This window comes from Lemur catta, chromosome X (genome assembly GCF_020740605.2).
Source record: "Lemur catta isolate mLemCat1 chromosome X, mLemCat1.pri, whole genome shotgun sequence".
NCBI classification, from domain to species: Eukaryota; Metazoa; Chordata; class Mammalia; order Primates; family Lemuridae; genus Lemur; species Lemur catta.
Genome location: NC_059155.1, coordinates 20265323 through 20337411, shown reverse-complemented (window position 1 = coordinate 20337411; position 72089 = coordinate 20265323). Strand labels below are relative to the sequence as shown.

The window sequence follows — 72089 nt, the reverse complement described above, 5'->3', positions numbered from 1 at the left end:
AGGAAGACAAATTTCGCATGTTCTCACTCATATGTAGAAGCTAAAAAAATGGGTCTCATGGAGGTAGAGAGTAGAATGAGAGATACCAGAGGCTGGGGAGAGTGTGTGGGTGGGAGAATGACAAGAGATTGGTTAATTGGGTACAAACATACAGTTAGATAGAAAGAAAAAGTTCTAGTGTTCAATAGCACAATAGGGTGATATAGTGAAAAACAACATATCGTATATTTCAAAAGAGTTAGAAGAGAAGATTTGCAATGTTCCCAACAAAAAGAAATGATAAATGTTTGTGGTGATGGCTAAATACCCTGATTTGATCAGTAAACATTATATGTATGTATCAAAATATTACATGTACCCCATAAATATGTACAAATATTATATATCAATAAATTTTTTTATTTAATCCATGTTTTTATATTTTATTTTATTTTATTTTAATATTTTAGCTTATTATTGGGGTACAAAAGTTCAGATTATAAATATTGCCCATACTCCCCCATCCCCCCGAGTCAGAGCTTCAAGCGTGTCCATTCCCCAGACAGTGCACATCACACTCATCATGTAGGTATACACCCATCTCCTCCCCCCACCCCCCGCCTCTGTCCGATACCCAATTGGTGTTATTCCCAAATGTGCACTTAGGTGATGATCAGGGAAACCAATTTGCTGGTGAGTACAAATAACATATAGCAGAAAACTTGTATAGCTATATTCATATCATATCAGACACAATACACTTGCAAGCAAAAAGCATTATTAGATATATAGAAGGTTATTTCATAATGATAAAAGTTTCAATTCTTTAGGAAGTTTAACAAATTTGAATGATTATACACTTATAATAAAGCCTTGAAATACATAAAGGAAAACTTAATTTACTAAGGGAGAAATAGGCAAATATACAATCAAGAGTAGGAGGTCTTACCACACCTATCTCAATAGTTGATCAAGAGACAAAAAATATCTTTAAGGTTATAGAATTTTTGAACAATATGATTAATAACTTCAGCTAATAGCCAACGTATAGAACACTGCAACCAACAACTACTGAATACATATACAAAACATTTACAAAATTTGACCTTACACTAGGCCTGAAAGCAAGTCTCAACACATATCAAAGAATTAAAATCTGATCTCAGTACAAGTAAGTTACAAATCAATAACAAAAAGATAACTGGAAAATCTCAGTATGTTTGAAAACTAAGACACATACTCTGAAATAATTAATGGGTCAAAGAAGAACGATAGTGGAATTTAAAAATATTTTTTAGCTGAACAATAATGAAAATACCCACATTGAAACTTGTGGGAGCCAAGTGTGGTGGCATGTGCCTGTAGTTCCAGCTACTTGTGAGGTTGAGGTGGGAGGATCACTTGAGTTCATGAGTTCCAGACTAGCCTGAGCAACATAGCAAGACCCTGTCTCTAAAAAGAAGTAAATAAAACTTGTATCTATTAGCAATTATGGAAGGCCAAAAGTTAATGAGTTAAACATCCATCTCAAGATGTAAGAAAGAAAACAAGGTAAGTGCAACAAAATTAGAAAACGGTATGATAAAGATAAGAACAAAAATTAATGAAATAGAAAGCAAGAAAAGTAACAAGTCAAGAATGTCCTCTCTTGCCATTTCTAGTCAACATTGTACTAGGGGTTTTAGCTAGGGAAATAAGGGAAAGGAAAAGGAAGGAAGGAAGGGAAGAAGAAAAACTATCTCTATTTGTAGATAACATGATTTTGTATATAGATAATTCTAAGGAGATCACTAAAAAACTGCCAGAACTAATAAATGCTTTCATCAAGATTGTATGATACAGGACAGGTATACAAAAATTAATTGTATTTGTATACACTAGCAATGAATAATCCAAAAATGAAATTAAGAAAATAATTCCATTCATAATAGCGTCAAAAATAAAATATTTATAAATAAATTTAACAAAAGAAGTTTAAGACTCCTATGCTGAAAATCACAAAACATTGTTGAGAGAAATTAAAGAACAAAACAAATGAAAAGGCATTTCATGATCATGGTTTGGAAGACTTAATATTGATACAATGGTGACCTAGAGATTGATCTACAGATTTAATGTAATTCCTAGCATAATCTCAGTTGGATTCTTTATAAAAATTGACAAGCTGATCCTAAAATTCATATGGAAAGGCAGGGGACCCAGAAGAGCAAAAACAATCTTGAAAAAGAAGAACAAAGTTGGAGGACTCACATTTTCCAATTTCAAAACTTACTACAAAGCTGCAATAATCAAGACACTGTGGTCCCAGTATAAGGACAGATATATAGATTAGTGGAATAGAATTGAGAGCACATAACTAAACACATACATTTATGGTCAACTGATTTGTGGCAAGGGTGACAAGACCATTCAATGGGGAAAGAAAAGTCCATTCAACAAATGGTGCAGGGACAACTGAATATCCAAATGCAAAGAATGAATTTCGACCACTGCCTCACATCATGTACAAAAATTAACTCAAAATAGATCATAGACCTAAATGTAAGAGCTAAAATTATAAAACTCTTACAAGAAATCACAGAAGCAAATCTTTGTGGCCTTGAATTAGGCAAAACATACTTAGATATCACACCAAAGCATAAGCAACAAAAGAAAACATATATAAATTGGACTCCATCGAAATTTAAAACTCTCATGCCTCAAAGGACACTGTCAGAAAAGGGAAAAGACAGTCATCCACAGAATGAGAGAAAATATGTGCAAATCATGTATCTGATAAGAGATCTTTATCTAAAATATATAAAGTATTTTTACAACTCAATAATAAAAAGATAAATAGCACAATTTTAAAATGGGCAAAGGATGTGAATAGACATTTCTCCAGGGAAGATATACAAATGGCCAATAAACACATGAAAAGATTCTCAACAGCACTAGCCATCAGGGGAATTCATATTAAAACCACAATGATATACCAATTCATACCTACTAGGATGGCTATAATTTACTTTTTTTTTTTTCTAAGAAAGAGTCTCACTCTGTTGCCCAGGCTAGAGTGCCGTGGCGTCAGCCTAGCTCACAGCAACCTCAAACTCCTGGGCTTAAGCAATCCTACTGCCTCAGCCTCTTGAGTAGCTGGGACTAAAGGCATGCGCCACCATACCCGGCTAAATTTTTCTCTATATTTTTAGTTGTCCTGCTAATTTCTTTCTATTTTTTTAGTAGAGACAGGGTCTCGCTCTTGCTCAGGCTGGTTTCGAACTCCTGACCTGGAGCGATCTGCCTGCCTCGGCCTCCCAGACTGCTAGGATTACAGGCGTGAGCCACCGTAGGATGGCTATAATTTAAAAAGACAGACAATAACAAGGGTTGGCAAGGATATGGAGAAATTGGAATCCTTAAATATTGCTGATGGGAATATAAAATGGTGCAGCTGCTTTGAAAAATAGTCTGGAATGTCCCCAGAAGAATAAATATAGAATTACCTTATGACCGAGCAATTCCACTCCTAAGTGAATACCCAAGAGAAATGAAAACATGTGTTCACAAAAAATCTTGTAATGTGCATAGTGGCATTATTAATAACAGTCAAAAGGTGCAAACCACCCAAATGTCCATTAACTAATGACTGGATAAAAGGAAAAGTACTGGTTCATGCTACAACATGGATGAACCTTGAAAACATTATGTTAAGTGAAAAAAGGCAGACACCAAAGGCCACATATTGTATGATTCTGTTTGTATGAAATGTTCAGAAGAGGCAAATCCATAGAGACAGAAACTAGATTAGTGGTTGCCAGGGGCTGGAGGGAGGAAGGGAAAGGGAATGACTGATAATAAGTACAGGGTTTCTTTCTGAAGTGATGAAAATGTTCTAAAATTGATTGTGATGATGGTCATACAACTCGGAATATATTTAAAAACCACTGAATTATACAACTTAAAAGGGTGAATTTTCAGGACGTGCACTGTATGATAATAAAGCTGTTTTTTAAAAAGAATACTTACGGTGTGGATCCATTTATATGAAGTTCAAACACAGGTAAAACTAAACTATATTGCTTAGACATGCATATGGAGATGATAAAACTAAAAGAAAGCAAAGAACTATTACCATAAAAGTCAGGGTAGTGGTTCCTCCTGGGGGTGAAAAAGGAGCTTTGATTAAAAAGAGACCCATGGAGGATTGCTTGAGGTCAGGAGTTTGAGACCAGCCTGAGCAAGAGTGAGACCCCATGTCTACTAAAAATAGAAAAATTAGCCAGGCGTGGTGGTGTGCACCTGTAGTCCTAGGTACTCGGGAGGCTGAAGCAGGAGGATCACTTGAGCCCAGGAGTTTGAGCTTGCAGTGAGCTATGATGATGCCACTGCACTCTACCGGGGCAGCAGAGTAAGACTCTGTCTCAAAAAAGAAAAAAGAAAAAAAAAAGAAAAAAAACACGGAGGGCTTCTGTGGCATCCCAATGTTTTTTTTTTTTTTACTTCTGATCTTACTTGGTGGTTGCATGGGTATTTGTTTCTAAGTATTTGTTAAAATGTACATACATGTTTTATGCACATTTCTGTATATTTGTTCTATGTTCAATAAAACATTAAAATTAAACTCATTCACCCAAGTTTATGTGGACTATACTGAACTGGTAAAATGTTGGACTGAGCCAGGCTATTTATTCCAGATATTTAAGAAAAGGGTTGCTAAATTAAGTTTCCCTAAGATTAAAAGAGGTAGTAAGAGTGGAGAGGGAGTTGTGTAGAGGGGAAGATTTGAGTTTCCTAAAAGAAGTATTTCTTTGGTTCCTGAGCAAAACACTAAAGATAGGGTGATAGTGGTAAAGTATGCAGGCTCTGCAGCCAAACTAAGTAAGTTCTGCACCTACTACTTAGTTTTTAGCTTTGTAATCCTCTGTGCCTCAGTTTCCACATCTGTAAACAGAGATTATAATAGCATCTAGCTCAAATGTTATTGTGAGCATTAAAGGAGATTACCCTTGTAAAACCTTGAGAATGTTTTTTGACACATAAGTGCTCTATAACCAGCGTCTGTTAGTGTTTCTCTTTTTTTTTGCCTCAAAAGCAGAGGTGTTCATGTTATTATTTCTTCCTAAAGCTCTTTATGAAGTGTATTAAGTTAATTCTGAGTCCCTGTTGCATGTATTTTATTGTCCTATTTTCCATTTATTGTAGATACATGTGACCCTACTAAACACAGGGTCCTATGCAAATGCATGAGTTGCATGCCCCTAAAGCCATCCCTGCATGGTGATGATTCATGCATAAGCACATAGGGACTCAGAACATATATGATGTAGTATCACTAACAGTGAGATTATGATTAGATGTAATATATTTCCTATAATTCCTCTGTTTAGTAAGTATAATAGCTATTTGAAAGTTTAAATTTTTAATTTTATGTTTTTTAATTGCCCTTTATTTAAAAAATTCAAATGGTGGATGTATTAAAAAATCCTTCTTAATAAATATATTGTAAAGTGTTAAACAAACAACTGAAAATGTTAAAAACTTTTGTTTTCTATTTTCTTTATTACAATGAGTATTCAAGAAATGTTTTTGAAACTCTACCTGAATTATAGCCATGATGTCAAAAACGTTTTAATTTATATATGGCAAATATTATTTCTGACTAGCAACATTAATAAATGGTAATATTTTCATTATATATTCAAAAAGTAAATAAACACAAGAAATACACCAAAAAAAAAAAAAACCACATTTCTGGTGCTTCACTCTTTTAGATTGGCTCTGGTTCCTCAGCTCAAAGGAAGTTGAAAGGGGTAAATATTTATTGAATGTTCCAGTGTGGCAGGCATTGTGTTAGGTGCTTTATATAAGCCACTTGCACCTCCTCAGCTTGATCTTCACATCCACCCCCCTATATAATGGCTATTCTTCTTGGGAAGAAATACATGTTAATGGCTCTAAAGCTCAAGTTTTCTCATTTAGGTTGTAAGGCAAATCCTACTGCAGAAACTGGCATGATTCCTGTTAAACTTTCTGTTCCCAGGACTCTTTGAGGCCCAACTCAAACCCAAGCTTGAAATTGTGTGGCAAGGGCCCAACTGCCATAGCCATGTCATCAGGCATAGCTGTGATTGATGGGGGACGAAGGCAGGGACAGGGGCGGAGCTGGGGCCCTGGTTTCTGAGGTAGTCCCCAACATTCCGAGCCACCTGCACCAAGGCACTGAGGCTATTCTGTCCTCTTTCACAATTACATGTCTGGGACACAGCAGCTTTCATTCAAATCCAGGTAATCTCCTTTCGATGCTTCGTGACATTTATGAGAGCAGATGGAACAACTTATCAAATGCTTGTCCACAGCTGCTCACCTGGGTTCACAAATCCTTGCCCTCAGCCAACAGATTTTTCACAGATGAGTGCTAATTTCTTTGGCTCACTGCCCTTTGCATTGCTACAACCTGAGATGCTGGGGCCATTTGCCAGGTTCAGAACTTTCTGGCAGGCTCTCTCATACCACTGCCACCCTCACCCTGATTCTTCCTTCACAGCCCTACCAAAGTTAGGAAGAATAAAACCATTTATAGAATAATTTCATTGCCTTTGGTCTCCCCCAAGTGCCCTCAAGTTCCACAAGAGCAGGAGGAATTGACTTTCTTCTCTGCTGTATCCACAGTGCCCAGCTCTGGGCCTAGTACACAGCAGGTGCTTAATTAATATTTGTTGAAGAATTAATCATAAGTGAAGAGTGAAAAAAATGAGAGAGAGAAAAGAGTAGAATAGAATAAATGTGGCAATTGCTCTCAAACCTTTGAAGAACTGTCATATGGAAGAGAGCGGATTTCTATTAACTTTTTATTTTGAAATAATTTTAAAAAATTACAGAGGAGTTGCAAGAATAGAGCAAAGAATTCCCATATATCATCTATTCAGATCTCACCAATTTTAAATATTTTGGCATTTGTTTAATCACAACTTATATATTAGTGTTCTTTTTTTTTCTGAACTGTTTGCAAGCAGGTTGCATGTACGATGCCGCTTTACTCCTTAATACTTCAGTGCATATTTCCCCAGGACAAGGACATCCTCATAGCTGACCACAGTACCACTATCAAATTCAGGAAATTTAACGGTGTTACAATATTGTAATCTACAGTCCTTCCTCTAATTTTGCCAGTTGTGAAGGGGGACTTTTTTGTTTGGTTTGGTTCTTCAGGGAAGAAGATAGATTAATGGGTAGACTTAAAAAGAATATGATTTTTTGACTATAGAATGTGAAGATTGATCCAAAAAGTTAGAACTATCAAGGTATGAAATGGCCTTTCTCCAAAAATAGGGAACTCCCTGTTGCTGGAGGTATTTAGGTAGAGACTAGATGATTATTAGGAATGAGGGAGGGGAGATCCCTTATAAACTTGAGCTACAAAATAAGCTTCTTTCTGTGGGTACTTCTGCAAACCAGATGACTCATATTTGATGTACTGGGATTGATTCTTTTTTCACTTACCATTTCTACTGTCAGGGTTGGCCCTTGTGTAACTGGAGTTGCCAGCCTCTTCCATGCCATGGTGTTGAAGCAATCTCAGTGTTCCGGCAGCCTTGAAGTATTTTCCTCTGACATGTTCTATAAATAGGTCAACCCTGAAATCTCACTACTAATATGTATTATATGCTTACTATGGGCCAGGCACTGGTTTCAGTGCTTTACCAGTGTTAACTTATTAAGTCTCAAAAAAAAACCTAGGATGTAGCTATTATTGTTATCTCTATTTTACTGATGAGGAATGTTAAAGCTCAGAAAGATTTTGCTATCTAGATTTGGTTCATGTGTGATGTGTTAAAAGATTTAAGACATTATGATCAAGTTGTCCAAATCAGTGTATATGGAGATTTTTAGAAAATGGGTTCAATTCTTTAAAAGCAAAAATAAAAAAAGAAACCAAAACATAATATTTCAAGACTTCAAGAACAGTAGTATTTTTTTACGTATTTATATCTATTCCTTTCCGAATGGGGCAGTCTAATTTGGAGAGTTATTTTGAAGGGGTTCTCTGTTTCTACATTTCCTGATTTTTCTCATTGTCATTGTTGTAATGATCATTTTGATTTTAGCCATATGCTTTTCACTTTAGTTGATGTGCCCACTCAGAATTAAAGATACTCCTAGGGACTGGCCTGTGTTAAAGTCGCTGAATCTCCCTGCCACACTGTCATCTTAGAAGACAGAGGAACCAGGAAGATGGCCCCCCCTTCTTTTCCTGGCCTTGTAGCTTTCACATTTTTCAGAACAGTTAATTTCTGGCCCATTCCTACCAATTCTCCAAATTTTAGCTTAAATGTCACATCCTCAGAAACATTTTTGCTACCCTCCAAGCCTGTTACCGGTTCTCACTGCCTCATTGACCTTTTCTTCATCTCACCTCACTGCATCTCACTGCATCATCAGTCTTTCCTTCTTAGTAATTCTCACATTTGAAATGATTGTTTTCTGTCTTTACAGTTAGACTGTAATACAGCTTTTTGGAGGAGCTCCATCTGTTTTTGCTCCCTATCGTATCCCCAGTACCTGACACACTTTAGCCCCTTGACAGATGTTTGTTGAATGAAGAATGAACAAATGCAGATCCAGTTCCACTTCAGAAAAGGATGTTAGCAAAAGAAAACATAAATAAGTAAATGGTGCTCTGGAAGCAAAAATTGAATATTCTAGCACCAAAGGTGAGAGCCAGGCAGTGACTCAGTCAAAATGAGGGATTTGGTGGATGCAGCAGGGAGTTGTGGTTCAGGTGGGAACTTCGGTCAGTTGCTACAGGACAACAGCAGCAGCACGAAGAGTCTCAGTTCAGTGCTAGGATGCTGTGGCTGACTGGAAATACTCTGCTGTCAGGATTAACCCCTTCTGGAAATAAGGGATGGTACAGAACACGCGCCCCCATGGTTTTCTTCACTGGGGACAGAGAAGTAGAGTGGGGCTGACAAGAGTTCAAGAAAGATGTATGAAAAGGTTTTTGAGAGGAAGAGTCTTGCCAGTTCCACATAACGCCCTCTCAGTGTGTCTTTCACAAAACTGCCATTGCAATTTCTACATGGAGCCCCCAGATGGCAGTAGTGTGTTACTCTTGAGCTGCAAGTTCCTGATACGTGCTCTGCTTTGACATTTAACCCGCCATCCCATGACTGCCCCCACAGCACGTTTAGATTTGAGGTTTCTCACCCTATGCTGAAAGGGCTTGCAATGTGTCTTCTTCTGGAAGTGACCTCATTGGTCTTTCCCTGGTGGCTGGTTCCCATGACCCTGACTCTTGAAGCTGCTCTCCTCTCATTGCCATCTCTGACTGTCCCCAACCCTGTTGGAAATCATGACCTAATGGTTCCCTCCAGAACTCCATAGTCAACATGTCCAAAATGGAATTCATATTTCTCATCTGCTCCCCAGTCCCCATCCAAGACCACACTTGCTTCTCTATATCATTTTGAACATCTCCCTCCTATTCATCAAGCCCTGGTGTGGCCACCTCTAAACTACTTCCGATCTGCACTCTTCTCTCCAGTTTGCCAGGCACGGGCAGAGCCTCACCAGCTCTTGCCTAATCTCCTAGCTCATCTGCTTATCTCTGTCATCTTCCTCTCACAATCCATCTGCCATCACTATCTGTGCCTTTACTCAAACTCCTCCCAAGGACAGGAAAGCCCCCTTTTTGTTAACCTGTTGGGATTCTACTCACGCTTAAAGGTGCAGATCAAATAGCACCTCCCTCAAAAACTTTTCTGGGTATCCTCCTGGTCCCAACACCCCATCATTCTTCCCACTGCCTGTCTGCAGCACGTTACTTGGAGCTCCTTTCATAGCTCTAATTTTTAACATTCTGCCTTGTAGATGATCCATTATTTATATACATGAATATCTCCCTCCAGCCCTTAGCCTAGGATGGCAACTATGTGGCATAAATGCTTCAACTCACCCTCTCCCACCAGTATCCAACGAAAGACATCACAAATAGATCATAGTTGTCTTCCCACTGAGCCCAAACCCAATCTCAAAATTCTTCTGGAAACAGTACTCCAGGTAGAACTGGTCCACAAGATGAAATAAATTTGCCATCCCTGTCCCATAGGCAACAATAGGATGAGCAAGCATGCCCTATTCTACTTTGAATCCACCACAGCATCTTGCATGCAATCTACACTCATTTAAAGACTTCTTCAAAGAATGAATAAAAAGGTAAAGTGGATAGAACAGACCCTGACAACAGGAATGCTGCTCCCAGACACCATGGTTCAATTTAATCAGCTTTTTTTTTTTTCAGACAGAGTGTCACTTTGTTGCCCTGGCTAGAGTGAGTGCTGTGGCGTCAGTCTAGCTTACAGCAACCTCAAACTCCTGGGCTTAAGCGATCCTCCTGCCTCAGCCTCCCAAGTAGCTGGGACTACAGGCATTTGCCACCATGCCCAGCTAATTTTTTCTATATATATTTTAGTTGGCCAGCTAATTTGTTTCTATTTTTTTAGTAGAGACAGGGTCTCGCTCTTGCTCAGGCTGGTCTCGAACTGCTGACCTCGAGCTATCCACCCACCTCGGCCTCCCAGAGTGCTAAGATTACAGGCGTGAGCCACCGCGCCCGGCCTAATCAGCTTTCCTTAACTCCAATGTATCTATCCATCTTTCTGGTGATAGTCATGTGGTTTGTATCAATATTTCCCAATGGTATTCAAGGCAGCAGCTTACGGAAAACTGCATGATCAAATGTAAACTCAGCAGATTTAAGAAGCACACAAGTAACCACACGTAATTTGTCTCAATCTAACATTCAAACTCATAAACCTATTTTTCCACCCTGCTTTAAAACTTTCAGCACATTTAAAAATATCAAAAATGGGTTGCAACATATTGGTCTTAATTAATCCATGCTGAAGTATTCTTTTAATATCACGTTTCCAATGTGCTTATATTGGTCCTTATCCTGTGAGAAAAGAAATGATACAACACAGATATGCTCTGCACTGCCATTTGCAAAAACATTCCCTAGATATATTAGAAGTTGGCATTTGTGTGTGTGGACATGTGTGTGTGTGTGTGCAGGGTTTTTTTTTTAAAGGAAGACTATGTCTTGGTTGTATAAGAACTTTTAAATTTCAAGGAGAAACTTGAGTTTTCACTACTTTCACATTTTCACAGATGTCTGACTGTGCTTATAAAGAATTTCCAGAATCCAATGGGATGCTAAGCAAATATTTAGTCACAGCAATCTAGAAAGGGAAAAAGAACTACTTTGTGGCAACAGGGCTATATTCGTTACTAAATGCTGATGTCAGACAATCATTTGTTCCCAAATCCTTGCCCTTGTATATCACAAAGCATCAGTATTTAAAAACCAACCATGAGCCCTGATGAATCCTGATTCAAATAAATTGTAGAAAAAAAAAGACTTATGAGACAATTGGGGAAATGTAAACACTGACTGGATACTTGATAATATTAAACAGTTATTGTTAATTTTTTAAATGTGATAATGGTATTGCAGTTATTTTTTTTAATAAATGGGTTCTTAGTTTGTGGAGATGTATAGTGAGGTATTCACATATGAAATGATATGATGTCTGGGATTTGCTTTAAAATAATTCATTGTATAGGGAATAGAGAATGGGTGGAGGTATGGATGAAATAGGATTGACCACGTTGATAATTGTTGAAGTTGGTTGATGGGGTCATTCATTGTAACAGTCACTCTACTTCTCTATTTGTTTGAACTATAATAAACATTTTTTTTAGTTTTAAACATTTTTTAATCCACCATAAAAGTGGTAGCATGGTTTGGGGGAGGCTCCCTGTGATATGAATCTTATCCAGGAATGGTACCCACAAACTTCTTAGCCCTCCTTGACCACATTAGCGAGGATGAATTGATCAAATGTCTTATGAGGAGGCCGAGGCCAAAAGGAACAGGAAATGAGATAGGGCATGTCTGAAAAGAGAGGAAGTTAAGAAAGACCTAGAACATGGACTCTTGTCAGAGTGGACAAGCTATTGCCAGCCACTGAAAGAGAGGGTTTGGGAGTGGGAGCAGCTGGAGAGAGGATGCTGAAGGAAAGTAGTAGACTCTGAATGGGAAAGGTGTGTGTGTCTTGTATGTGCATGTTGGTGGAGGATAGTGGGATGCAGCTGGAATGTCAAGGCTGTAAAACAAACAAACTCACCTTTTGATTAGAGCTATCTTTGTCTCCCCTTTAGTATGTTTGCAAACATTATGGAAATAAGACATTTAGAATTCATTCTTACTCCTGTTCTCAAATCAAACAATAACTCATAGAATCATTTTCTGTTTTTCCCCCATATTTTCAAATCTACAAGTCTTGGGTCAGTTGCTGTTTTTCTATACCTATTTCCATTATTTTCCTAGGACAATCAGAAGTTACCATTTTATTGTTTGTAAATGTTAGACCTGAAGGATCCCCTGTAGATCACTTACTCCTTTTCTTCACAGGTGAGAAAACTGAAGATCAGAGAAAGAAAGTAACTTGCTCCACATCATACAGTGCCTAACACAGTGCTGGGCATGTGGTAGACAGTAAATATCTGTTGAATCCAGGAATGATACATACCTACCAAGTAATTATAGCCAGCATCTGATCTGATTGGTTGATACCCATGTCATATAGCTTTACTATCACCCCCACTTGAACAAAATGAGTAAAGTAGCAAAGCTAGATTGTTCCTGACTTATGGACCTTCTTTTTCTGCAATTCTAGTTCTAGTCTCCATGGGGCGCCTAAGTGCCCTTGGCTGCAAAGCTCACAGCTCATCCAGGCCTCCTCCGGGGCTTGAGGTTTGCTAATTGCCCATCAGCCTCCTCAGTGTCCCCAGCTACTGGCCAGCCTTATTTTGGGCTGCATGGCAGAGTGTACGGCAACCCTCGCATGTTAAAGGTCTACACTGCATTCCCATCCTGAGAAAAGAGTTAGTTTGGGCTCCAAAGTACCTATTTACTATCAAGGAGTGCGTATCCAACATTATTTTTCCAGTTCCCATCTACCAAGGGGGAGAGGGGAGGGTGGAAAGAAAGAAAAGAAAAAGCTACTTTTGATTTTAAGTGTTTTTAGAAGCATGAATAAGAGAGTTAATATTGCTAACTGAATTGTTTTATTTCACCATAGATTTTTGTGTGTGTGAAACAGTGTAATTGGAAAATGCTGTTATTCCAAATTCAGTACAAGAAAGGTGAATATTACCATATAATATGATATTGTAAAAGCAAGATATATTGCTACCACCAGGATTGTCATTTTCACATGAGAAGGGAGAAGAAATTGGTTCCAGAATAACAGTATGTGCAAGCACAGCTACCATTTATTCAAGCTCACTGTGCTAAGCATTTTACAGGTTTTATTTCCTTGACACCTCACAACAACCCTGTGAGGTGGGTCCTTTTATTAACGTTTTACAGATGAGGACTGTGGCTCAGATAGATAGATCAAGTTAAAGAAATCTCCCAAAAAGTAGAACCAAAAGACAAATAAATGGAACATGGGAGAAAAAATATATGAAAATTAGAGAATCAGTCTAGGATGTCGAATATCCAACTAATAAGAATTCTAGAGGTAGAAAAAATAGAAGGGAATATATTATATGATAAATAATATAAGGAAATGTCTCAAAAATGAAAGATGAGTTTTTAGATTGAAAGGGTTTCCAAAAGCCCGGCCCAGTAAATGCAAGAAGATCCACAATAAGGTATATCATTAAATTTTAAAACCCTAGAAACCAAGAGAAAACCTTGCAGAGAAAAAAAGTTACATATAGAAAACTAGATATCAGTAAGGAATCAGACTTTTCCAAAGCAACAGTAGAAGCAAGATCACATTGGAATAATGCCTTCAGAATTCTGAGGAAATTGTTTCCAGTTAGTAATTCTTCCTCAGTGAAAATTTTAATCATGTGTGAAGATATATTCAGACACAGAATGATTTTATTAAAATCACCTCCCATGCAACCTTCCTAAGGAAGTTAGTAAGGGGTGTGGTCCAGCAAAACCAGGGCATAATCCAAGGACAACCTGGGATGTAGGAAACAGAAGCTAACACAGAGTAGCAGCAAAAGGAATTCCCAGGATGATGACTGGGTGGTAGGCCTAGAGAACAATTATTCTAGAGTGGATTGGGAGGGTGTTAAACCCCAAGAGGGCACTCGCCAAGAAAAATAAATGAAACTCACAGATTACCTAATATGTCTGAGCATACTGAATGGAGTTCTATGGTTTTGTCAGAAAGTTTGGGGCTGACCTCAATACAGATACATAAAGAAACAAATCAAACAAAAAGAGATAATTTGGGGGAAAAAAAACAAAGGACATATAATCAATGATACTCCACATGGACCAACTGTGAGCAATATTTATTTACATGGTGTAATGCAAATATTGAAAATTTTAACCACAATTTTTATATTTGTGAAAGAGAAATGTGAATGTACGTGCACATGTGTGTGTATGTGTGTGTGTTGGGGGGCATACAAGCAAGGTAATTCCTCATCTTCCATAGAAGAAATTTAGAAATAGATAATTTCTAAACCTAAATTAAAAATAAATTGTATTAAATATTAGGGTATTATTTAGAAGCAAAGAAATATACCAAAAGAAACAGTTAAAAATGTTAAAAGTAGTTTAAAACAGCACAAATTTATTATCTCATGCTTCCATAGGTCAGTAGTCCAGCACCATGTAGCTGAATGTTCTGCACAGGGTCTCATAAGGCCAAAATCATGATGTCCACCAGCCTTTGTTCCTATATGGAAACTGTGTGTGTTGGGGGGAGAATCTGCTTCCAGCCTCCTTCAAGTTATTGGCAACATCCAGTTCCTTCCCACACCTTCCACACGGCCCCTTACATCCTCAAGCTGGCGACAGCACTTTCTGTCCCTTGAGTCTCTCTTCTTCTGCTGCTTTCAGCCCAAGAATTTTCTCTGCTCTTAAGGGCTCAATATTAGCACCCCCACCCCAGATAATCCAGGAAAACCTATTTTAAGGCCTGTAGCCTTAATCATGTCTGCAAAGTCCCCTTTGCCACGTAAAGTTACATATTCATAGGTTCTAAGAATTAGGGAGTTGACATCTTTTTGGGGAGCAGGAATCAGGGGTAAGGAGGGGTGGGGCAGGGGACTACTTTTTTAATAATAAGCCCTATAATACTCTTTGACTTTTAAAATTACATACATATATTATTTTGATCAAATAAAAAGGTTAAATTCAATTTTAACCTTTTTATTTTATTAACCAAATTTGCAAGTACTGAATTCAAGTGGACTCTACTTTAGGTAATATATCAAATGTAGTCATTATGCAAACAATCTGTATTAATACATAGTCCATTTTTGTGTTTCTGGACAAAATGACCTAAGATCTGCAAAGCATATTAAGAAATATTTTGTTAGGCACAACCATGGCTGGGCCCTTGTGAAAATCCTGATGTGAGTGGACCACAGGTCTCATCCAATGTATCAATTCCTTCATTCTTCCCATTGCATTAAAGGGCCTGCTCCTCTAGTTATTTTTGGCAGTTACTGCCAATAGCTAGCTACTTCTTGTAGCAAGAGTAAGAAGTGACAGTAAACATATTTTCTTGATTTGTAAAACAAAAGTCATCACCTTTATTGGATGTCAGAATTAATAGAGCTAATCTAGTTCAACCTCCTCATTTCACAGATGGGAACACTGATGCCTTCAGATGCCTAGAGCTAGTGTTCATGACAAAGATTCTCACTTCCAAATGAGCTCCACAATTTACAGCCACTGTTATGAATCATGGATGGGATTATAAATCACTAAGTCTAACATCTTCACTTTACAAATGGAGAAACAGAACCAGACAGAGTTACCTGCAAGTACATTTGGAACTGCTAAATGCTAAAACCAGGTTTCTTTCTTCTATACAAAGGAGCCTTTCCTTGACTTATCACCTGATACTAAGCCAAATCATATTCATTTCGAAATTATGATTACATAGCACATTGCTTGGCACAGAGATGAATGAATGCACAAATGAATCTTAAGGCACTGTAAAAAGCTCACTTGGCAATTAAATGATTTAAATGCAGAACAGTCTTCCAGTTGATAAGCAACTTGGTAATAATGTGAAATAAGATGTTTCTTCTTTAGGTAGCTATTTCCTTGGGACAAATAAATACATCACTGGCTATATTATACAGGCTTTACAGTCAGGCTGACTTGTTTTCTAATTTTGTCTCAGTTGCTTACTAGCTACGTGAGCTTGTACACGCAACTCAATCATTTTATGTCTTGGTTTCTTCATCTGTAAAACGAAGATAATAATGTAACCTATCTCATGGGACCAACATACGGATTAAGTGAAATAACACATGTAACTTGGTGCACAGTACACCCAACAATTATTAATTTTCTCTTTTCATATAATGGTCTACTCAATAAATGCTGAAAACCAGCAGTGAACTATTTTCCTGATGCTAATAGTAAACTAAAAATCTGACCATTAGGAAAGATAGTTAAAGGCCAAAGAACCTTCAGGAAGAAATCATCTTGGGGATTGATGTCAAAAATATCTAGCACATCCAAATGTCAGTAAAACTCCTCCCTTGCTTAAAGTAACAGCATACCAAGATTTAGCTACAGTATTTACAAAAAACTTTATTACTGGATCTAACCATTAGGGTTTAAAAGAAAACAGTCTCTGAAATAAATGTTCTTGTTCCCTTGCATTCTTCTAAAACTACTAATATCCTAGTAGCATAATATGCTATTCATGTGAGCATAAACTGCACTTTCAAAAGAGCAGGAGTTCATGGAAACAACAAAATGGTAAATTACTCTGGAAAGCAAATGTGCTTAGATCATTCTGGATTCTTTTCCCCTGAGATGAGGTGAACATATTTGTGGCAAGAGGAATTTGTTTTCCATAGATCTCACACAGATTTATAGCCTCAAGGGTCCTCAATTAAATGTTTTCTGTTATAATACTCAGTGTTGATGTATTAAAAATCATTTTAAAATAGCAACGACAATAACAAAACAACTATACTCACCTGGAGATGGATTTCCAGAATCTTCCTGGATAATTCTAGACAGTTACAGAAAAAACATGACCAATATCATCACCCCCACCCTCACCCTGGAGCTAGGATCCTGTAAAGATTCAGGGTAATTGGCAAATGTGATCTAGCTAAAGACACATTCCCAGAGCTTAACACCAATGAGAGAAAACCCTCCATGACATTCAAACCATTTTGCTGTAGTTATAGAAAATATGAAACTATATCACCATTTCTTAAGAGAACAGTTATTGAAAACTGATTTTTGTAGTCTCAAATCTAACCTGCTAATATGATTATCTTGTGACTAGAGGTCTCCCATCATGTATACTACGACAGTCATGTATACCATGGATACATCATGTATACCACGACAGTAAGCATATTGCACTCCATTTTAGCTTAATATTAGAAAGGACCATCTCCCCATTTCCATTAATTAACATAGCTACAATTTATCAAATACTTAAGTTCCTTTACGTGCTGCTTACAAAGGCTGTACTAGGCACACCAGAACAGTAGGGAAGCTTATGATAAGCTATTATAAGGTAAAATAGCTGCCTTGGAATTTTTTCACAATGTTTATTCTTTTAACTCCAATTTTCTCCACCACCCACCCTTCACAACACTTTCCCCAAAAAAGACCAAAGGAAACCATTTGGATGACATACAAAAAGACAATATTTATTTAACTCAAGTTTTCCTATAAGAAGTTAAACAAAAATGATCCCTGGGTGAAGACGTTACCAAAAATGTTAACATTGTTTTATGTATCCCTTCAGTGCCCAGATGAAGAAAAAACTTATCTGAATGAAAGAATAAGAATGACCATCCTCACGGTGGGTTTACTTAAGTATGTGTGGGAAAAAAATCCATATAGGTTAGGCCTAAAACAGTAAATGAACCCACTAGTTTCCTACAGGTGATGGGAATCCCACTGATGTACTGAAGTCTCCGAGAGCTCCCAAGATCGAGGGGGTCACTTTTTAGCAATTGTGAAACCACCATAGGTACTCTCATAATTTAATGCCTCTTAGTCTCTCAGCTAAAAGAGGAGGACGAGAACAAAATACAATTTCCCCACTCCCAGGCTACATGACTGTCAGTGTCAGTGTTCCTTGGGAATTTCAAAGCATCCTCCTCATTGTCATCTAAATAGGATAATAGTAAAAATGGCTTTGGGTGAGGCATGTAAGTGTTTTGCTTCCCAGAATTATAAAGGACTGGAAAGGAATTGATTTCATTCCTACACAGGAATGAAATATTCTTTCTAGAGAACAGTACAACAAAACGGAACATCCAATATGCCTGTCTCCCAGGCTCAATCTGACCTCAAAAATAAAAGCAAAGGGAAGAGGCACTTTAAATCTACCATTGCCACAAATCCCAATTTCCTCAGAGAAGCCAGGGCACAGTGGTTCTCCACAGCCATGGAAGCAGTTTGCCACTTTTGCCCAGACCTGTTGAGAATATTGGTTTCTTATCCCCCCTCCCCTCCCCTAAGAGCAGGAATTGCAAGGGAGCATCATCTTATTCATATGATTGGTAAATGTTTGGAGAACTTGTGATATAAAGTTATCACGTTCCTATCAGTAATCTGAGTCTGTGTGTGTGTGGAGAGAAATGGGGAGGAGGTTGAGGGGAGATACCTCTCATTTCCCATACTTCTTTAAATTAGGGAGATGTAGGAGTACAGGGAATATATATGGATATGTTGTGGGGATGGGTGAGAATGGAACCCTAACATATGCCAAAAAAAAAAAAGCATAAAGGTAGCCTTGGATGGATGGCTGTCAATGTAAGACACAGAACTTACTTAATTAACCATTTATGGCAGGGAAAACAGGAATCCCAGGGCCCATTTTGTAAAAAAAAAAAAAAAAAGGAGAAAAATATTCAATTATTCTTTTTTCTCAAGCAAATAGCAAAGTTCTAAGTGAAGATAATACCTCATCTCTGTTTAGAAAAATGCATATATAAACATGAGATGCTGAAAAACTCCCAACAATTGCAGGCTCACACAGAATTTACAAAACGTGCAAGAATTAATCATTGTTTCTCAGTCTGCTCACACTTTACCTGAGATACAAATTACCCCCTGCTCCTCTCGGTGTCTTGAGCAGATTTATATCCTAATTTCTAATGAAAGTCAAAAGGCTACAAGGAAGGCAATGAGGGAGCATGCAAAAGGAGAAATCAGTGTCAGAGTTGGGGAATTGCAGGTTTGAAAAATGACTGGTAGAGATAAAGAAGGTGGTAAGAACCAAGGAGTTCCAACTAGACTGTAAACCCTTGGAGAGGGTCTGTGCCTCACACCTGGAGGTGTAGCACAAGCCAGACACACAGTAAATACTTGATTTGAGTAGCAGAGGTGAAGAAAAGATAATACATCATTAGAGATTTCATGGTTCAGACTCTAATACCCAATGAATCACTCTGCCTCCACTGCCCTTAAAAGCCTACAATGGCTTTGAGAGGTCTTGGTAAAAAAGCTGCCTCTGCTTTTTCTGCAGTTGTCATCATCATGGCAAACACTGATTTCTGAGGCTTTCAAAGCAGAGGATACTGCTGTTAAAGGGGATGATGATTCCAGACTGTTAAGAGTCTCAATAGCCACAAACATTACTCAGTAGGAATCCCAAACAATAGATAGAAGATTTTATCAATTTTGTTTGCTAGATGTTCTTTGTAACTCAAGTTTGACATCAGTATTTGTACCCAAAATGAGTTCTTCTGCAAATAAAATTTGTTGGCGTTGTTTGACACAAATAATACAAAGCAAGCATAGATCACTCAGGAAGTTGTCATGACTCTTGATAAGATTAATTCTACTGCTATCATCACTTTTTGCTTTGTCCCCTATATTGAAGCCTTCACAAAGGATGTCTGCTTTTATAACTCAATGAAAATGACTCCACTCTCCTTTCCAAAGAGCCCATTATTTTCAGTTTTCCGGTACACAACTCAACATAAAGACCTGTGGGTCTTATGAGCTGCCTGTTTTTAAGTGGTCCAGTAGTTTCAGTTTCCATTTAACAAGTCCCCAGATAACAAATAGAGAGAATGGGAAGAATCTTCACAAGGTCACGCTGAAGGTTAAAAAATAAATTATCTCCATCACTGAGAGGTTTTCTTCAGGTTTTCTATCAGCACTACAGAGTCAGTTTCTTCCTTGGTTTGCTTCTCGTAAATGTCATACTTCTTCCACTGCTGGAAGGGAGGGAAAAAACACATACACAATGAGTTTTCTAAACAGTGTTCTTTCCTTGAGTACTCACAGCCAATGCTTATGTTTAGATTTGCGTGCATGGAACCACAAGTGTCTATTTTCCTGGTTTTGGTTTTTGACTAAGGATCTTTATCTATTTGAACAATTAATGAAATAAAACAGTCAGGTATTAACATTAAAGGGGGGAAGCATGAGATTGTTATATGATGTATAATGGATATCTCAAGAGATTAATAAATCTGGACATTTCCAAAATTGGAAACAAATTCTTTTCAAGAAGAATAAAAGGGTGGCATGCTTTTCTCACTTCAACTGTTTCATTTGAACCTTTATTACCTTTAATTTCTTACCACTCAAGTTTGACCATTGCTCTAGAGATATAATAGGCTCAAAAAGTCAAGTAGATATAATAGGCCCAAAAAGTCAAGTAAATACTACTGGTAGGTATATAAATTGGCACAACCTAGTTGTAATCTATGCTGCTTATGACAAATTTAAGTTTGTGTATTATGATGCCTTGGTTTCCTTAACATGAAGGAATCATAGTCTATATATGTAACCTGGGTGTTTCACCTAACAGCATATGTTGTATATTCTTAGATATCAGTAAAATAGATCTACCTCATTTTCTTTAACCTCTGCATAATATTTCACTGAAGGAATGCACCATAACTTATTTAGCCAGTTTCCTTAATGGATATTTAACTTGTACAACCTTTCCTTTTTTTTTTTTTTTTTGAGACAGAGTCTCGCTGTGTTGCCCGGGCTAGAGTGAGTGCCGTGGCATCAGCCTAGCTCACAGCAACCTCAAACTCCTGGGCTCAAGGGATCCTACTGCCTCAGCCTCCCACTTAGCTGGGACTACAGGCATGCACCACTATGCCCGGCTAATTGTTTCTATATATATATTTTAGTTGGCCAGATAATTTCTTTCTATTTTTAGTAGAGACGGAGTCTCGCTCTTGCTGAGGCTGGTCTCGAACTCCTGACCTCGAGCAATCCACCTGCCTCGGCCTCCCAGAGTGTTAGGATTACAGGCGTGAGCCACCGCGCCCGGCCTGTACAACCTTTCTTGATGATAATTTGCTAATACAGGTTAAATATTGCTTATCTGAAATGCTTGGAACCATAAGTGCTTTGGATTTTGGAATATCTGCATTTGGAATATTACAATACTTATTTGGTTAAGCATCCCTAATGTGAAAATCTGAAATGCTCTAACAAGCATTTCCTTTGAGTGTCATGTTGGCACTGAAAAAATTTTGGAATTTGGAGTATTTTGGAGTTTGGATTTTCAGATTAGGGGTACTTAATTTGTATCAATCAAAGACTTTAAAATATATACCCTAAAGTATATATATAAAACATATACTTTAAAACATATAGCATGAAAGCAGCCAGAGACAACATATAAATGAATGGGCATGGCTGTGTTCCAACAAAACTTTATTTACGGACACTGAAATCTAAATCTCATATAATTTTCACATGCCACAAAATAGTATTCTTCTTTAGATTTTTTTCATCTATTTAAAGACGTAAAAACCATCTTAGGTCAAAGGCTGTACAAAAACAAGTGCCAAGCAGGATTTGGCCCATGGTCTGTAGTTTGCAGAAAAATTCTGGGAAGAAGATAGTGGTGGAAGCATAGTTTTTGAATTTCCCTAAATGTCACACACACACACACACACACACACACACACACACACACACACACACACACACACACACACACACACAAACCGGGAAAGATAAATAGGGCAAGTAGGAAAGCAAAACCAAAATCCACCAACACAATCTGCAACAAAACTAGGTGAAAATAATTCCCCCATGAACCCAAAATAAGAGTGGGTGGGGAAAAACTAGAGATAGCTACAAGACCAAAAATGGTATCAGCTGTGGAAGAGTATATAGAAGGAATCAGCATCCACAAACTCTAAAATAACGCAAACTTCAGCAAGTTAACTTATGAACAACAACTGAGAATGGGAGGGGTTTGCACCTCCAAACAATGATTGAGAGCAAGGAATCCATGGTCTAGACTGAAAGCAGCCTGGTCCCCCATGAACTCTCAACACTAACTCTCCAAAGCTCCTTTCTAGGACAAAGCTTTACTCTGAGAAGAAAACTGGTAGAATAGACTCCAAATTGGCCAGGACATGGGCAAGAGGGACAAAAAAGAAAGCCCAGATAAAACTACAGGAGGCAGATAGACAGGGCCAGGAGATTTCAGAACGTAATTCATTATAATTTTGAATAATTCTCAAAACCAATAGAAGATGGTGCTCTGTAGCCATGAAATTAGGGGAAAAACCTAATCTAAATCAAGCCTCCTTGTAAAAGTTCAGGAAACAAATTTCATGTAAAAATGAGCAACAAAATAATATCCTCACAGAATTAAAACATGCCAGAAAGATATATCCACAAAACAGATAAAAACTATAATCTAATATTTCAGAACTAGCTGAAATATATTGAGAAAAAGTTATACGATATGCAAGAAATGTAAATAATATGTTAGAATATATAAAAAGTCAGAATAAGAACAACTCAGAAATGAGATGACAAAACTCAGTAAAGAATTAAATGTAAATTTTAAAATTATTATGGGTACAAAATAGTTGTGTATCTTTATAGAGTGTATGTGATACAGACATACAATGTGAATAAATCAAATCAGTAAAAAAAAGTTCAGAAATAAAGACTAAGCTAGAAGAAACACAGGGGCAAATAAACATAACAGATAATCAGATACTACCTTAAGAGAAATAGAAGAGGAAAGAAGGATTTTTTTATCAAAAAGAAATGAAGGTGGATGAAAATTATCCAAGAGGATGTGACAGGCAAAGAAAACAAGGGAACAGAATAACTAAAGTCTATAAGTAAAGAATTTTTTACGGAAATTAAAAAAATAGATCTGAAATTACATACTGAAAGGGCACATGATATACCTCAGAAAATTAACCCAGAATGACCAACAGCAGCAAGACATATTCTGATAGAATTATTGGACTTTGAAGAAAAAAGTCTTTTGATAACCAGCCGAAAAGACCAAGTGTTTTAATACAGAAAGAAAAGTATATTGTCAGCCAACTTTGACAACAACATTTTATGCCAGAAGAAAATGGAGGACACATTTAAGATACCCAAGGCAGGATATATGAGCCATAGATTTTATATCTTGCCAAAATGACTTTCAATTATAAATGCAGCAAATACCATCAATGTGTAAATAATTCAGAAAATGCTGGTCCCATGAATCCTTTCTGAGAAAACCTTTAGAGTTTTAAACAACGAAAATGACTGGAGAAACATCAACATAAAGACTGATAGTGAGCATCAAATACATACCCACACATAGAAGGAAGAGTAAATGAGGGCTCTGTATGAGGGCACTGACAATCGAGATACTGGCCAACTTTAAAAATGGGGAGCAAATGGAGAGAACATAAGAAAAATTGCTCTTTTCAATAATCATTAAAAATTATTTTATAATATATCAAAAGTTCAGCAATTTCTTTAGTTTCACCTGGTTCTTTCTCATCTGTTAAAATCAAATCAAATTTGATATGCTTTATTTAAAAATATTATATAATATGATTGGTTAAAAGTCTGGACTGGAAAATCAAGATGCCTGGGTTCAGATCTCAGCTCTGCCACTTGTCAGTTAAGTTTGGATCCTAGCTCTGCTATGTACTAGCAGTATAACCTTGAGCAAGTTACAAATAAGCCCTCTGGTGTCTCATTTTCTTCATCTGTATAATGGAGATAATACATACCAACTCCAGGATGGGGACAAATTAATGGGGGAAGTGCTTGGAAAAAGTGTCTGGCATATAGTAAAGGTTCAGTAACTATGAACTATTATTACTGTTGTTGCTATTATTCCATTTATTAATACAAGTATTTCCATTTCTCTATGACGTTCATTTAACTTTAAAGATAGTTATGTCTGGATGATAGGATTAAGAGTGATTTAATCTTTCTCTTTAGATTATCTGTAGTTCTAATTTTTCTACAATAAATACATATTGCTTTTAAAGGAAAAAATATTTCAATTAAAAAAAATACACCCTGGAAATTACACTTTCATTGCTTTCTGGTCATTAGACCTCATGCTTAGATGTGTTGGACAAGAAAAAGACAATTTGTTTTAATGAGGTGAACACTGCAACAGAAATAGCTTCTAAAAATACATTAATCTTTCTAATTGCCACTTTTCATTCCTAAAACTTGAATTGTTCTCATATTCACCCTTTATCAGCACCGTGGCCTTTTCCTGAGCACTGCTTCAATGAAGATGTCCATGTAAGGTAAAAGAAACAGATGCAGTGGCTCTGACTTATTATTCAGTTTTGTGAATTATATGCCAGTCTCATTTTAAAATCACTTATAGAAAAAATAAATAAACCCACAAATTACCAGTCCATAATTTAATCTTTACTGTCAATTTTTTTAAACAAAGTAATCAACAATAAAATGGCCAAAGATGAAAAACATCATAGATAAAAAAAAAAAATCAGTGTCTCAGAGTCTAACAGAATTGGCCTTTAGTTATTAGTTATCTAAGCCTAGAAAAATAGCATGTTATATGGGCTTTTATGTTTTAAAGAAACAAATTCAGTAGTGTAATCAAACATCAAGTCTCAATTTAAGATTACTTTCAAGATTTGACTAAGATATTTCCTACAGTGAGTTGTCTATAGAAGTGAAGTGGGTTTTGTGCACCTAAGTCCTTTTGTATACAAGACCACCTATTTCATGCCCCAGTCCTCTTCAGATTAACATTCAAAACAGAAAGTTGTACAATATGAATTGCAGATCCCATGCCTTAAAATCACTGCAGCTTAAAAAAAAAAAAAAAAAGTTGAATGTGGTGTGGAGAGGACTAACTTGGTGCCATTTGAGGTGGCTATTAATCCAACTGTTCACTTAAAAAATTGATAAATAAAGGAAAAGAATTAAAGATGCATCTTGCCTTTTTAGCAGGAACTGAATTTCAGAACAACCAAAGAGTCCAGTTGATGACTAAAAGCAGTGCTTTATAGAAAAGTGCCAGTTTATAAATGTAGATGAAATGATAAAATAAAAACATTGTCATTTTACAACCCCTAAGGAAATGATTGATTCGGGCAAGGATATCAGCTGATATAAGAAGCATTAGCTGAAGAGTTGACAGGGTGCTGGCATAACACCACACATTATCTTCAGATGGCAAGAGAGGAAATAAATGCAGATGGCAGGAAGGGACATGCTGCCACCACCTTAAATACAGTGCTCAATCTCAGCCTCACCAATGTTGGGACAACTGGATAACATCTATCTCCTGACAATTGGGACAGTTGGAAAAATCTGAATATGGACTGAGTATTAGATGATATTAAGGAATTAATAATTTTTAAAGTGCAATAATGCTATTTTGGCCATGTAGGGAAGCATTCTTACTTTCTTAGTTTTTAAAGATACATACTGAAGTAAAAAAAAAAATGAGCAGTATTTGAAAGTCAACTCCAAGTTTTAAAAGCTGCTTTCTGATCAGGAATGTAAAACTGGCACAATGGTGAACTATATAACTGGTTTCCAAGAAGTGGTGGAAGAATAGATAAATTTTATGGATAAAACAAATTCAGAGAGAGAAGCAATTCCCTCTGCAACTCCCCTTCTCCAACCCCTCTTCCCAACATGGCCAGCAGCCCAACTAGTCACAAGGAAAAGGCAAATAGCAAAACAACAGGAAAAAAAAATGCAGTTGGCCAAAACGTTACTACAGTGATGAAGAAAACATCATCAAAACACTAGAAACCTTAAGGAAAACTATACGGAAGATTTAACTTATTTGTGGCCACACCTAAATAAGTTTCTTTAAAAAAAAACACTATTAATGGTGCAGTGTGGAAGAGGAGAATGTTTTAAAATGACATGGATTAACTCTTTGGATTAGAAGTTGGTAACTTGGGCTATATGGGTTCTAGTTTAGGTTTTGTAGTTACCTCTCTATGTAACAGTCCCTGTGGCCCTTAATGTCCTTACCTCTAAAGTGCAGGACTTGGATGAGAATCTAGAGTTTTTAAAACTTATAATTAAAGGGAAGTAATTAAATATGTAAACATCCACCTCATTAGATGACCTCTAAGGGTGGGCTTGTTCTATAATTTGATGATTCTAGAAGTAAAAGGTTAGTTTTTCTACTGTATATGCAATTCAATTTGTGAGAATTGTGGCCATGTAAAGAAAGCTGATTATCCATTTAGTTAAAAGCAGACATAAAAATTTGTTCTCTCACCCTTTCTCCTATCTGGCATTTTTATTATACTTTTAGTTTTAAAAAACTGATTTTGTTTAATGGTCTGCAACTATCAAAACAAAAACACCTTATGCTTTTAGTGGTCCATCTTGTCAGTATATCTGCCTCACCAAATTACAGAATTATCTGACTCATTGGGATGAAAACAACATATTATCCTCTAGACAGCAAATTGAAAAAAAGCAATTTTCCCATCTCTGAGAAAGATAATTGATCTGATTTTGCTGTCAACGTTCCCATCATTCACTCTATTACCCAGACTTGAAAACTTTAAATTATTTTTTACTCTCTCCACCTTTTATCACCCACACAGAGTCACCAAGTCATAATGAGTTAGTTTCTGTTAATAACATCTCTTACATCAATCTTCTCTGCTACCACCTAAGTTCAAGTCCTTATTATCTCTCAGACCTGGATGACGACAATATTCTCTTTTTCCCTTAATGACTTGTATAGGGTTTCTTTTATTATAAAAGTAATATATGCTCATTATAGGCAATTTGGAAATTTCAGAAAGGTAGACAGAAAATAATATCAGTTACCCACAATCCCTCTGCCTAGAAATGATCATTCATTCCATTGTTCTTTATGTATATTAATGCATTTTTATAAAAATTGGGATTGTAATATACTACACATTTATGATCTGTTTCTTACTCTTACATCATGAGTATTTTGTTATGAAATTAAATACTTTGAAAATCTAACTTTTCTTTTCTAAACTAATTCTTGATTATTGATGTTTCATTGGTTTCTAATTTTTCATGCTAGAAACAAATGCTGCATTGACCATTCTTGTGCCATTGTTGGATTAGTTCCTTAAAATCGATTCCTAAAAGTATAATTACAGGTTCAAAGACTCTTGCTACATTTTACCAAGTCCCCTCCAGAAACGATATATATCATTTTACAGGCCCCACCAGCAGTGCATGAAAAATGCCAGCTCCCCACTCACTTGTTAAACCCTGGATAGTATCACTTTTTAGAAATCTATTAGGCTGGAAATTTCTATCTCATCACTGTTTTGGTTGGCATATCTGGTATGTATTAGTGAGTCCAAACATGTTTACACAGATATGGGGCATTTGTGTCATGGCATTTTAACTAGTCTCCATGCTGCTAAGAGGGGAAGCAAACTCAAATGCCTTTCAAGGGTCTGGCATTTAAGTCAATGTGCAAAACCACAGTGGGAACTGGGAATGGCGGGGCCTGAGATGAATTGAAGAGCACATGCCCCGCCTAGGATTCCAAATTGAAAGATTTTAATTATACCCCACTAGCTAAACAAAACATTTAATGGGGCAAATTCAGATCTAGGTTCCCAGTTTGCTACCATGCTAGTGTCTCCCCTCTCTAATCCATTCCCTCCAGATTATCAGACTGATAGTCCTAATACCTTCCCATTTAAAGCTACTCATAATGTGACCCCAAATCTTTTTCTCAGAAATGCCCTATCCTAACCCTCTATTGCTGTCATCAGACCTCTTAGAAGATGATGAAGTTCCTGACAACAAGCATTCTATAGTACAAGAAGCAATGCAGCATTGTAAAAAGAGCGAGAGAACTCTGGCATCAGACAATCCCGGCTCAAATCCTACCTTATCACCAACTAGTTGTGTGACTGCAGCTAAGTTACTTAACCTCACTGAGGCTCCATTTCCTCATCTGTAAAATGGTACTAATAAGCATAGGGTGGTGACAAGGATTCCTTAAGATAAGGTAAGATAAGCAAAGCACTTAATACACTGCCTGGCACATAGTAAACTTTCAATAACTGGTTAGAGCTGTTGGAGTGCTTGCATAATTCCCAACCTCCAGCATCTATCACAGCTGGTGAAATGAAGAAAGAGACATGGATAATTCTAAAGAAACTATCTATATCAGTGATTTTCAAAGTGTGGCCCACAGACTGTCTCACCAGGACAGGAATCATCTGTGGGCTCCTGTTAAATAAGCAGATTCCTGGAACTTGTCCCAGATATGCCTAATCAGAATTTCTGTAGGTAGGGCCCAGAAATCTATATTTCTTACAAGCATGCCAGTTGATTGTGACTCAACTAAAGTTGAAGAACCACTGGCTGCCACACTCACCCCAGACTGTACTTGAGGGATATGATCTCCCCCTCAGACACCTGACTTCTGGACCTACCTGCCTAGTGATGCCCTATCCCCCAGGGCCTGGCAGAGTTACCCCTTCCCTATGAAAATAACTTGGTGAAAAAGTGATCCAGAATAATCCTCCTCTGATAGCATATCAGCCTCCTTGCCTTCGTTCCCTAACCAAGTATCATTGGTGCCATGGTGAATCACCCCCTATTACAAGAATTATTTGGGGATTAAAGATAAAAAGAAATCATTAGCAATAGTAACACTTATTAAGCGCTTATAAAATGTGCCAGGCATGCTAAGTGATTTCTGTTAATTATTGTTATTGAAAATTTAATATATATAACAACACAATGAGGCAGGTGCTATTGTTACCTCCGCTTTACAAATGGCAAAACTGAGTCACACAGAGACTAAGGAAGTTACCCAAGGTCAAAAAGATGGTAAATGACATAGCAGAGATTCGAATCCAGACAATCTGACTCCAGAGCTCAGGCTATTATCTACTATGCTGTACTACTTCCCTAAATTAACTGCCTTATGCCTGATATTACTAATTTAAGAGATATACAATGATATTGATATTTATTTCATTTAGTGTCTTTATTATTTCATTAGGGTAAATGTATTTATCACTGAAACATCAAACCCTTTTGTTTTCATAATGCCTTAGGTTTTCTAGCCACAAACTCTAGCATGAGCATCTGCAGGAAACCAACTATGGGTAGGTCTCCATGTCTTTGGAGTCCAGCTTGCCAAGCAATAGCATGAAGAAAATGCATTCAAATCACTTACCCTATCTTTATATTTCTCCACAACAGGTTTAAAAAATTATCCAGGAGTCAGAAAGCCTGCCTATTAGGCTAGCTTCATGTAGGAGGCTCACCCACACCCACACATGTTTTTTTGTGTTGTTGTTTTTGTTTTTTTTGAGACAGAGTCTCGCTCTGTAGCCCGGGCTAGAGTGAGTGCCGTGGCGTCAGCCTAGCTCACAGCAACCTCAAACTCCTGGGCTTAAGCGATCCTACTGCCTCAGCCTCCCCAGTAGCTGGGACTACAGGCATGCGCCACCATGCCCGGCTAATTTTTTTCTATATATATTTTTAGTTGGCCAGATAATTTCTATTTTTTAGTAGAGACGGGGTCTCACTATTGCTCAGGCTGGAGCACACACGTTTTGATAAAATATGTCCCCTAACCCAGAGGGAGAATGAAGGCCAGGGATATAAGATGGGCAAAGTATTATGGGGACTTCTTAGCTAGTATGCTTGGCCTGAGATGCAATATTTAAAATTAGCTCTTCTTTAATCTTTTAGATAAATTTAGTTTAAAAGAACCAATTTCAAAATGAAATTCTGATACATGCTACAACACGGATGAACCTTAAAAACATTGTGCTAAGTGAAGGCAGCCAGACACAAAAGGACAAACAGCATATGATTCCACATATATGAAGTACCTAGAATAGGCAAATTCATAGAGACAGACAGTAAAATAGAGGCTTATTGGGGTGGGGGAGGGGGGATGGGGAGTTATTTAATAGGCATAGTTTCTATTTGGGATGATGAAAAAGTTCTGGAAATAGTGGTGATGGCTGCAAAACATTATAAATGTACTTAATGTCACTGAACTGTACAGTTAAAATGGTAAATTTTATGTTAAGTATATTTTACCACAAATTTAAAAATCCCATAGCCTCCAAAAAAATAAGCAACTTCAAACTCTATGAAGTTAATGCTTACCAAGGTATCATCATTCTGGTCTCCAAACATTTCTTTAAAAATCTTGCCAGGATCAGGAATTGGAGGGAATATAATGATCTTGAGCCTGTAAGAAAACAGAGACATTTTGGTTCTAATCTTCTAGTCCATAGGAGAATCCCACTTAAATACAACCATATTGAAAGAAGGTGTGGACAAAAGACATAGTACACAAGTCATCTTCAGTGACAAAGCAGTTGTGAAGAAATTTCTAAAATAGGCTAGGGGAAAAAATCAATGTTCTAAATGTATCAAGTTTGGGTGGAGCAAAGGGATAACCAAATTACTTATACCCTATCATTTAAATAATAGTTTTATACTTTTAATACACCAGATAGGCACTTGCTGCATATAATTTTGAAAACAGTTCTGAGAACAAGGTACATTCCTCTTAAATTTGTCTTTTCTCTTCTTACTTCTCTCCTATTTTTGAATCTTATAGCAGTCTTTGGTGGGTCTGCCTCATCACCCAGGGTATGCCCCAGGCTTTGGTCTTTTTTCCTCGTCTCTATCTCACATGCTTTATGAGCACTCTCTTCTGGTCTTAGGGCTTTAAATCCACTTACATGCCTGGGACAACCAAAATTAAATCTCCAGCCCAGATCTCTCCCTTAAACTCCAGATTTGTGTACACAATTGCCTATTGTACATCTCTACTTGGATATCTAATAGGTATCTCAAACTTAGTGTGTAAAATTGAAGTCCTCACCTTTCCTTTAGACCTAGCTTTCCTCACAATCTTCTCTGTCTCAGTAAATGGCACGGGCATTCACTCAGTAGCTCAAGCCAAAAATCTAAGAGGTATCCCTGAATCCTCAATTTCCCTCATATCTCCACAGACAAGCAGTTATCAGCAAGTCCTTTCAAAATATATCCCACATTTGACCACTTTTTACTATCTCCATTGCTCACTCCCAAGTAGAGGCTACTCTCATCTTTCTTCCAAAACACTACAATGCTCCCTAACTAATCTACTTCCATTCTTGCCCATATCGATTCTTCACTCAGCAACCACAATGATCTTTTATGACCGTAAATCAGATCACATCCCTCCCTGGCTTAAAACTCTCCGATGCTCCCCTATCATGCTTAGAGTAAAATCTCAGTTCCTTGCCATAACCTGTGTGATATGCTCGGCCAACCTCTCCAGCCTCACCTCCTGCCACCCTCCCCCTTGTACACTCTAGCCCAGCCAGATGCACCAAGTTCGTTCCAGCCTCAGGGCCTTTGCACTTGCTGGTCTTCCTGCCTGGAATGCTCTTTCCTTGAATATCTGAATGGCTCATACCTTTACTTTGTTTGAGTTTCTCCTCAAATGTCACTTTCTCAGAGAGGTATCTCCCAACCATCCTATGTAAAATGTGCATCCTATCACTTCCCATTCCTCCCCCACCAACTTATCACTGTGTGTGTGTGTGTGTGTGTGTGTGTGTGTGTGTGTGTGTGTGTGTGTGTGTATCCCCTACTAGAATGTAGACAGGGACTTTGTTCTGTTCACTGCTATAACCCCAGTACTTAGAACAATGCCTAGTACATAAGTAGACACTCAATATATGTATGTTGAATGAATGTTGAAATAATGATAACATGTCAGTTCTGGATCCAGTTTAATAACATTATTCCAACCTTAGGTATTTACTGCAAGAGCAAGTAACAGTCCCTACAGCGACATAGAGAAAATAAAACATCCTCAAGGAATAAGTAAGTACCGTATGTGGTGAAGTTCTCTTCCCTACAGCATTAGGTAGCAGTCTGCTTTGCATTAATACCAGAGAAGTCATTTCATTAGTAATGGTCTCTATTTCTGTAACCTTATTCCAAGAGTTACTAATTGCTGATAAATTAGACATTTGAAAGAGTATAGTGAACATAGGGCCTATTTGACAATCCTAAACCCATGCAAAAGGAGCAATGCTTGAGCAGAGCCCTAGGAAACCAATCCAATACTTTCCTCACTGGAAAATGGGCAAAATAATACTTCTTTGCTATATCATGCTACCAAAAGCCATTTATGGCCAAAATGCTTCTAATACATAGAGCAAACTTAAAACACCAGCACAAAGAGTAATGACCATATCAACCAGGCTAGCAGAAACCGTAAAATCTGCCTGGGCAGCTGTCTTACCTTTTTAGGTAAAGCAGAAGGACTATGATTGCACCTGCAACGACGACTGGAATGATGAGTAGCATGGTTATGTAGAATGTGGGATTGGGCTTCTCACCTGGCAAATGGAAAACAAATAGAAAGACATGAGAAATAAAACCCTTTTAGTAACAAACCAAGCAACAATTCCATTAGCCAGTGAGATCACAAATATTTCTCCTCCCTACCCCAATCTATTTTCCAAAACTCTTCATACATCTTATCTTCTCTTATCTTAATAGCTAAAAAAAAAAAAAAAAAGTCCTGTTCTGGTGCCTGAAATTCCCTGAATGAGCAAACACCTTAAAGATTATCAGAAATCAGGATATCTTTAATTAGTTTTAGATACTATTAACAATGATGTTATAGTTAGTAAATGTGTCATCTCATTAACAGTGATTATCTTTTCTTAATGGTTACTTACTACTATTAAATACCTAAAATAAGCCTAACAATAACCACTGCTACTACTATTCTTAAATGAGCACCTACTATATATCTGATACCATATGAGGTGCTTTTACATACTTATCTCATATCTATGCTATAGACAGTATTATCTCCCATTTATACAGATGAGAAGGATAAGACTCAGAGAAGTTTAATAAATCATCCAAAAGCATTTAGTAAATGACAGAGTCAGGCCTCAAATACAGCACTGTCCAATTGCAAAGCCTGCTTTGCTACACCTAACACATATAATGTCGTTTGTCTATTTATACATTCATTTTTCCCACTAGGGCATGAACATCTAGAAAGCATCATCAGGGCCTAGCACCATAGTTTTAGGCAGCTACTAAGATGACCCCAGATGATTCCTGCCTCCTGATATTCACACCCTTGTGCAATCCCCTCCTCTTGAGCACAGGCTGGACTAATGGACTCATTTCTAAATAACAGAACAGCTGCAGTAATGGGATATCATTTCCAAGGTTAGGTTATAAAATACCTGACCTTATGAAAATGGTTTTATAAAAAACCTTTTCCCATATTGGGTGTTCTCTCATACTCTCTTTCTTGCTCAGATCACTCACTTGGGGAAGCCAGCTCCCATGTCATGAGGTAGCCCTGTGGGGAGGTCCAAGTGGCAAGGAACTAAGGGAAGCCTCCACCCTAGTTTCCTAGGGCTGTCTTAACAAATTACCACAAACTTCTAGCCTGAGCAAGAGCGAGACCCTGTCTCTACTAAAAATAGAAAAATTAGCCAGTCAACTAAAAATAGAAACAAAAAATTAGCCAGGTGTGGTGGCTCGCTCCTGTAGCCCCAGCTACTTGGGAGGCTGAGGCAGGAGGATCGCTTGAGGTCAGGAGTTCGAGACCAGCCTGACCAAGAGCGAGACTCCATCTCTACTAAAAATGGAAAGAAATTAGCTGGCCAACTAAAAATATATAGAAAAAATTAGCCAGGCATGGTGGTGCATGCCTGTAGTCCCAGCTACTCGGGAGGCTGAGGCAGGAGGATCACTTAAGCCCAGGAGTTTGAGGTTGCTGTGAGCTAGGCTGACGCCACGGCACTCTAGCCTGGGCAACAAAGCGAGACTCTGTCTCAAAAAAAAAATTACCACAAACTGGGTGGCTTAAAACAAGAGAAGTTTATTCTCTCATGGTTCTGGAGGCTAGAAGTCCAAAATCAAGGTGTTGGCAGGGCCATGCTCCCTCTGAAGGCTCTAGAGAAGAATCCCTCCTTGCCTCTTCCTAGCTTCTGCTGGCTCCCATGAGTTTTTCTTGGTTGTAGCTGCATCACTGTAGTCTCTTGCTCTGTCTTCACATGGCCTCTTCCCCGTGTGTCTGTGTGTCACTCTGTGTCTCTGTGTATCCTCTCCTTATAAGGATACTAGTCATTAGATTGAGGGTCCACTCTAATCCAGTATGACCTCATCTTAACTTGATTATATCTGCAAAAACCCCATTTCCAAATAAGATCACATTTACAGGTATTGAGGGTTAGGACTTGCAAACACATCTTTTTAGGAGACACAATTCAATCCGCCAGAGCCTGCATCCAGCAACCAGTGAGGAAATAAGTTTTCCAACAACTACATGAGTGAGCTTGGAAGTGGATTTTGTAGCCCTAGTCAAGTCTTCAAATGAGAGTACAGTCCTAGTTGCAGCTTGACTACAACCTTATGAGACCTCTAGCTAAGCTGTGGCTAGATTCCTGACCCACAGACACCATGAAATGGTAAATATGTGTTGGTTTAAACTGCTTAACTTTGGAGTAATTTGTTATGCAACAATAAATAAACTAATACAACCATGCCTGGTACACAACTTGTTCAGCCTCTCAATTAATAGGAAATTAACTACCTCAACAATCTGTCTCTCTGACTCTTAGACAGCTGTTTAAAAAGTTTTCAAGTTGGTTCTATATATTGCCCCCTGGAGCCACAAAAAGGAAAGCCTATTCTCTCTTCTACTTAACAATACCTCAAATATTAGAATTAAGCAATCAAGACTCTTCAAGGTCACTTCATCAATTGTTCCTCACCAAGTTTTGAGATTCTTCAACATCCTGACTACCGTTTCAAAGACAGATTCCGTTCTGCCTATGCATCTACTTCAATGTGGTGCTCAGAATAAAATTACTGCACACTTCCTATGTGGCTGGACTACTAAATCCCCCCCGCCCCAGCTTCCCGACAGCATTCTCTTGTTCTGGGTGTAGCACTATCACTGCTATTTAAGACTGTATATGCCTTTTAGGGATATTTAAGGTTCCCATGTGGAGTCACATTGAACTTAAAATCAAATAAAGTCATATACCCCACCCCACAACGCACATATCCATAAAGTGTAGGTCTTTAGAATCTTGTACTTGAGCCTGCCTTGTTCAGCCTTTCGATTAATAAATGATGTTTTTTTCAAACCTAGATACAGGTTTATCTCTATTAAATGCCACCAAAGTCATTGACCCACTCTTGATTCTATCAATCAGCACATAGGACAGTCCTCTAGCATTGTACAATCTGCATATTTGATTATGCCTGCCTTCTATACTTTTCTTTGTGTTGTTAACATAAAGGTAGAGATGGGACAGAGGAGAGGATAACACCACTTGGATTGTGGTTTCCCTGAGCTGTACACTGCAAATTAACCCTGAGTGATTTGACAGTGATTAAAAAGAAAATAAATTTTAACTGTAAATACTCTCTGGCTGACATCAAGAAAGCATGAAAATCCCTTTCCCCAGTCTATTTTCTGCTTTAGCTTAGTTCCCATGCATCGGTGTTTTAAATTTTAGTGAAATCCTGTTCTCTTACCTATACTCATCGCTTGACTCCAATTACTCCAGAGTTTGTCATCCTCATAGCATAACTTATTTGTTTTGACTCTTATTCTGACTGTGTTGAAAGTATCAGGAAGAACACCAGGGACCATGAAACAAATCGTATCCTTAGATATAAAATAAAAATACACAGGGAATATTATCAGTTTATTCTCTCTCTTTGCTATTAAATCATAATATAATTATCTGCCAAATTCAGTATATGATTAAGACTTGGACTGCAATTCAAATTATCTGATTTTGACTCCTGAAAAACAGTTGGCAAAGTAGTTTGTTTTTCTCAAAGCAGCTCAAATTTACACTATGCTTGCCCTGCCTCACCCCCAATTCCTCCGAGTCTAAGTCCAAATAGCTAATGTTGAATTTACTGACCTCCTCGTTTCTCTCAAATTCTGAGTTCTGGCATCTAGCTTCTTCAACCTGGAAAATAAAAACAAAATGAACAAGTCCAAAATTTTAAAAAACACATTTTATATCATTTAGCTGTTTCTAACAAACTTCCTTTTATCCCGTTAAAAGAGGACCACGTACAGTGAAAAAATGTTGGCTTTTTTAATAAGTGGTGCTGGGTCAATTACATATCCATATGGGAAAAAAAGAATCTTGACCCCTTCCTCACACTATTCATAAAATCAATTCCAGATATATTGTAGATCTAAACATAAAAGATAAAATAGGCCGGGCATGGTGGCTGACGCCTGTAATCCTAGCACTCTGGGAGGCCGAGGCAGGTGCATCGCTCGAGGTCAGGAGTTCAAGACCAGCCTGAGCAAGAGTGAGACCCCGTCTCTACCAAAAATAGAAAGAAATGATTTGGACAGCTAAAAATCTATATAGAAAAAATTAGCCAGGCATGGTGGCGCATGCCTGTAGTCCCAGCTACTCGAGAGGCTGAGGCAGTAGAATCACTTAAGCCCAGGAGTTTGAGGTTGCTGTGAGCTAGGCTGATGCCACGGCACTCACTCTAGCCCGGGCGACAAAGCGAGACTCTGTCTCAAAAAAAAAAAAAAAAAAAAAAAGATAAAATAAGTGAACAAATAAATAAATACAGCAAGCTTTCAGAGGAAAATGTAGGAGAACATCTTCATGACTTTGAAGAAGGAAAATGTATCTTAAACAGGATTTTAAAAAAACACATTAACCGTAAAGGAAAAATTTTTATAAAGTCATCTACATTAAAACTGAAAACTTCTGTTCATCAAATGATAGCCTATTAGGGAAATAAATAAACAGTCAATATGCAGAATGTGAGAACATATTTTCAATTTCTTTCTTTCTTTCTCTCTCTCTCTCTCTCTCTCTCTCTCTCTCTCTCTCTCTCTCTCTCTCTTTCTTTCTTTCTTTCTTTCTTTCTTTCTTTCTTTCTGAGACAGGATCTTGCTTTGCTGCCCAGGCTAGAGTGCAGTGGTGTCACCATAGCTCACTGTAACCTCAAACTCCTGGGCTCAAGTGATCTTCCTGCCTCAGCCTCCCAAGTAGCTGGGACTACAGGTATGTGCCACCACACCTGGCTCATTTTTTAAATTTTTCATAGAGAGAGGGTCTTGCTATGTTGCTCAGGCTGGTCTCGAACTTCTGGGCTCAAGTGATCCTCCTGCCTCACCTTCCCAGAGTGCTGGTATTACAAGTGTGAGCCACTACGCGCAGCCTATATTAGCAATTTCTGACAAAGGGCTTGAATATATATTTTCCCCCTACAAATTAATAAGGAAAAGACAGACAACAGAATAGAAAAATTGGCAAAAAACTTGAACAGGCACTTCACAAGAGGATATGCAAACTGCCAATCAACATATTAAAAAGTGCTCAATTTCACTGGTCATCAGGGAAATGCAAATTCAATCCACAAGATAACAATACACACCTACCAGATAATACTAAGTGCTGGCGAAGATGTAAAGCATCTAAAACCCTCAATTTCTGCTTAGGAGTGTAAATTGGCACAACCATTTGGGAAAACTGTCTGTTATTATCTACTAGAGACAATCATATGTAACCTTATAACCCATATGTGCCTATATATATATGCCCAACAGAAATGTATGCACATATGCACCAAGAGACAAATGTGAATGTTCATAAAACTCCAAACTGGAAACTATCCAAATGTTCATCAATATGAGAATGGATAAATAAAACTTGGCATATTCACACAATGGAATGAATGCAATGAGAATGAACCATCTGCATCTACAGGAAGCAATACTGGTGAATCTCATAAAAACAACGTTGAGTGGAAGAAGACAGACACACAAAAATGTTCATTTTGTGTAATTCTGTTTATAGAAAGTTTTAGAAGTAGCAACAAAATGAATCTATGGGATTTAGGCTAAATGGTACCCATTAGCATTTGTGAAGAGCTGAAAGGCCAACCAAATGATGAAGGGCCATTCTTTCAATATTTCATACAGGAGCAGAGCAAAAGCCACTCAGGGGGATACCGTGTTGCTGGCCATTTGGAATCATAGGCCTGCTGCGGAATCACAAGTGGCAACTACCACTTGAGGGATCAAGTTGCAAACTGATGTCCCTCTTCCCCTGAACCATCTCCCATATATATAAATTCCAAAGTCAGCAAATCAATGTGCAGATTTATGTCTCTATGTTCTTGTTCAAATGTAAATCCTCTTGCATAATGTATCAGCTACTCAGGCAGCTCCGAGAGAAGGAAAACAAGGGCACAGAGTACCAAGTAGATAGTTTGCAGGGATGGGGGCGTGGTCAAAAACAAGTCGTTTCTTACTTCATGATTCTGTCATGAGCTACCTCTAACCACAGCCCCCATGTGATGGTACTGGTTCATGCTCTAGCTTACTTCCCCTTCTTAACTCCTCTTAACACCAGGCAAAATAATTCCCTGAATTATCTTGCAAAAAGGGGGGAAAAAAGGTCTAACCAGCAGAACTCAAAATCAGTGAGCGCACACAAAGCTGATGACATTCTAGGAGAGGAAACAGTTGCTAGGAGAAAGAATATTAAACTCAAGTGTACAGAGTTAATTCCAAATAGACTACAGTTCTGATTTAGGTAGATAACTTCCATAATGTATGTGTTCTCTTCAGTTCAGAAGTTTATTTTTGAAAAAAGTAAAACCATTCAACAAGAATTTATTAAGTGATGATTATGTACCTGGTGGTATACTAAGTATTCTCAAAGTTTAATACATGGTGACCAATAAACCTTTGAATTCATACTGACTTCAAAGTCATACAACTATTTTGGTCTGTAGAAAGTTACTTAACCTCTCTGAGCCTTAGTTTCTCAATAAAATGTAGATTAAAATAGTATCTATTTCATGGATTGTCATGAGCTACTGTATAAGAAGCACATAGAGGAATATCTTTGTAACACTCATAAACACCTAATAAATGATGGTTATTGCTATTAAATATTGAGGTGGTCTCCAGTGGTTACAAATACAAGCTTTGGAGTTACAACTTTGTTTAAATCTTTATTCTATCACTTACTAGAAATGTGACCTTAGGAGTAACTAAGTTTTCTCATCTGTAAAATAGAGACAAAATAACAGGACCTAGGTCCTTCAGGTTATTGTGAGGACTAAATGAGACAATTCAGATATAGTGCTTACTAAAATACCTAGTACATAGTAATCACTCAATACATATTATCTGCTATTAGTAGCAGGAACAGTACAAGGTAGATACCACCTGACTCCTCCTACAGGAATTTATATTTTCAGTGGAGAGAAAAGGCACACATATGATCAGGTTAAGTAGCAGGATGTAACTAAGTAGCAAAGTGAGTAATGTAAGTAGCAAGTGTCTCAGGATTTCAGACAGGAGAGGACAATAAAGGCTGGAGTAATCAAGTATATTTCAGCTTTCTGATAATTCACTTTGTTGAAAATTCAAGCACCAGTCCCCCTCCGTGTGAATGCCCTTTGTTTTTACCCTTTGCAGTTATTTCATGGGGACACTGTAATTTCTGGTACTAATAATGATTATCATATTTCAGCAGACAGATTCAGCTATAAACGCCCAGAATAGCTCTGTTCTGCTGTGGACCTGGTCACTCCCTCTAGAGTTATACCCTGTCAACAGTAGCTTAATTTAGTCAGCATTTGGAAAGTTCCATGATGAGCTAAAACAACTGAACCAAGGAATTTGCTCACATGCAAGATGTTAGGCTCCTTTAAAAGCCTATGTAAGACACTTAGCTTCTATCTAACCTCTAAAACACAAATGTATAAAGGGCCCAGACAGGTAGCAAACAAGTGAGTGGTGCAGTCCTCGTGGTCTAGAGGCGCCACCTTATGGACATACACTCTTAAGGTACCAAGATTTTAAATTTGGGCAAAAAAATTTCAAATCTAATAAACAAAGAAACAAAATCCCACTTTCTGGTCCAGAAAAAAAATGTATGAGGCCCTAGTTTGTGACCTCTACTCTAAAGTGGAACAATAGGGCTGATGCCCTGAGGTTATATACCACATTCTGGTCAATGTCCCATAGGACCTCTAATCAGCATGTTTTGCATTAGATTCTGAATAGCATAAACGTACATAATCCAACAAATACTGACTACTCAAATTTGAATACTTGAGTTGCCACAAAGTCCAAGAAAATTGAACAGCCTCATCAGAGCCTCCAAGTATCTGCATGATCTGATCTCTGCCTATTGCATTAAAGACATCTTTTCCTACTATATTTTGGCCACATCAGCCTTCTTTCTGTTTTTTCACACATGCCAAGCTCATTCTTGACTCAGAGTCTTTATATTTGTTGTTTCCTCTATCCCCAGATCTTCACGTGGCTAGCTTCCGCTCATCAATCTGGTCTCATGTCAAATGTCATTCAGGCCCTCCCAATCACTCTACTGCATCATTTCATTTTATTTTCTTCATAGCACTCATGCTCTGAAATTAGCTTGTTCATTTACATACTTATGGTCTATTATATAAGCTTCATGAAAGGAAAAAAATTGTCCATCAGGTATCATGTTCACTGCCTTATCCCCAACACATAAAACAGTGGTTGGCACATGGAAGATGCTTAATAAAAATGTGCTGAGCAAATGAATTAATGAATGGCTTGAACCTTGCACGCAATACTACCATAAATCCTCAAATCTTCTACCATGCCCTATTTCAGACAAGAAGTTTCATTATCATCATCATCATAAGGTGATACATGTAACAGCTACATTTCATTGATATTTCAGTGGAAGAAATTCAAGTAAAAGAAAAACATCCAAATAAAAACAACAATCTAAAAATCCTTACAGAGAAAACATGTGTCTCAGTTTGGCTGTTATTCACTTCTACTTCATAAGATAAGCATCTGCTAATAAAATTCTGTGGATTTTCCCATTGCACGTATAAGCCACCATTTTGGAAGAAGAGATTTTTAATATGTGGAGGATCAGGTTTCACTGAAAGACAGAAATGGAACACAACAAATTAGCTTCCAAAGTTTATTTGATTATACATACACTCTCTTTCTCACACACAGTCTGCCCTCCTCATCTGTGGGTTCCGTATCCATGGATTCAACCAATTGTGAGTCAAAAATATTCAGAAAATAAATGGATGGTTGGAACATGTACAGACTTTTTTCCTTGTCATTATTTCCTAAACAATACAGTATAACAATTATTTATCTAGTATTTACATTGCATTAGGTATTTTAAGTAATCTGGAGATAATTTAAAGTATATGGAAAGATGTGCATAGGTTATATGCAAATACTATACCATTTTACATCAGGGACTTGAGTATCTGCAGATTTTGGTACCCTTGGGGTTCCTGGAACCAATCCCCCATGGATACTGAAGGATGACTCTCTCTATATATGTAGGGATAATGAAGGTTCACAAAGTTAAATCAAAATAGGGCTGATGCTTTTAATGGCCTCATATGATCAGATACATAGTTTTAGAATTTCTGACTAGGCATAATAAGTAGAAGAAGTTTATTTAAAACTGCCTAGTAAAATGGATTTAAGGAACAGCTTTAGGGTATCTGGCGTATGACATGAACTCTGGCCTGCATCTGGCTAGAAAATGACCAGGGTGTAATCAGGATATCTAGCTACAGTATAGAGAATAAAGAAGTGCCTGGGTCCAGATGAGCTTCCACCTGATGAGTAACAAGACACCAGGTACAAGGGGCTTCCCTAGCTGATACTCACTTGTGCCAATCAAAGACCACAATTCATGTTACAATACAAATACACCTTGAGGACGTTAAGCAAAGTCATATAAACTAGTTACAAAAAGACAAATACTACATAATTCCACCCATATGAGGTATCTAAAGTAGTCAGATTCATAGGACCACAAAGTAGAAAGGTAGTTGCCAAGGGAAGGAGAATTAATGTTTAATGCACATAGAGTTTCAGTTTTGTAAAATTTAAAAGTTCTAGAGATCTGTCAACAAAGTGAATATACTTAACACTACTGAACTGTACAGACACTTAAAATGTTTCTGATGGTAAATTTAATGTTACATGATTGTAACCATAATTAAGAGTAAAATACAACTGTTTTGTAAAAAACATTAGCCTGGTCAATTTGCTTCTTCAGGAATCAGCGATACTAAGAGCAAGCAACAGAAGATAATGGATAATTAACAGAAAACAACTTGAAGATGTCATCTTCTATTTAAGAAGGATCTTCCCTCTTCCTTTATGTCACTGTTAATATCCAGGGAGAAGAGCAGCAAAATAAGCCTTAAAAGGTCATCTAATATGCCAAACAGGGGGAGCAAAGAGAAGGACTTTGTTTCAGTTTACCCCACTTGGCAAATTACCCCAACTTCACTCCTTTGGCCTACAAACTAAGCTGTCCACGATTAGAATTCACTTCCATGACTACCTGAAGGCGTGGTAAATAGTGTTCTGCTCACAGACTTGGGAGCCTTTGTCAATTTATGGCTATTTGCCCATAAATCATCTGTATGCCACTTAGCCAGAATCTGAGTTCCCTGTTGGGATATTACAACAAATAAACCATTTTGCTTTAGAGATACACAAAACACTTTTATACACATTATATCATTTAGACCTTATGACAATTTTTTGAGGTCAAGAGGGATTATATATTCCATTTAACACATAAGGAAATACCTGAAGATGGTTTATATGCCTTGCCCAAAGTGGAGAAGTTAGAACCTCAATCAGATATTTTGTGTTCAAGTTGAAAGCTCTTTCTAAATAGGCTAACATGCAGCTGGTGTACCCAGACATGGCTACACTGATTGTTAAGACCGATCAGTGCCCATACCATATAGAGTGTTAAATATTTTGAATATCACCTCTGATTATACTACCTTCAATCTAAGCTTTTTCTAAATAAGAGTTAGACTATTCAGGAACTACATATGATCATATGAGCATTATCCTCTCAAGTATCATAAGTGAAAAGAGAATAGATCTTAGAGTCAGGCAGCTTATCTTATGGTTTGAATGTTTGTCCCTTCCAAAACTCATGTTGAAACTTAATACTGAATGTGGAAGTGCTGAGAGGTAGGGCCTCTAAGATGTGACTGGAATTTTGCCTTCATGAATGGCTTAATCCATTCATAGTTTAATGGGTTAATGGATTCATGGTTTATCATGGGAGTGGGACTGGTGGATTTATAAGAGGAAGAGAAACCTAAGCTAGCATGCTCAGTCTCCTCACCATGTGATGCCTTGTAACCCCTTGGGACTCTGCAGAAAGTTCCCACCAATAAGAAGGCCCTCACCAGATTTGGCCCCTTGACCTTGGACTTCCCAGCTTCTAGAATTGTGAGAAATAAATTCCTTCCCTTTTCTTTCTCTCTCTTTTTAAAGGTCTTGCTCTGTTGCCCAGTCTGGAACCTCAAATTCCTAGGCTCACAGGATCCTCCCACCTCAGCTTCCCGAGTAGGTAGGACTGCAGGTGTGTGCCATCGTGTCTGTCCTCCTTTTCTTTATAAATTACTCAGTACCAGGCATTCTGTTATAAGCAACAGAAAATGGACTCATGCAATTCCAATCTTGATTCTACAACTAAGTGTTCCAAGTCTCAGAATACTCCTAAGTACACAGGATAAGGATAAAGCACTTGACACATGTACTCAATAAATATTAGCATTTCCAAGCTTGCTTCTTTAGCAAGGATCTATCAAAGAAAGGTATACATAAATATATTCCCTTGTTTTTAGAAGATCTTAAGACCCAAATCATCATTCTTTGTTATTTGTATTGATTGTTCAAAAGAACACTTTTTATCCACGCTGTCATAGCAGACTTCTACAACTTACCATGAGAAGTTAAAGGCACTATATTGAAGGATGGTCTAATTTTTCCTGCATTATCCTTGACCATTATTTGGACACTGTGTTGCTCAAAACTGGAATCCTTCACTTTAGTCAGATCAAAGGAACAACCAATGTGCTGGCCTTCTCTGTAGATGTTTTTACATTGAAGAATATTTCCCAGGCTGCTGTGCCTACAAGATAAAATGAGACAACCTTCTGTATTATTTTTAACAAGGTATTCAAGAAACAAGGGCAGAATGTTTTTTAATGACTGAAGAAGATGTCCATGAAAAGGAATATTTTCAATAAGAAAAGATAGCTTTTTTTAAAACACTATTTTACAATGTGGCTCATTTCATACACTAGGAAGAAAAGACTGTTCCTTTTTGATGAACATTGGTACTGTTAGTAACTATGGAAACTACTGGAGTCCTAACTACTTCCTCTTCTGCATAAGAGAAGGTGTTCTGAGCCCAGGACTGGAAGTTTTATGTTTCTTGAAAATGCCTATTTGCTGAATTCATTCCATGGTTCTCCCCTGGTCCCTCTGCCTGCTCCTTCCTTGTTTGCTTGGCTTGTTCCTCTCCTTCCTCTCTCTTTCCAGGGGGGGTCACACTCACATTCTTCTCTGACTCCCTTATCCACTCACCTCCAGTTTATCACTCCCAACCCTCAGCTATGATTTCTGTGCTGGGGATTTCTAGTCCTGACCTCTAATCTCAGAGGTAGTCCCAGATTTCCAACTGCTCCATTTGAGTGTTCTATTCTTGCCTCAAATTCAGTGTCCAAAACATATCATGCACCCTATTCCCCACTAAACTGCTTTTTCTTCCAACTTTCCCATTTCCATCATTCACAGCTCATTTTCTCCAGGCTCCTAGATTAGATACTTTGAAATCACCTTTTCCCCCTGTATTCTATCACCAAAATCTGTTCTTTCTTCCTTTGTAAAGCTTCTTGGATTCTCGCCTTCTATGATACTCCCATTGCCCACATCCTGATCCATACCCTAATCACTTCAGGCTTCATTTCTTCTCCAGACTGACTTCCCTGACCTTGATTATTGGTGCCCTCCAGTCACTGCCAGATCAAGGTTCCAAAACGCAATGGCTTTCTAAGTGCCTTACTTCACTGTGCGGCTTTAAATGCCTTCCATAAGTATTAATAGCACTACTGGTATCTTATTTCGCATTTCACCTCTACACATACCATTCCCCAGTAATCATCAGTACCTAGCACAATGCAGGAAGACAGAAGGCATTCACTATACTTTTTTGTCTAGGCTATCAGAGAATCCTGTTTTTCAGTAACTGGCAGAAGACACAGTGTCAAGCCTTATATCATTGGCCACACGGGAGTTGTGCAAAGGTTCTGCAGAAAAGGAAGACAAATTTAAAATAATGAACTAAGAGTAAAAAGTCCCAAACCCTTGAACTGTTACCTCAGAATCTTCTGCTGTAATTTAAAATGCATATTTTTGAAACTCTCTCCCAGAGAATCTGACTTAGAAGGGTTTATCAGGGCCTAGGCACCTGCATTCTGACAGCAATTGTCCAGTGCATTCTACTGCAAATCAGTTTAAAAAAAAAAAAGACCTCAGAGCTAATGTATTTACTCTTTCAAAGGCTATGCAAAGAAATGCTTTAATATGGAAAATGCTCTCTCCCTTCAGGAGAGAGTCTATAAGCTTTTCCTCCTAATTGCAGGCCCCTGTGGTTTATGAGAGAAAACTGTTTTAAAAATTAAGTTATTATCATGAGTAGTTTTTGGATCAGACAGTCCTGGAATGCTTTCCGCCCACGGCCAGAAACAGAAACCGAAGAAAGCTATGACATTTTTCTTACATAACTAAAGAAAACCATGTATAAAATTAGTTTTTTTAATAATGAAAGGAACTCCTCTAATGGGTCATCTTTTCCATCCTTTTTTCATTTTTGTAACCTGAGTATTCCACACATGCTCATAGACCCTAGATATAAAATTTTAAAACAGTTCTGTTGTAGTATAGAAATAATAATAGAAGGGAAAATACCGGTTCTAGATAGACAACTTTTTTGGACTTCTTGTGAAAGATCAGATGATAAATGAAGATACCAGGTGATTCCTGTTAAAATTTACACACTGAATTCCTCTTTAGAATCACACTGCAGACATGAGGAAATGGACAAATTAAAGATTAGTCCCTCAACTCTGAAGATGGTTAACGTGGTAAGAAATTGCCTAAAATTCATCGGCATGGCTAGTCTGCAGCTACTCAGGCCAGGCTCCTTTCAATGCCAGACTATGCCTACAGGGACACGAGTCATTGCCCTGCGGCTTTAAAGAATGATTTTTAATCCAAAAAAATGACTCCACGTTTTCTGGTTGGGGATTAGGGAAAATAGTCTTTGGCAGTTTGTTTGATGTGATTTACACTGGTGTAAATCTATGTAAACCATTTCTGGGTGCTTGCTCGCTAATGAGTGTTGTGTCTTGACTCCCTTTTGTGGTTTTCACTGGAAAGGATCTATCTAGGGGAGAGCAGGGGAGGTGATATGAGTAAGGTGCTAATTCTGTGAGGTGGGGGAAGAGGCCAGCACTGTATACTGACTACATCTACAAGGGAGTAGGGATGAATAATAATAATAAAAAAACAGTAATGAAAGCAATCAGGTATTGAGTGCTTACTCTATACATGCTAGCAGTTAGTGACAGCTCCAAACACCTTTCATACAACAACAGCCCTCACAACAACCTTAAGAAATGGGTACAATTATTACCATCTTCATTTTATAGATTATAAAACTGAGGCTCAGAGAGAAGCGATGTGCCCCAATTCACACTGCAGTAAGGAAGACAGCCCGGCTTTGAACCCAAGAAGTATGGCGCCAGAAAGAATAAGCTTTGAGGTGCTGAGGGCAGAAGACACAGCATCTATACCATCTCTACCATCCAACAGAACTTTCTGGGATTACGGAAATGTTCCATATCTGTGCTGTCCAAACAAGAGCCACTAGTCACCTGTGAAACTGGCTAGTAAGACTGAGCAACTTAAGTTTGAATTTGACCTAATTTTAATTAATTTCAATTAAAATATAAATATCCTCATGTAGCTAGTGGCTCCCACATTGGACAGCACAGGTCTACACTACAGAAAGAGCACCTGCTGATGATGAGCAGCTCTGGGAATGGGTATGACAAGAAGTAGGATCTGGCCAGGCACAGTGGCTCAAGCCTGTAATCCTAGCACTATGGGAGGCCAAGAGGGGAGGATCGCTTGAGCTCAGGAGTTCGAGACCAGCCTGAGCAAGAGTGAGACCCCGTCTCTACTAAAAATAGAAAAAATTAGCCCGGCGTGGTGGTATGTGCCTGTAGTCCCAGCTACTTGGGAGGCTCACTTGACCCCAGGAGTTGGAGGTTGTTATGAGCTAGGCTAATGTCATGGCACTCTAGCCTAGCAAGACTCTGACTCAAAAAAAAAAAAGAAGAAGAAGAAGAAGAAGAAGTAGGATCCTTAATATCTGCCCCGCCACATGCCAGTAAACCACCACTCTCTTGGGATTGCTTCTTGAGCCACCTCCAATGGTTGTACACATTGTGCCCTGCAAAAAGACATCAGCTAAGGGCTGAAATGCAGCCCAAGCACCATCTGCTGTCAGCTTTTGGCAAAAGCCTGCATCAGACCAGAGGGAGAGAAACACTGCAGCTCGGAGGAAGAAGAATGCTATGCTTTCAACTTGGTTCGTCCAGTTTTTTCTTGTAATTCATTCACCCAGAGAGGACACTCTTTCTACAATTTGCACTGAGACTTGGTTTGCACTAGTATAACCCCAAGGCACTTCCCTACTTTTGTCTTACAACAACCTCAAGGCCATCATCTCTCTCCAGTGCCATGCCCACATACTAATAGCTGGGTTACTTTCCCACACAGTCTACTATGGAATAAGATGCAGTTTTAAGACTTCTTCCATTCTTTTCCTGCCCCTTATATAGACACAGACTGTTTAAAGGTTTTCCCTGTGGTTTTACCAATAATGACTCCAGGAAAAGCAAGAAAGGTTAATAGCATAATAAACACAGGAATGCTACCAACCCACAAGACATGTTACAGCTCTCTGTAGACTTCACTGCAACATCAGCAGAGGTAGGCTACTCCTTCTAAGGCTTAGTTCTTTGGCCCCTTTACTAGCAATTCTTTGGGGAGCCAGATCGACTCAATCCTCCTCTCCTTTTATTCCTGAACTATAATGCTCCTCAGTTGCTTATAACTCCTAAGTCCTCACCCTAACCCTGAATGTTCTCTAGCTTTCAATCCTACCAAACATTCACAACTTATTTATGGAACACCCACCAAGTGACAGGCACCAAGGGAAACAAGACACAGTCCCTGTTCTCAAGGGAGACTGCAGTCTGTGGCAAGCTACCATCAAGTAAACAGGAAATGACAACACAATGTGCTGAGTACTATGACACAGGAAAGTGCAAGATGCCGTGGGACAAGAAGAAGGGACACATGTCTAGACACAAGAGGTCAAGAAAGCCTTCCTAAAGAGGAAATGGTTTCTGAGCTAAGGACAAATAAGAGGTGAAAAGGAAAGGCCTGGACTGCAAGAGGATGCAGAATGTTTCCACTATTCTCTTTGAATATTCTGTTTGAATTCCAGTGTTCTGTTGGGGTATTTGAAGAGTCAGTTTGAAGAACTGAAAGAAGTTCAGTGTGGGCGGGGAAGGTAGGCTCCAAGACGGGTGAGGGTGCATAGAGGGAGATGTGACTGAGGCTGGAGAAGTTGACAGGGGCCAGGTCATAAAGGGCTTTGTCTGTTGAGCTGAAGAGTTTGGACTTTAACTTGAAGCCACCAGGGAGCTGCTGAAGAGTTTTAAATAAAAGAGAAGCAACAGGTACCAAGAAGAGCAAGTAAAACTATAAAACCTCAGATGGGAATTATTTACATCAGGGGGAAAAAACTTCCAGACAGAACCACACAATCTCAGTGCCGTCTGGCTGCACCTGCAGTGCTTCTCAACTATGTCAGGAGGACCCTTCCACCGGGGAGGAGAGTGAATGTGACCCCCAGGGCAACTTTGGAGGTTTTCATTCAAAAATTTATGTTATTTTTTTTGGCATTCTATTCCATGATATAGCCATGAGTGTTTTCATGCACCAAAACTACTTTTCATCCAGTTATCAGGGAAAACAGGCACTCCAGAATGGAAGGCTATGCTTATCCCATAGCTTCAGAAGTCCTGGATACAACCCTCCACATCCCATTCTCTCAGAAGCAGTCTTAACAAATGCTAGTATGGGAGACAAGGCCATGCAGAGGGCAGACTTACAATGCCAGATCTCCCCTTCTCCACCTTGTTATCACACTGACTAAATATCCCCCTTCCTTGGAACACTCTTCCCCAGAGGCCAGCCTCTGAGACACTCCCTCATTTGGGCAGTCTTCTCCCTTCATCAAAGCCTCCCATCTTTGCCCTACTTCCACCACCATCCCAAGCTCTACCCTAGCTTCCCACAAGAGTCTGTCTCTCCCTCTGCAACAGCCTTCAGCATATATCATCTTATTTCAATATGAGAAACCACCCTGGGCACTATCTCCTCTTCTATATTTTAAGCTTTAAGAGCAAAGAGACATGTTTCTTGTCTCTGCTGCCCATTCAGCACTTTACCCAAAAAAGGTGCTAAATAAAGGCTTACTGAATTGAACTGGATTATCCTGGCCCTTTCTTCCTTGTTCTGTTGCTAATAGGCTCTAAAGGAAAGGAAATAATTGAAGACTAACTTAGAAATTTAACCAAGTTTGTAGCAGATATAGTCACAAATATTAAACACCAAAGTATCAAATATAAAAATATCAAAGTTATTTTGTGGGTAACTAAACTATTTTGGGGGCATGATATCATTGTACTTTTTAAAAGTAGACAATGACTCATACATTGCTGATAGGGTTATAAGATGGTCCGACCATTCTAGAAAATAGTTTGATAATTTTTTATAAATTAAATATTCAATTACAGTATGACCCAGCAATTATACTCTTCATTTATTCCAAAGAAATGAAAAGTTATGTTCACATAAGAAAACTGCATGTGGGCCGGGCGCGGTGGCTCACGCCTGTAATCCTAGCACTCTGGGAGGCCGAGGCGGGTAGATCGATCGAGGTCAGCAGTTCGAGACCAGCCTGAGCAAGAGTGAGACCCCGTCTCTACTAAAAAATAGAAAGAAATTATCTGGCCAACTAAAAATATATATGGAAAAAATTAGCTGGGCATGGTGGCGCATGCCTGTAGTCCCAGCTACTCGGGAGGCTGAGGCAGTAGGATCGCTTAAGCCCAGGAGTTTGAGGTTGCTGTGAGCTAGGCTGACGCCACGGCACTCACTCTAGCCTGGGCAACAGAGCGAGTCTCTGTCTCAAAAAAAAAAAAAAGAAAAGAAAGAAAGAAAACTGTATGTGAATATTTACAGCAGCTTTATTCATAATAGCAAAAAAAAAAACAGAAATAACCAAGATGTCCTTCAGTAAATGAATGGTTAAATAAACCAGTACATCCATATCATGGACTACTACTCAGCAATAAAAAGGAATGAACTCTGGATTTGACAACAAGTTGTATGGATCATACAACTGCGAGAGCAGCTTAAACTTATTAATCATTACTTAAGTTGTTACAGATGGCACAGAGCCAAAATTGCAAGTCATGTAGCCTGGGCATACACAATGGGAAAGGGCTTTAATGCCCTAATTGTTAACACCACAAGCCTGGCACACTGGCTGCATTGGCATCACCTGGGAATAGTCAGAAATGCCATACAAGCTTGAACCACCCCAAGATCAGGGGGACAGATTTGAGCATTGCTTGGTGTATCCTCGCCAGTCGACTTGCAATAAAGCTTTCTCTTTTCTCAAAAGCCAGTGCCATAGTATTGGCTTCTGTGCATGTCAGGAAGTGAGCCCGCTGCTCAGTAACAATCTCAGGGGCATTGTGCTAAGTAAAAATAAAACCAATCTTAAATGGTTATACTGTAGGATTCCATTCCAGTAACATTCTCGAAATGACAAAATTATAGAGCTAGAGAACACATTAGTGGTTGCCAGAGGTTAGACTTGGGGGAGAGGAGTGTGAGGGAGAGGGGGTGTGGAGGGAGGTGGGTGTGGCTACAAGAGGGCAACTCGAGAGATCCTTGTGGTGATGGAACCATGCTATATCTTCACAAGTGATAAAATTACATAGAACTTCACACAAGTGCATTTAAAACTGGTGAAGTATGAATAAGGTTAGTGGACTGTACCAATGCCAATTTTCTGGTTTTGATATTGCACTATATATAGTTACATAAGATTTCACCACTGGCAGAAACTGGCTGAATGGTATACAGGATCTCCCTGCACATTTTTTTCCCAACATAGATTCTGCGGGTCTATATTTTAAAATATAATTTTTTTAAAAAGTAGACACCAAAAGCAGATGCATTTCCCATTGAAGCAAATCGCCCATCTTCTTGGATTTGCAGAAAAGAATTGGCTGGTTTGGTTTTTAACTAGCTTGGATCCAAAGGCTCCTAACACAATTACAATCAGTACTCCAGTAACACTACTGTACATACTCACCAATAGTAGAGAGTATAGTTAGTATCAGGACTTGTATTCTTTCCAGGGAGCCAAGAACACTTCATATAGCTCAGGTTGTGCCAAACACATTGCAGCTCAGTCACAGCAGACTCAGGATCACCTAGAATATCCAGGCCAAGAGTTTAGGATCCTTCTTTCCTTGTAATTCAAACTATCCAATTGCTCTGTGGCATGGGGGATGGTGAGAGTGTTTCACACTGCTTTACCAGAAAGCTAATCCCTAATATCTCACCCCATTTTACCCAGAAGCCACCCAGGACGGAGAAAACCCAAAAGTAATGTGTTCACAACCTTCTCTCTCACCTCCTGATACAAAGAAAACATCTTTGCTATTTCTGAGGGACCTAACTCTTGTACCTCTAACAAGAAAGAGAGGTTAAAGATCGAATAATATTTCAATCACAGGCAATGACTACAGAATTCCTAAATGAATGTAGAAATAAAACAACCCCTATATAATACCTGTCTTTTTAAAAAACTTTATTGAGGTACAATTTACCTTTCTGTCTTTTGATCAATACTGATACATCTTGTTTTTTAAAAAATAAACATTCCTCCTGAAGCAATTCTGGGAAAAGGTAAGCATAACTTAACCCTTAATAGTTGCCTATTGTATGCAATGACTTTAGGTGTCCTCTAATCTTTCTGACCTGAAATTGCTATCTTTATAAAGCCACTTTAGTTAAGGTATCATGTCTTTAAATTAAATGCCTCTGTTTAAAATGTAAACCTGTTATCCCTCCTGAATTTTGAAGAGGTACTGTACGAAACCATCATCAACCATTTTATGCCATAGTATGATTTAGTTTATTTTTCAGATTATTAAACTTCTAAAGAAATGAGAATAGAGCAAGTAAGTTGTTTTAAACTATGCTCCCAGCCTCCAGGCAGTCCTGAATTTTATACTTTTAGAAATAGTACTTCCTATGTTTGTGATCAGTGCAAAGCAGGTAGAGAGAGTGTAGTGCTAAGGATTGGAGGTGGGAGATGGGGCCCTGCCCTATCCAACCAAGGGACAATATAAATTTTTTTCCAGAGGTTTAATTTCTTTTTATTTTTTATTTCAGAATATTACCGGGGTACAAATGTTTTGGTCCATGAATTGCTTTTGTACAGTTTGAGTCAAAGCGGAGAGAAAGGAACACTTACACACTGTTGGTGGGACTGCAAACTAGTACAAGCTGTATGGAAAGAAGTATGGAGATACCTCAAAGAACTAAAAGTAGATCTCCCATTTGATACAGCAATCCCACTACTGGGAATTTACCCAAAGGAAAAAAAGGGACAATATAATATTAATAGATAATATGTATACAGCATTTACTCTTTGCCAGGCACTATTCTGAGCACCTCACATATATTGATTATGTAATCTAACAACCACAGGAGGTAGATATCGTCATAACAGCCACTTTACAGATAAAGAAACTGAGGTGCAGAAGGGCTAACTAATCTGCCCAAGGTCATACAACTAACAGTTGGCAGAGCTGGGATTTAAACTTAGACAGCTGGTCTCTGATAGCCCTGCTCTTAATCAGTATATGCTACTCCCCGTATGTAATGCCAGAAGGACATTGGGTGAACTGGGATTGGGGGACAATGATCAACCTCACTAACTGACAGCTTTTCTCAGGACCAGACTTGTATTGGAACTAGGCCAGCATTCTCTCTTTTTAACATCTTTCCCCAAATATATCCTGTATATCAAACTAATCTTCACATATAATGAGTAACATAGTATTTTGATTTTTTTAAAGCACTGTACCTAGAATGTGAAGACCTACAGCAAGTCACTCAGTTTCCCCTTCCTCATAAAATGGATCAGGGTAATAACATATGCCTTACTTCGCAAGATAAGCTTGTGAGGCTTGATTTAGGGGAGGGGTATGTGTGTGTGTTTCTCTGTGTGTGCATGTGTGTATCATTTTTCAAATTATTAAGTGCTACATAATCAAGCATTATTATTCAAGTTGTCTGTGAGCTCCTTGAAGGCAGAGATATATCCTCATATTTTCATTGTGTTGCCAGCACCCAGTATAGTGCCTGGCACTTATTAGACTCAGCAAATGTTTGAGAACTGAATGAATTAATGAACAATGAATACAAGTATATGGAGCATTTGGATTTATTCTCTAAACACCAAGAGATAGTGCTTTCAGTTATTACCTTCAGGGGGTGAGATGCACTTTTCCACCAAAATGCTAGGCTTCTCACTTTCATTGGTGCTACACTGGGACCCCACTTGCAGACAAATCCTCTCATTCAGGGGCACTTCTTTTGAACGACGAGTTTCTGGAGCAATTTTCTAAGGTTAGGGAATTAAAAGAGGCATTGCTGCAGTAAACACACAAAAATACACTTAAATAATAAAACATTAGCGTGCCTAAGTATGTAAAAATGGTAAGTTCTCAAAGGGTATATATAGGTAAGTGATTGTCAACTAGGAGTGACTTTGTTCCCCCTGCCACCCTCAGGGACATCTGGTAATATTTAGGGACATTTTTGGTTGTCATAACTTGGGAGGGGGAGGCTCCTGGCATCTAGTGGGTAGAGGTCAGGGATGCTGCATAGCATCGTATAGTGCAAATGCCAACCCCCTCCCCTACAACAAATCCTTTACCAAATGTCAGTAGTGCCACTGTTGAGAAACCCTGGTATAGATAAAAGACAATTTGCCACATTTTAGATGTATAAACATCATGAAATTTACCTATAAACCTACCATGCTAACATATCAACTATCTAGAAGCAATGTAAAAGGAAACAACATGATTATCAAAATTCAATTCTAAGATGATGCAGTATAGCATCAAGATCAAGGTAAAAAAGATTCCTTTAACAACCCAGGAATCATGGTTATTTGTGGGGAGAGGAAGTGAAGGGGAGGGTGCCTACAAAGAGAAACTTTTTATTAAATCCCTTTCTGTACTGTTTGATTATTTTGACTATCTCACACACACGTATAAATTTCAAAGGTTGCTATATGTGCTGAGTGTATGCACTCTTATTTTGAAAAGTGGATAAGCTTTGTGGAACCACAGGAAGCCAATTTATAGACATAATACAGACATAAATCACTAATCTGGTTATCGTGATTTAGAATAATGTGATTAAATGGCTGTCTAGGAAATTAACATTTCCCAAATTGACAGAGTTGGAATAACTAAGAATGGAGCTGCTTTTAGTCAGAGCTCCAAGTACAGCGCTTCCTGTTTTGCAATAGTTTCTGACTCAAGTTTGAGACAGTATTTCCTTTTATTTACGTGCTGATGACCACGAAGGGGGAAATTTGTCATAGTTAGCTCTACCTACCACGCAAAGGAGCTATTCTGCTGTATCATATGCCTGCTGCCAGCTGAGCATGAGGGCAACTTTGAGATACTCTTAAAACATAACGATGCCCTTGGAGAAGTATCTAGCAAATCAACAATGACTAAACCATAGCAAAGACATGGAAACAAAATCACTTTATAGAGACAGAATAGCTATTAGATCCAGTCAAAACAGCAATCCTAGCACGTTGGGAGGCCGAGGAGGGAGGATCACTTGAGCTCAGGAGTTTGAGACCAGCCTGAGCAAGACGGAGATCCTGTCTCTACAAAAAAATAGAAAAATCAGCTGGGTGTTGCGGCATGCACCTATAGCCCCAGCTACTCCAGAGGCTAAGCCAGGAGGATTACTTGAGCCCAGGAGTTTGAGCTTGCAGTGAGCTGTGATGACGCCACTCACTCTAGTCCAGGCAACAGAATGAGACACTATCTCTAACTAACCGACTGACTGACTGACTGACTGACTAACTAACTAAATAAAAAAATAAAGGGGTGAGTTGGTCAGCCCTGGAAGAATAGAAAAGGAAATATCTGCAAGAAAAATCCTGGCAGGGAGAAAAGAAAAGGTGATTTAGCTATTACTACATAGATACTGAGTATTTGTGTCCCACCAACAAAGCTATGCTTACCCTCAGTGGGGCCTCAGGCTATTCTTAGCCAAATACATCTTCTCAGCTAATACCTGATTCCTTGCCAAAAAACCTACTGATCATCTGGCTTCCCATTTGGCTCTGCCTCCAGGGATGGAATGCACCAGTTATGCTGACAGAAGTCTTCCTAGAATGCTTTACTATTGTCATTTTCACTACAAAGTAAGAAATTGGTCTTTGAGAGATGAATTAGGCTGAGGAAAAGAGGTTTCTGAGCCTGTGAAGCTGAAGACCAGCCCCCAAGATCGTGGTACTGGTGGCAGGAAGGCTTCAAATGCAAACTTTACCAACCTCACCATTTTACTAAGCACAAGTCCTTTATATCTCTGGAGAAGCCACCCTGACCTTGATAATTCTTGTTTGGAAGCTACATTTGCCCTTTGAGGACACTGAGGACAAATATATGGTCAAATGCCATAAATTAGAACCATGATGGAAAAATTTCAGTTTCTTATTATTGGATATTGGTCCACTTAGAGGGCTGAGGAGTTTTGTTACACAAAGATTATCATGATGGAGGGTGGGCGCGGTGCCTGACGCCTGTAATCCTAGCACTCTGGGAGGCCGAGGCGAGTGGATCACTCGAGGTGAGTTCGAGACCAATCTGAGCAAGAGCGAGACCCTGTCTCTACTAAAAATAGAAATAAATTATCTGGCCAACTAAAAATATATATATAGCAAAAATTAGCTGGGCATGGTGGTGCATGCCTGTAGTCCCAGCTACTCGGGAGGCTGAGGCAGGAGGATGGCTTAAGCCCAGGAGTTTGAGGTTGCTGTGAGCTAGGCTGATGCCACGGCACTCACTCTAGTCCGGGCAACAAAGCGAGACTCTGTCTCAAAAAAAAATAAAATAAAATAAAAATAAAAGATTATGATGATAGAATTTTTAAGTTAAAAATACACTTTAGTATCTATCAAAATTACAGCTAAGTAAGAGGAGTAAGTTCTAGTGTTCTATACCACTGTCAGATGACTATAGTTAACAATAGATATTACATAATTTCAAATAACTAGAAGGAGGATATTGAATGCTCTGAACACAAAGAATGATAAATGTTTGAGGTGATGGATATGCTAATTACCCTGATCTGATTACTATACATTATATGTATCAAAACATCACTATGTACCCTGTGGATATGCACAATTATTATCTGTCAGTTAAAAAAATAAAATTTTAAAAAATACTTCCGTATCTAAATCTGAACCTTATGTTTTGGGCATATAAATAATAAAATAATTTAGAAAAGAGACAGGGGGAAAGATTTTTTAAAAAAACAATTTTTAAAAATCTCTCTCAAAGTTCAAGGTAAATAATATTAAATTGGCATGAATAAAATAGGAACCCTGATAATCAATGATTGCCAGGTCAAGCATACCTCCCTCTATCTATCAGACAAGGAACTAAATCCTTCCCATCAGATCTTGATGTATGATGGCTCCCATGTGACTTCTGGCTTTAGTGACTCATTCCACTGGTAGCTGCTGTATGACATTGTGCTCCACCCCTCAGGGAATCTGGCCACCTTTGAAAATCTATCAAAAACCGAGGCCAGAGTCCTGAACTGATCCCTCCCCTTCAGGACCAATGTTCACTTGGCTGGATCACACCTTTCCCAACTCCAGAATTCCTTTCTCAGAAGGAAAGGGAGTCAGTGTCAGCCTCTCTGGATGCCTGGCCTTTTGATTCGTTTGCCTAATGGGACTTGCCTATGTTCTGGTGATGAAAGATATCTAAAATCAGATGCCAGATCCTTCTGCTTGCCAGGCTGAGGAACTATTAGACATTGACAAAACAATGGTGGAGGGCAGCTGTTTACACTAATCTTTTCTTTTTAAAAAATCATCTACAAATCCCCATCTCCCATCTTGATGAGCCCCCAATCTAAAGATTGAAAGAGAAGACAAAAATTACTCTTGCCACTCATTTTCAGCCTCAGGGTGGTAAATTTCGAAATAAGGTCCACACAGGAAATCTCCCATCACTGACTAGAAGGAACAATCCACATTTATCACAACTGCAGGAATGAAAGCCATCAAAGTTGTCAAATGGCTGAAATAAATGAGTAGGCCTTAGGCAGAAGTCACCCTTTATGGTCTCCATCTGTTCTCTTCAGAGGCAAAATGGAGGGAATAAGATTAAATGACAGTATTAGGCTGAACCAGATAATACTGACAACATTCAACCACTTTGACCTATAAAAGTGGCAATTTCATATGGTTCAATATAACAACAGTAATAGTAAAAGCTAACGGTTACCTAGCACTAACTCTGTGTCAGGTGCATTACAAACCTCATCTCCTTTAATGCACACACCATCCATATGAAGTGGACACTATTATTACCCCCCTAACCCTGCATTTTACAAACAAGAAAATGGAGACTCAGAGAGGTTAAGTGACTTGTCCAAGGTCTCTCAGCTTGAAAGAGGAAGAGACAAATTTTCAGATCCAATTCTAGACGATTCTGCTGCCTCCTAAGGTTATTTTAACTCTAAATTTCTTAAGTACACTGAGGAATTAGTCCCATTTCTGGGCTAGAATATCAGTATGGCTACCTAATTGATCCTTGGCAGGCTAATTAAAGGGACCTAAAAGGTGAACTCTCCTCAGGGTTCTAATTAGATACCAAGATGACTACAAGGTTTACACCCAGTGGAACTTAAGGGTGTTTCCCTGAGTTTCTCAAGGCTGAACTACCAAAAATCGCCACCTAAGAATCCAAATGCCTAAGGCCTTTCCTTAAGAATAAGAGGAAGCCAACAGTATGTAAAGAAGGAGCTGGGATCTCGAGTTTCACTGCTTGAAGTATCATAGGCGGGGCAGTGGCTCATGCCTGTAATCCTAACACTCTGGGAAGCCAAGGTAGGATGACTGCTTGAGGCCAGGAATTTGAGACCAGCCTGGGCAAGAGCGAGACCTTGTCTCTACAAAAAAAAAAAAATAGAAAAATTAGCCAGGCATGGTAGTGCGTGCCTATAGTCCCAGCTACTTGGGAGGCTGAGGCAGGAGGATCCCTTGAGCCTAGGAGTTTGAGGCTGCAGTGAGCTATGATGATGCCACTGCACTCCAGCCTGGGGGACAGAGCGAGACCCTATTTCCAAAAAGAAAAAAGAAAAAAAAAAGTCATAGGCTTCTGCATTTAGAAGAGCTCTTTTAAAATGCAAATACCTCTGACTAGCCTCAATTCTTTATCAATTAACACCTAAACCATAATTTAACACTGCAGCAGGGCAAGGGAGAGGAAAGGCAGATTAACAAGTTTCCCTCCAGAGGAAGAACATGTTCCATCCTCACTATTAAACTTTCACATGTATTATTTTCTGTGTCCCGGCAAGCCAGGGAAATAAATAGGGCCACACTTTACCCATGAGGAAACTAAGGCTCAGAGAGGTTAAGTTATTTGTCCCAGGTTACTGAGCCAGCTAAGAGTGACAGTACCAGCTAGAACCTAGTTCTCCTGACCTTTTCTGCCACCAAAGCTGCTTGAACCTGGTGATTTCACAATTCACTGATGCAAAGCACTATTACTAATAACTTTTCATTCTACCTCCTCAAAATCCTGGACAAATGCAACCCCAAATACCCCTCCACACACAAACACACACACTAAAAGAACATATAGGCCGGGTGCGGTGGCTCACGCCTGTAATCCTAGCACTCTGGGAGGCCAAGGCGGGTGGATCGCTCGAGGTCAGGAGTTCGAGACCAGCCTGAGCAAGAGCGAGACCCCGTCTCTACTAAAAATAGAAAGAAATTATCTGCCCAACTAAAATATATAGAGAGAAAATTAGCCAGGCATGGTGGCGCATGCCTGTTGTCCCAGCTATTCGGGAGGCTGAGGCAGTAGGATCACTTAAGCCCAGGAGTTTGAGGTTGCTGTGAGCTAGGTTAACGCCATGGCACTCACTCTAGCCCAGGCAACAAAGCAAAACTCTGTCTCAAAAAAAAAAAAAGAACATATAAAGATACAAAAGAGGTGAATAAGATTATCATAAAGAAACTGAAATCATCCAATCCTGATAGCAAAAATTCACTTAAATCCATCAACTACATCAGACTGGAAATCTTGAAAGTTTTCCTCACGTTTCCCCAGGCATTAGAAAACCCTCTACTCAAACCCACCTGCCTCTGACATCTCATTTTTTCACTTTCTATGTGGCTATTTACTTTTACACCACATAGTTTTTGCATGTCTATCTGTATGTGTGATTAGCAAGATAGTGAATGTGAAAATTCCTGAAAAATTAAAAGTGTCACATAGATATAAGGCAATACAGCTATAGGCAAGAATATAGGAACAAATGTTAACAATAGCATAATTACTTATTGAGTGCCTAACAGATAAAAATATCTAATATTTTCTATCACAGCAATCTCAGTTGCATTTAACTATCAAATAATCAGCAAATATTTTAAGTGTTCAATTTTGCCAGTAGTTGTTTCTACTGGCAACTTCAATTTCAATTGAAATCTGGACACAACCCAAAATAAAATTCCCACTTTGATATAAGATCAGAACTTGGTTTATTCTTGGCTCCAATTCACAGTGTTCACTTTATCTCATCAATGTAATATGTTCCATAAAACTTACCTTATCCTGTTTGTCACCAAAATGACTAAAATACCATAGACTACAATTTGGGCTGGCTCCTTCAGGAGGATTCCATGTCCATATTATTGTGCAGAGGTTTTCAACAGAGACACTCAAATTTGTCACAGGTGGCTGAGTTTCTGTTCAAATCAAGCAAAAAAAATAAATTTTTCAGCACCACTCAGTATTTTTAATGATTCATTTAATCCATTCTCCCAAGTCCTAGAGGACAAGAATAATAACAGCTGAGTTAATATCTAACATTTACTGAGCCAGGCACTATTCTAAATATTCTACATATATTAATCCATTTAATCCTCACAACCACCTCTGTGATAGGGACTACTACTAGCCTCATGTTAAAGATGAGAATACTGAGGCACAGGGAAGTTAAGTCACTTGTCCCACATCCCCATAGAAAATGGCAGAGCTGGGATTGCAACCTGAAAAGTGTGGCTCCAAGGTCATATTCTTAACCTTGCATAAAGGTAATATTCTTTTTTTATTTAATAATAAATCCAACACCCCTCCCCAAAATAAAAACAAACCATGCCAAATGTGCAGCTGTCAATCTGCTAGCCATCGGGATATTAAAGAATTCAATAATGTAATCAAGATTTAGCTTTAGGTTTAAGAAACTTTAATGCTTTAAAGAATTCTGCCTTGTCACTTGTTATCTGAGTAACTAGCAATCAGAACTTTATACAAATGTAACCAAGTGACTAAGAATACCAGAAAATCTTTATCTATGGCCCTCTTAACCAAAATAGAATCAAAAGAAACTAAACACATGCAATAATGCAGAAGTGCCAAGTCTCTTGGATGTGGTTTACAAAGTTATAAACTGAATCTTAGGCCGGGAGCGGTGGCTCACACCTGTAATCCTAGCACTCTGGGAGGCCGAGGCGGGTGGATCGCTCGAGGTCAGGAGTTCGAGACCAGCCTGAGCAAGAGCGAGACCTCGTCTCTACTAAAAAAATAGAAAGAAATTATCTGGCCAACTAAAAATATATATAGAAAAAATTAGCCGGGCATGGTGGCGCATGCCTGTAGTCCCAGCTACTCGGGAGGCTGAGGCAGTAGGATCACTTAAGCCCAGGAGTTTGAGGTTGCTGTGAGCTAGGCTGACGCCACGGCACTCACTCTAGCCCAGGCAACAGAGCGAGACTCTGTCTCAAAAAAAAAAACAAAAAAAAAACTGAATCTTAAACCAAATGTATAAGAAACAGTTTTGAATGTTTCAGGTGAATCATGTCCCAGTTACCCTCATTTGATCATTGTATGTTGTGTGCTTGTATCAAGATGTAACATGTACTCCATGAATATGTACAATTATTATGTATCAATAAAAAATTTTAAAAAAGAAACACTTTTGAACTTTCTAACTGGGTCGTGCAGAAAAGTATGCTTCTCGATTTATTTTTTAAAGTACTTAATAACTAGAATTTACTTTTAAATCAAACTTGAGCATATAAAAAAATTGATTACCAACCAAACAGGACTGATTCAGGTAAGGCAGAAAAATGGAGAGTACCTTGATTTGAGTCAGGTTTTATAAAAGAATTAATAAATGTAGAATTCCTATTAGTCTTTCAATGTAAAAGCCATTGTTATGACTCGAGCAAAAATTTTAAGAGTCTCCAAATTAGGTATCTATGTTTTTGTACTTAACTGTGAAGCTTTTGCTCAAGGAGCCTGTCTTTGTGCCAATCACTTTATTGGTTTATTGATTTACAAATGATTACAACATCCCGTTAATAAAATGGAAATGTAAAATGACTTAGTATTTTAAATAACTTCAAGTTCTATACTGTGGCTCTTCTTCATGAGAAATATTGAACCAACAAGAGAAACAGATTCAGCCCAGCAAGACTCTCATGCTGGAAATTACTACTTATAAGCCTTAACTGCCATAGCCTTGCATTGCTTTGCCTAAAAGTACAACTCAATTAAGAGTATACCTTCAGGAAATAGTTCATATCTTCACATAGCCATAAAAATAATTTAACAATTTAATGAGTAGGTTTCCTGTCATTATTTTGGCAATATCATAAAATATTTTTAGACCTGAAAGAGCTACTATGATTCAGAAGACCTTAAATTTCCCAAACCAACATTGAACATCACTTAAAACTTTTGTTGGCTCTAAACAGAACAATATCTTGCAAATCCTCATAATCTATGGGCTCATTATAAGAAAGTTACCCTAAAGAAAATCTTTCCAACATGCAGACACAAACTTTGAGTGCCACTATAACAGCAGTACTGAAGATGTTAGCTAAGATATTTTAGTGGACAATCTGTCAACTGACATCCAGTATAAGTTACAGTCTTTTCATTTTGCTTATTTTAGGTATCTTGGACTGAGCAGTAACCTGATGCTGACTTGTCTGCCTAAAAGATTTCGCTTTTCAAGAAAAAGAAATGATAAGGAGTGGCCAGGATGTGTATTTATCAGGAAAAATACAGTAAAGGCCCCACTGCTCAGTCCAAGAGGCCTTGGCAGCTGTCCCCTTTGTAACCAACTCCACCCGAGTTATATTCTTAGACACTAGCATTTCCAAGTTGTTCTCCTCCAGGAATTTGGAGTTCCTTACACTTGGGATACACATCTTAATAAAGACAGTTCAATCTCAGCAGTTGTGTAAATTTTAAAAGTTCATCTTTAATGGGGCTTGCTAACATGACCTGGTAATTGTTTTTTTTTATAGTTTTTCCAAAGAAGTACTGACAAAGAGATTTAGCAGCCCTTATTCCCCTGAGGTCTGACACTAAGCAGATGGAGATAGAGCTTTGACTAATCTGAAGAGGGAAGGGAAAGAGGAGCAACTGTGAAACATCATTTCAAACTTTCCTGAGAACTTTTCTTGAGACCAAGACTATCAAAATCCTCCCCCAGAAAGTGGGTCTGAGGGCATACAAGAACCTTCTGTCCTATCTTTGCAATTTTTCTGTAAACCAAAAATTGCCCCAGAATGAAGTTATTAAAGTTATTTTAAAATAATCCCCCCATATTTTTTGAAGTGGCAAACTGAATCATTAGTAATGACTTAAGGACCATAGTTATAGTAATTTATCAAATTTAGAGTTAAATGTTGTACCCTAAGGCTAACAGTTTGGAGTACACTCAGCCTCTTACATAATCAGCAATACCTATCTTGTTACCTTCCTCTCTAGGCAAAAGCTTCCATTTGTCCCAAAACATTAATCCCACAGGCACTGTGTACTTGGGGTTTCCCTAACAGTTAATTTTATATGTAGCAGCTACTTGGTCAGCAGCCTACAAAGGCCCTTGACTCTCAGTGTTCATTCCCTCTCTCCTAACTCTACCATAAATAGCTTTTCCCAAGGCCCACTGTGGGAAGGAGCAGCCCAGAGCAGGACAAGGCTTCACAGAAGCAAGGAATTCCTATCACATAGCATTAAAACACAGCCAGTGCCAGGAATCACCAATGGCTCAGGCAAAAAGAGCTATCATTAGGATTTTAAGTGATTACAGGGGTGTATGGCTAGTCCATTTTGGCCTTTCTAACATCGTGCCACTAATATTTTTGAAGACAAATCATTTGTCAGGTAGAGAGCCTCTAATATTAATAAAAACTTTGTTCCTATTGGAGACTATAATCTACTTTAGGATAATCTGCCTTATTCTGCAATTTCCAGAAATATGTTGTGGCCATAATTCAGGATACCTGGTTTAACACTTCCTGATGCTCTACCCACCTCCCTCCCTCCCACTCCCACACAAAAAGTAAAGCGCCGATAATAAAAAGATGACCTATTTATGGTTCACTTCAATTGCACTCCAATTTTCAAGGTGAGTTAAGACATTTTAAAATCTATTTTTTAACCTCAGTTTTGAAATAGAACAATAGCTGGCTCTACTTCCAATCTCTCAAATGTGATTAATTTTTTCCAAACTGTTTTGAAGTGTCCTTTAGTCAGATCTTCTAACTAGTTTGCATTTTAGGCTACTTGGGGCTACCTGCCATCCTTTCTTTATTTTTTCATACCAGTTCCCTCCATATCTATTGAGATTTTTCTACTTCCCATACTTTCAATTCATACACATTGATTCTGGGAAGATGGTAGAGTAGGAAGCACCAGGAATCTATCTCCCCATCTAGACAAGAATTGTATTGGCAGAATCTGTCTGATATAACTATTTCGGAACTCTGGAGTCTATTGAAGGTTTGTAACGCCAAAGGAAAGGCTTGGATGGTAAACTGGAGTTAATTTTGATCAACTTGGGTTAATTTCTAGAAACACAAAACCCACCAAAACTAAATCATGAAGAAATACAAAATCTGAATAGACCCATAAGTAGAGAGATTGAATCAGTAATCAAAAATCTGACAAAGAAAAGCCCTGGACCTCATGGCTTCACAGATGAATTCTGCTAAACATTTAAAGAAGAACTAATACCAATCCTTCTCAAACTTCCTAACTCATTCTATGAGGCCAGCCTTATGTGATACCATAGCCAGATAAAGATACTACAAGAAAACTACAGACCTATATCCCTTATGAACATCAATGTACAAATCTTCAACAAAATACTAGCAAAATGAATTTAGGAGCATATCAAAAGGATTATGAATCATGACCAACTGGGATTTATTCCTGGACTACAAGGATTGTTTAACATACAAAAATCGATTAATGTATTAGACCCCGTTAACAGAATGAAGGCGGAAAAAACTAATACATGATCATCTCGATGCAGAAAAAGCATTTGACAAAATTCAATATCCTTTCATGATAAAAACTAGGATGTAAGAAAACTACTTTAAAGGTTATATATGGAAAAACTCACAGCAAACATCACACTTAATGGTGAAAGACTACAAGTTTTTCCTCTAAAATCAGGAAGAGGACAAAGATGCCTATTTTTGCCACTTCTATTCAACATGATACTAAAAGTCCTAGCCAGAGCAAGTAGACAAAAGAAAGAGATAAAAGGCATCCAGATGGAAAGTAAGATGTGGAATTATCTCTGTTTGCAAATGATATAATCTCTTTTTTTGATGATATAATCTTATATGTACAGAACCCTAAAGATTCCACAAAAAACTGTTAGAGCTAGTAAATGAATTCAGCCATGTAGAAGGAGACAAAGCCAACACACAAAAATCAGTTGCCTCTCTATACACTAGCAATTAACAGCCTGAAGAGGAAATTACAATGACGTTTTTTGCAGAAATAGAAAAACTCATCCTAAAATTTATATAAATATCAAAGGATAATGAATACCCAAAACAATCTTGAAAAGGAAGAATAAAGCTGTAGGATTCGTATTTCCTAATTTCAAAACTTAGTATGAAGCTGCAGTAATCAAAACAATGTGGTATTGACACAAAGACAGACATATAGACCAATAGAATAAAAGAGAGAGCCCAGAAATAAATCATCACATTTATGGTCAAATGATTTTTGACAAAAGTGCCAGGACTACTTAATGGGAAAAGGAAAGTCTTTTTACCAAATGGTGCTGAGAAAACTGGACACCCACATGCAAAAGAATGAAATTAGACCCTTACCTAAAATCAAGTACAAAAATTAACTCTAAATGGATCAAAGACCAAAATATAAGACTAAAACTATAAAACTCTTAGAAGAAAACATGAAACAACAGCTTCACAACATTGGATTCAGCAATGATTTCTTGAATATGATACTAACAACACAGGTAACAAAAGAAAAAATTGACAAATTGAACTTCATGACAAATTTTAAAATTTGTGTATCAAAAGACAATATCAACAGTAGAAAGGAGAACCACAGAATGGAAAAAAATATTTGTAAATCATATATCTGATAAGGGATTAATATCCAGAACATAGAGAAAATACCTAAAACTCAACGATCAAAAAAAAAAACAACCTGATTCAAAAATGGGTAAAAGGGTTAAATAGACATTTCTCCAAAGAATATATACAATTAACTGGCCAATAAGTACATGAAAATGTTCAACATCACTAATACTTAAGGAAATGTAAATCAAAACTGCAATAAGACACCAACTTGTACCCATTAGGATGGCTACTATCAAAAAATAGAAAATAAGTGCTGGTGAGGAACTGGGGAAATTAGAACCTTAGTGCATAGTTGGTGGAAATATAAAATGGTACAGCCACTGTGAAAAACTGTATGGTGGTCCCTCAAGAAGAAAATAGAATTACCATATTATCTAGTAATTCTGCTTCTGCATATACACCCAAAAGAACTGAAAGCAGGGTCTCAAAGAGATATTTCTACACTCATGTTCAAAATAGCATTATTCACAATAGCTAAAACATGGAAGCAACCCAAGTGTCCATCGACAGATGAATGGATAAGCAAAAGGTGGTATATACATAAAAGGGAATACTATTCAGCCTTAAGAAAGAAAAGAAAAACCTATGACATATGTTAAAACATGGATGAACCTTGAGGGCATTATGCTAAATGAAATGAGCCAGTCACAAAAAAAGACAAATACTGCATTATTCTACATACATAAGATACTTAGAGTAGTCAGAATCATGGAAATAGAAAGCAGAATGGTGATTGCCAGGGGCTGGGGGAATGGGACTTATTGTTTAATGGCTACAGAATTTCACTTTTATAAAACGAAAAGTGTTACAGAGATAGATGGTGTTGACGGTTGCACATTATGGATGTATTTAGTAACACTGAACTGTATGCTTAAAAATGGTTTGAAATGGCAAATTTTGTTATGTGTATTTTTCCACAATAAAAAGATTGAAAACATATAATACTCTCTGAAATTTTAAATACAATCTCCAGATGTTTAAATATATATGAATATATGTGAATTGTGTGTGGGGGTATGTATAATATACTTAGACATATACATAAATGATAATTACACTTCTTGTAAAGGTCTCTAACAGATTTTCATATATAACTTAATTATAAGCGCACAGACTCTGGAGCCAGACTGTCCAAGTTCATATCCTAGGTCTGCTATTTACTAGCTGGCATGTTACTTAACCTCTCTATTCCTCAGTTCTCTCATCTATAACATGAGGATAATAATAGTAACTTCTTGCAAAGGGTTATTATGAGGATTAAATGAGTTAACAGAGGTAATGTGATTAGAGCAGTGCCTGCACAGAGCAAGTGCTATGTATGTGTAAGCTATCTGCTTGCTTTCTTTCTTAAGAGTTGAAAATGTTCCAAATGGTTGCTTTAGTTTTCTGTGGAATTGATGTGTGCCATGGCCCTTAAGACAGGACAAGTATCCTTCTGCCTCGTAAGCTTTACTTAGGCATCTCATTTCAACCATTTCTTGGGGGTTGATCGTTGACTTTAGAAAGGGGAATGGGAATGAGGAAGGGATCCAAGTATGTCCCTCATCTAAACTTCAAACCCCAAGTAAGTCTCGACAGTCATCGAGCACTGCATCCTAGTCAAATCAAGAGTTAACACAATCAATACTCTTTTAAATAATAAGGCATTTGCTTAGCTTATTGCTTTTGTTCTCTTCTGTTCAATCAGAGGAGCTGGCAGAGGCACGCATGTTTCGGGAAAAGTGAAGGAAATCACAAGTATCATATATGAGTCATCTATCTCCTTCCGTTACATCCACTCAGGCATCAACTCCTGTCCATTTTTTTCTTGCAACATCTTTCTTAATTACCCCAATCACACATATGTGCTCTGTTGGGCCCCATGGGGTGGGCAGATGCCAGTAAGTCCTGAGTGGGAGGAGCTTACAGCACATCTTTCTAGTGGAGACCTGCAACCCTAAATTCCTTTGTAGCTTCACATTCCAGTAGCTCCCTTACCCAGGCAAGCCTCCCTGCTGCCTTCCCCTCCAATGTCATTTCCCTCATGCTGCACCCCACTTGGGGCCTTCAAGGGCAAATAAAGCTCTTCTGCCTGGATTGACTTTGCCAACACACCCTCCTGCCAAGCCAGGCTCCTTACTGACCACAAAGGAGTACACTCACTCTCAGTTCCGGGTCTCTGCTTCTGCTGTTCAAACCCCACCAAGAATAACTTCTCCACCTACTCAAATCCCACCCACCCAGAAGGTTTACCTCTTCCATAAAACTACCAACCTTCACAGTTTCCTCTCTTCTGAACGCCTATAGTACTTATTGCTTGGCCTATACAACCCTGCCATTCTAAAGCCCGTCTTCAACATATGATCATTCACTTCTTAACAAATGGCTTGCACACACTTTCATGGGTCCCAAGCAGTCCTGCCCTGCTACCCTGGGAGGCGTCCAGCTCAATTCTATGGCGAGAGGTGCTGAGTACAGTGGTTAAGGGCATGGCCTGTGGAATCAGGCTGCCACGACTGGAAACCTGGCTTTACCAGCTATACGACTTTGGGCAAGGGTCGTGGCCTCCCCGTGCATCAGCTTCCTCGTGTACAAAATGGGAATATTAACAGCACCTACAGCTTAGGTCGTTAGTGAAGATTAAATGAAATAGTACAAGTAAAGCACTTAGAAAACTCTGGGCATAGAGTTAACACTACATACATGCTAGCTGTTTTTATTAAGACATGCCACAGTGTGGGCTATTGAGCCAAACAGACTAAACTAAGCTAGTAACCTAATCATTTTATAAACATTCAGAGGATTAAAGCTGGAGGAACTGTTAGAGCTTATGGAGTTCAACCTCCTCATTTCACAGATGTGCAAACTGCAGGACAAAGGAGGGGAAATGACTAGCCCAGAGTCCCGCAGCTGGTAAATGTCAGAACCACTAAAATTCAAGTCTCCTGACTGGAAACAACTAATGTTTTTTCACCATACTTCAATGCAATTCTATCAGTATTTCTAATGGGAAGAAAGTTTCTGTATTCTAAGTAACCAAGTTACCCACAAACCCTTGTGACAAAACTGATTAAGTTGGGGGTTGCCAGTATTGCCTAGAAGGCCAGCTGTTGTTTCAGGTGTGTGTGGGAGGGAGTTTGTAGGAGTGAGGGTGCTGGAGTGGCACTGTGAAAAATCAAGACATTAATGAGATGGGTGACCTTAGACAAGGCCCTTCCCTTCTCTGGACTGCAGTGTCCCCATATAATTATCAGATGTTCCCAACTGAAGGAGAGGCACTTTGGGGGCAAGGATGTTGTTGTATACGCTAAGGTTCTAAGTCAATCTATAAAGCCTACCTTACTACTAAACAAGGCAGTCACTTGAATTATAATTTTTTTTTTTTTGAGACAGAGTCTCGCTCTGTTGCCCAGGCTAGAGTGCTGTGGCATCAGCCTAGCTCACAGCAACCTCAGACTCCTGGGCTCAAGCGATCCTCCTGCCTCAGCCTCCCGAGTAGCTGGGACTACAGGCATGTGCCACCATGCCCGGCTAATTTTTTCTATATATATTTTTTAGTTGTCCAGAAAAATTTATTTCTATTTTTAGTAGAGACGGGGTCTCACTCTTGCTCAGGGTGCTCTCGAACTCCTGACCTTGAGCGATCCTCCTGCCTCCCAGAGTGCTAGGATTACAGGCATGAGCCACCTCCCCCAGCCTTGAATTATAATTGACTGACAAGCTTCAAGCCTCCCCCACGTCTCTACTCAAATGCCACCTTTTCAGTAAGTTCTCTCACTCCACCCTATTTACAATGGCAAACCCCTTCCTGCTTTTTTTTTTCCTCCATAGTACTTAAGGCCCGGGAACATACCATATATTTTACTTTTCCCTGCCCCCTCTGACTTTGCCAATATCATATTAGCCCCACAGGACTTGATCTATTTTGCCCACTGCTGCCTTCTCAGCCCCAGAACACTGGCTGGCACAGAGTGGACACTACATTTTGTTGACTTAATCGATAGAGGGCATCAAAGTTTCCTAATCAACATTTCAATGTAGGTTTCAAAGCACAACACACTGGTAAAAATGCAATAAGCACACTGTGGGTGTTTGTGTCAATGTGTTGGAGCTTCCACTGTCACCTAAAATGTCCAGAAGGCCACTCGTGCCAGGATCTATCCGTGAGGAAGTTACTAATCCTTAATTTTTACAGCAACTCTGTTGGGTTGATCAATTAAAAGTTGCAGCACAGGGTGAGAGGTCTAGAAAAACTGAACTATCTTCTCAACTTTTCCATAAATCTACAATTATTTCCTAAAATATAAGGTTTATGAAAGAAAGGGGGGGGGAGCATTTTCCTAGATTCGGCTCCGAGTTTCCCAAAGGATTTCATGGACGCCAGAGGAAATCGTGACCCTCACGTTCTTTTTCTACAGGGACTGGGATCTTTTAAGGTTCCCTTCAACTTTCACCCCCAAGAGCCACCCTCAGATAGTGAGGATCAGCGCGGCCCCGGTCAAGGAGCCGCGGCGCGTTCCCAGCTCGCCCGGATTTCGGTCGCCTTCTCCGCGGGCTCCCGGCCCTTCTTCCCCCGGGCGCTCACAGGCGACATTGCGGGCGCCGACCAGCGGTCCCCGACACCGCGGGCATGTTTCGGTCCCACCCCCGGGCGCCAGCCTCCTCGGCTCTTCTCGACGGCGCAAGGGAAGTGAGACGGCCGGCCGTCTTGCTCCTGCTTCGCCGCCGCACCCGGGCTCCGGGAAAACCCCGCCGCTCCTGGGTCCCACCTTGAACCGGGAGCCAGGGTCTGGCCCCGGAGACCCGGCGCGGGAAGCCACAGTCGCCGAGCGCCGGGCGTCGCGAGGGCAGCCCCAGCGCCGACCTCCCGCTGCAGCCCTCGGGCCCCGCGGTGCCCTCCTGGGCCTCTCGGCCCCGACCCTCCCCTCCCCTGGCCGTCTGGCCGTCGCCCCGGGCCCCGGGGGCCGCACTCACCCGTGGGCGCGGCGCCCCCACCGCTGCAGGCGCAGAGCAGCAGCGCCCACAGCCCGCAGAGCCCCGCCGGCCGCTCCATGCAGCCCCTCGCTCCGAGCCCGGCCGGGCTGGAGCCTTGGCAGTCTCCGCCTCCTGCGCTCCCTCTCCCACTTCCCGGCTCCGCCGCCCTGGAGGCCGGGGGCCGGCCAGACGGGAAGGGCCGCCCCGCCCACCGGCCTCAGGTAACCTGAGCCGACGAGCGCGGGCGGAGGGAGCGGGGCGCCCGCGGCTCAGGCGGCTCCCGGAGCCCGACACCTGGCCGGCCCGCAGCGCCCGGGTCGGGTCTCCGAGCGAACAGAACTTCCGCGACCACGTCGCCGGCCCTGCCCCGGCGCGTGCCCGGCCCCCGCCCTCCTCGCGGTGCGGCCAGCGCTCGCCCGCGTCGGCGCTGCCACTGGACTTGCGGGGCCTCGGAGGTGCCAAGGGCTGTGCCCTGCTGGACACCAGGGCAGGGGCATCTACGGGATAGAGCCTTGGCCTGGGAGTCTGAAGACCTGCCTTCCAGTCCTTGGCCTCGAACCCTTGTCTCCTAAGCTCTTACTCCACAGTTAGTAATAACAGCCCTACCTCACTGGGAGGACTTGGAAGACCAAATAGGGGACTGGGCGGCACTGTGCTTTGTGAAAAGGACAAACGGCATATTTGAAAGCTAGTAATAAACAATGTTGAGTCAGATAAAAAAAAAAGCAATATTCCAAATATGAGGAACAGTACCATACTATGTACCTGTACTTGCATTTTTAAAAGCGCACGACCAACTTTCTATATATTTATTTTTCAGGGGTATGCATTCAGAGGATGGCAGGTGAGTGGGAAGAATACACCTTGAATACTTAAAATCGGGTGCCTATGAGGGTTGATGAGGCTGGGGAGGGAGGAAAACAAGAATCCGCATGAGTTTCCTACTGCTGCTGTAATGAATTACCACAGATTTAGTGACTTAAAACAACAGTTTTATTATACTACAGTTCTGAAGGTCAGAAGTTTCATTGAGCTAAAAGCTAGGTGTGGGCAG

At 39.0% G+C, this 72089-nt stretch overlaps 1 protein-coding gene across 1 annotated transcript; it reads right to left on the bottom strand.

Annotated features, from left to right (window-relative positions):
* Nucleotides 1-17673: 17673 nt before the first annotated feature.
* Nucleotides 17674-71310, bottom strand: IL13RA1 (interleukin 13 receptor subunit alpha 1). The gene is made up of 11 exons (XM_045538720.1): nt 71036-71310; nt 60267-60406; nt 53860-53998; nt 51673-51793; nt 44084-44271; nt 41081-41229; nt 36211-36258; nt 35813-35945; nt 32535-32631; nt 30392-30476; nt 17674-20220 (listed from the first exon to the last, which is right to left on the bottom strand). Exons 1-11 carry the CDS (start codon nt 71112-71114, stop codon nt 20128-20130), a joined length of 1272 nt encoding a protein of 423 aa, XP_045394676.1. The 5' UTR covers nt 71115-71310; the 3' UTR covers nt 17674-20127.
* Between the last annotated feature and the right edge of the window lie 779 nt (nt 71311-72089).

What these genes read in the sequence shown, in the direction of transcription:
- IL13RA1 (XM_045538720.1), bottom strand. Translation starts at nt 71,114, where the DNA reads ATGGAGCGGCCGGCGGGGCTCTGCGGGCTGTGGGCGCTGCTGCTCTGC. An exon ending in CTGAGACACATGTTTTCTCT is followed by an intron (nt 36,259 to 41,080) that starts GTAAGGATTTTT and finishes TTTATTTTCCAG; the next exon opens with GTTGAAGAAGCTAGATGCCA. An exon ending in ACCAGAATGATGATACCTTG is followed by an intron (nt 20,221 to 30,391) that starts GTAAGCATTAAC and finishes CCTCCCTTCCAG; the next exon opens with CAGTGGAAGAAGTATGACAT.